This window comes from Trifolium pratense, linkage group LG6 (genome assembly GCF_020283565.1).
Source record: "Trifolium pratense cultivar HEN17-A07 linkage group LG6, ARS_RC_1.1, whole genome shotgun sequence".
In the NCBI taxonomy this organism is placed as follows: domain Eukaryota; kingdom Viridiplantae; phylum Streptophyta; class Magnoliopsida; order Fabales; family Fabaceae; genus Trifolium; species Trifolium pratense.
Window position 1 is genome coordinate 31,816,429 of NC_060064.1, and position 70,480 is coordinate 31,886,908.

At 32.7% G+C, this 70,480-nt stretch overlaps 9 protein-coding genes across 12 annotated transcripts; 3 read left to right on the top strand and 6 right to left on the bottom strand.

Moving 5' to 3' along the window:
- Positions 1–4,655: 4,655 nt before the first annotated feature.
- On the top strand, positions 4,656–8,336 carry LOC123890648 (trihelix transcription factor ASR3). Its single transcript, XM_045940292.1, has 3 exons — positions 4,656–5,537; positions 6,097–6,150; positions 7,815–8,336. Exons 1-3 carry the CDS (start codon positions 4,868–4,870, stop codon positions 8,102–8,104), a joined length of 1,014 nt encoding a protein of 337 aa, XP_045796248.1. The 5' UTR covers positions 4,656–4,867; the 3' UTR covers positions 8,105–8,336.
- A 4,835-nt stretch (positions 8,337–13,171) lies between these two features.
- On the top strand, positions 13,172–21,140 carry LOC123892646 (ADP-ribosylation factor GTPase-activating protein AGD3). The gene is made up of 19 exons (XM_045942494.1): positions 13,172–13,688; positions 14,973–15,049; positions 15,384–15,484; positions 15,825–15,895; positions 16,134–16,196; positions 16,557–16,601; positions 16,827–16,892; positions 16,982–17,029; positions 17,107–17,202; positions 17,280–17,321; positions 17,430–17,645; positions 17,742–17,873; positions 17,979–18,209; positions 18,308–18,394; positions 18,480–18,818; positions 19,118–19,263; positions 19,368–19,461; positions 19,962–20,446; positions 20,561–21,140. The coding sequence occupies exons 1-19, from the start codon at positions 13,644–13,646 to the stop codon at positions 20,673–20,675; spliced, it is 2,499 nt and encodes an 832-aa protein (XP_045798450.1). The 5' UTR covers positions 13,172–13,643; the 3' UTR covers positions 20,676–21,140.
- Positions 21,141–22,128: 988 nt separating this feature from the next.
- Positions 22,129–22,560, bottom strand: LOC123892111. The gene has a single exon (XM_045941951.1). It carries the CDS (start codon positions 22,558–22,560, stop codon positions 22,129–22,131), a length of 432 nt encoding a protein of 143 aa, XP_045797907.1.
- A 629-nt stretch (positions 22,561–23,189) lies between these two features.
- On the top strand, positions 23,190–26,190 carry LOC123889330 (inactive leucine-rich repeat receptor-like protein kinase CORYNE). 2 transcript variants are annotated; one of them, XM_045938616.1, is made up of 2 exons: positions 23,190–25,012; positions 25,724–26,190. In XM_045938616.1, exons 1-2 carry the CDS (start codon positions 24,084–24,086, stop codon positions 26,034–26,036), a joined length of 1,242 nt encoding a protein of 413 aa, XP_045794572.1. In that variant the 5' UTR covers positions 23,190–24,083; the 3' UTR covers positions 26,037–26,190. The 2 variants fall into 2 exon arrangements, with proteins under 2 accessions (XP_045794572.1, XP_045794573.1); XM_045938617.1 differs by having other exon boundaries at positions 23,320–25,012; positions 25,727–26,190.
- A 352-nt stretch (positions 26,191–26,542) lies between these two features.
- Positions 26,543–31,341, bottom strand: LOC123889331. The gene is made up of 2 exons (XM_045938618.1): positions 30,060–31,341; positions 26,543–26,920 (listed from the first exon to the last, which is right to left on the bottom strand). Exon 1 carries the CDS (start codon positions 31,178–31,180, stop codon positions 30,068–30,070), a length of 1,113 nt encoding a protein of 370 aa, XP_045794574.1. The 5' UTR covers positions 31,181–31,341; the 3' UTR covers positions 26,543–26,920; positions 30,060–30,067.
- Positions 31,342–31,813: 472 nt separating this feature from the next.
- Positions 31,814–36,158, bottom strand: LOC123893268 (DNA-directed RNA polymerases I and III subunit RPAC2-like). Of its 3 annotated transcripts, none has more exons than XM_045943202.1 (4): positions 36,019–36,158; positions 34,163–34,280; positions 33,283–33,359; positions 31,814–32,142 (listed from the first exon to the last, which is right to left on the bottom strand). In XM_045943202.1, exons 2-4 carry the CDS (start codon positions 34,261–34,263, stop codon positions 32,009–32,011), a joined length of 312 nt encoding a protein of 103 aa, XP_045799158.1. In that variant the 5' UTR covers positions 34,264–34,280; positions 36,019–36,158; the 3' UTR covers positions 31,814–32,008. The 3 variants fall into 3 exon arrangements, with proteins under 3 accessions (XP_045799158.1, XP_045799157.1, XP_045799159.1); XM_045943201.1 differs by having other exon boundaries at positions 34,163–34,277; positions 36,005–36,158; XM_045943203.1 differs by having other exon boundaries at positions 34,163–34,287; positions 36,005–36,158.
- A 1,880-nt stretch (positions 36,159–38,038) lies between these two features.
- Positions 38,039–42,415, bottom strand: LOC123889814. The gene is made up of 5 exons (XM_045939310.1): positions 41,867–42,415; positions 41,653–41,697; positions 41,128–41,409; positions 40,710–40,882; positions 38,039–38,376 (listed from the first exon to the last, which is right to left on the bottom strand). The coding sequence occupies exons 1-5, from the start codon at positions 42,096–42,098 to the stop codon at positions 38,176–38,178; spliced, it is 933 nt and encodes a 310-aa protein (XP_045795266.1). The 5' UTR covers positions 42,099–42,415; the 3' UTR covers positions 38,039–38,175.
- A 4,670-nt stretch (positions 42,416–47,085) lies between these two features.
- Positions 47,086–51,143, bottom strand: LOC123888782 (ABC transporter F family member 4-like). Its single transcript, XM_045937942.1, has 2 exons — positions 50,973–51,143; positions 47,086–49,596 (listed from the first exon to the last, which is right to left on the bottom strand). Exon 2 carries the CDS (start codon positions 49,585–49,587, stop codon positions 47,443–47,445), a length of 2,145 nt encoding a protein of 714 aa, XP_045793898.1. The 5' UTR covers positions 49,588–49,596; positions 50,973–51,143; the 3' UTR covers positions 47,086–47,442.
- Positions 51,144–57,666: 6,523 nt separating this feature from the next.
- On the bottom strand, positions 57,667–59,146 carry LOC123893022 (allene oxide cyclase, chloroplastic-like). Its single transcript, XM_045942938.1, has 3 exons — positions 58,893–59,146; positions 58,686–58,807; positions 57,667–58,278 (listed from the first exon to the last, which is right to left on the bottom strand). Exons 1-3 carry the CDS (start codon positions 59,095–59,097, stop codon positions 57,874–57,876), a joined length of 732 nt encoding a protein of 243 aa, XP_045798894.1. The 5' UTR covers positions 59,098–59,146; the 3' UTR covers positions 57,667–57,873.
- Positions 59,147–70,480: the final 11,334 nt, after the last annotated feature.

Genomic DNA, 70,480 nt, shown 5'->3' on the forward strand with positions numbered 1-70,480 from the left:
GTGCGTGTTTAAATGGATTTGTGTGGGGATTGCGATCCGTGGCATAAGAAATTGACCAATAGGATCGTTTTGTTAATATTTTGTCACTGTAGTGTACACAGCGTAGTACTACTAGTAGTAGTTTATTTGTGAAAAATGTTTCTTTTACACAAAATCCCATCATTCTTATTTTTTTCACTACCAGTATCCGGCTCATTGCACCGTCTAATATGGTTCAAGAGTCAATTTTGATATTAAGTTGTTGCATCCCCTCCCGATCTCTTAAAATATTGATTTGCTAAAAAAATATTTCTTTCAGTCTCATATTCACTTTTTTTTTAAGCAAAATAAGGGGTGCACAGGGATCACCTAACTTGGAACACCCTCAACATATATTAAAAGAAATAAAAGCAAAAGAGGGGGACCTAACCAAAACCATCAAAGCAAAAATAAAAAGTACAAAAAGAGGGGGAACATAACCAAAACCCTCAAAGTAAAAGGAAAAACGGAAAATAAAAGATAAAAACAGCTTACTAACGGTTAGAAGCACCAACTTTGAACCCTTTACTGGCATCGGCATGTTTCTACTTGATCTTGTTCTTCCTTTTTTTGGGACCCACCAGCTGGAATTGTTGAGTCGTGTTTCCAACCGAATTGACCATCTCATCAGTTTGAGTCATGTTAGCCTAAGAATTATTCAGAAAATTCATAGTTTGTTAGGCTGCAGTGGGAGCACCTAAAAGCCCTAAAACTTGCATGGCATGAATAACATTTGCACTAAAACTTGACAAATTAGAATTTGGCACCGATCCTGATTTTTCAAAGGAATAGAGTCAACAACCACTTCCTTTTCCTCGTACAACTCTAGTCTCATATTCACTTGATCATTCCCAGTTTCATCGAGTGATTTTCTTTTGCCTCTGTTCTTCAAATTTAACCTAAGACTTACTTGATTGCTTTCTTTTTTGGCTCAATCTCCACTTGCATATGTAACAAGAAAGATGTGCAAACCACCATTTTCATGACTCTATACTTATAACCAAATCATTAATCAGAAGTAAATATATTTTGTACCGGTAACTAAAAATAAATAAATAAGACAACAATGTATTCTACAAATAATACAATAAGTTAGGTCGGTTCAGAGTATTTGGAGGCTCTATTTGAAAATTAAAAATGAATTTTTAATAAAAATACAATTTTTATGAAAAGTCATTATATATTTAAATTGTAAATAACATAAAAAAATAGTTATCATAGTAAATAACATCTAAAAGCGACATATTTTAATCAATAATATTAAAATAAATCTTCAATCTAATATCATTATGAACTTTACATTTCCTTCGGGAAAAAGAAACTTTCTTGTAATGTTGCTTATTTTTTACAATCAACCGCAAGTTATTTATAAAATTAACAGTGTGTCTATTAATTTATTTTTTTTGAGTAATAAAATATTTTTAGTAGTAACAAAGTCATTAATTTTTCTTACATATATTAAATTTTTAATAGACCGATATAAATAATTAGAGACCCATAAATATTTAACGCCATGCGTGGTGGCTCACCTTGCACTGCAATAAGTAAAACTTAATAAGAGACAAAAGGAGCAAAATATTTAGTCATAGAATAATGCTACTAAATTCAAGAACGTTTGTATGAGATTGATACTAACACAAGTATATTATAACTTAACTATGCTTAATATGAGACAAAAGAGCAAAATATTTAGGTATAGAATAATGCAACTAAATCAAGATGTTTATATGAGATATACTAAAACAAGTCTATTATAACTTAATCAAAGTATCCTATTTGATTTTGAGTTTGCCTTCAATTTTTTTTTATAAAGTTTGTCTTTTATTTAAATTCCACAATTCTAGAGATTAATTTTTATTTATTTTTGGGTCATGTGATTTATTGGTTAGAATTTTACTTTTTAAAGTGAATATGCGAGAGTAACAACTTTAATCTCTGTATATTACATTTAATGTTCCTACCAACTGAACTAAGTTCACGAAAACATATGATAACTTTTATAATTGCACGCAGAATATTTAATTTTAATAAAAGGAAAATGCTAAATAGTGCCCCCGGGGCACTAGTTAAGGATATAAATATAGAAATTTCATATCGTAAATTGTGTATTCAATGTTTTAATATGTAAAAAGTTATTCTCTCTCATCATTAATTTTTTCATTTGTTTCTTTTTTTAGTATGCTTAACTAGTGCCCCATGGGCACCGTTTAGCATGACCCTTAATAAAAAAATGTTACCGATAATAATTAAATGGGTTATGCTAACCGGTGCCCCCGGGGCACTAGTTAAGGAAACCAAAAAAGAAAATTTTAAAATTGAAAATAACACTTTTTAGACTTTCGAGACGTTGACCGCACAAACTTCAATATGATATTACTATATTTGGTTCCTTAAACAGTGTCCCGGGGCACTGTTTAGCATTTTCCTAATTAAATAATTCTATTTCTTTTAAATAATACATACACGTGGATCACACCTCAAAGCCTCAAAGGTGAGAGGAGTGTGATAATTTTATTAGTGTGCATTTATAAAATGTACTAAGTATGATGCTAGCGCCTAATGCCTATTAGTGCACAGTGAACAGCTACCTTAATCAAGGTTTTGTCAAAGAAAGAAAGAAAAAAATAAAGTGGCTTTAATGAATGGAGGGGCCATCCATAAGCACAAACATTAACCATTAAGCAAAGATTAGGGGGAAATTATTCGATAATGAGATAAGATGGGATGGGATTGAGAAAGGAAAGAAATGTTTAGTGGAATGGAAGGGTAGCATGCCCTTATCAACAACTTATGGTCCACCTCACATTATTTTTTAGCATTAGCATAGAGTAACACTTTGGCGTGAATCCATAAAAAAAAAAAAATTCAAAAGGGAATTTTGTTATAAGTTGGTAGCTTATAAAAATATTATTTATAAAATTTTAAAATTTTAGATTTTTTTTGGTCTCCGTACATTTAACTCAGTTGATATGGATATCACATTTTATATGTAGAAGCTGAGATTCAAACTCCGGACACTTCACTTATTTACTTTTAAAATGTAAAATTATAACAACTATACTACCTAAAAAAAGGTTAGATTTTTTATTATAATACAAAACTTTAGATTTAAATATGATTTTTTTTTTTTACTTTTTTACATATAAAATATATCAATCTAACCATTAAACTTAAAAAAAAAATTGTATTAAACTCATCGTTATTGTTGGCCGATTTTGCGGTTACAAAATCTTTAAAATACTTTTTTCTCTAATACTCCTTAATTATTTTCTTTTGGTATTACTATATATTAATCCTCTAGTTCGCTTAACAGATGGTCTGTTTATTCAGAGTTCAGCTGTGAGGTAAGTAAAATTCATTAATCATTTGAGTCAAATGATTTGATTTCTTAATTAATATTTTTTTTGTACAAATTTCTTAAATTAATATTTACATATATAAAACTTACTTGGGTTGGTGCATTGATATTGGCTTGGGACCTGAGAGTGTGCTCCTCTTGAGGTTTAAGGTTCGATTCTCTCTGGTGCCAATTTGGGTGGACTAATTTAGCTTCTTAAAAAAAAAAATATTTACATATATAAAGAATGGAAACTTAATTTTGGTTATTTTTTAATAAAAAAAACTATGTTTTGATGTTCCGGTCAAAAGAAGTTTTGACTAATTTTGTTTATCTAAGCTTATATTTAAATTTATCATTATTTTCAATTTTTTATTTGAGGAAAATTTATAATTTTGTTATTCTTCACTTAATCTTGTACTTGATTTTCTATAAAAAAAAAAAAAAAACTATCTACCTATACTAAATTTTTGTATAACAATTTTTCTTCTAATCTTACCCTTAATTTACAATTTTGTCATTTTTTTTTACAATTTTGTCACTCTTTCCAATAAATAATTTAGTTTTATTGTATAATTGCGCAAAATTTTGTAAATTATATTACTATAATAAATTGCAACTTTTAATACTTATAACTTTCAACATCAACAAATTTAACCAATTAAAAGAGCAAAAATAGAGAGAAAAAATGAACGATCACCAAAATTAGACAAACAAATATTTTTAAATTTTTTTGACTCAGACAGACAAATACTTTAGTGCTATTTACACGTTTATTAAAGATAAATAATTTTTTCGAAGGGTAATGAGATTAAAAACAAAAAATGCAATATATACAAAGTGCCCATAGTAACATCATGAGGTGGTATTTTACACGTTACATTAAACCTCCCAATAAGGAAGGGAAAACTACCATTGATATCACAATAAAAGTGGTTTATGAGAGTAATTTGATATATTCACACAAAAGTATTACTTAGAAAATGACCTAAAAGATGAGTTAAGTATTAGACAATGAAATGAAAGTGGTGTTTCAAGAATTTTGATGTCAAACCAACCCAACAAGTAACCTTTACAAACAAAGAAAATCCCATTTAATTGAGAAATTAAAGATAAGGATATGACCCCAATAAATAGTAATTATTACTAATAAAATAAAATAAATTATTAAAAAACCCTTCTTAGGGTTAAGGGTCAATAACCTATCTACTACTCACTACAGCCAGTAAAAAAAATAAAAATATTATTATTAAAATTAAAACCCTATATTCACAAGCAAAAGCCATTAAGCATTTAAGCCCCAATACAAAACCCTTTCTTCATCTCTTTATAATTTCATTCTTAAGGAGAAAAAAAAAATCATAAGCTATGTGTTAAGAGCTAAACCCTCTTTTTTTCTTTTTTCTTTTCTTTCTAAACGCCGTAACGGACATTCCCAATTTCTCAAAGGCACCGTCACAAACACTCTCTCTCGTGCGTGTCACGTGACATTCAAAACCCTAATTTCTCTTTATGGCTTTGGACCAACCTTCGTTACCTTCGAATCCCAATTCCATCGACGGCGAATCCGGTAACGGAACGCCACCGTCTTCCGCCGTCAATGGCGGCGAAGATGGAAAACCAACGGCGAGACTACCGCGATGGACTAGGCAAGAGATTTTGGTGCTTATTCAAGGTAAGAGTGATGCTGAAAGCCGGTTCAAACCGGGTCGAAACGGTTCGGGATTTGGTTCGAGTGAACCGAAGTGGGCGTTGGTTTCTTCGTACTGTAAGAAACATGGTGTGAACCGTGGACCGATTCAGTGTCGGAAACGGTGGAGTAATCTCGCCGGTGATTATAAGAAGATTAAGGAGTGGGAATCTCAGGTGAGAGATGAAACGGAGTCGTTTTGGTTGATGAGGAATGATTTGAGGAGAGAGAGGAAATTGCCTGGTTATTTTGATCGAGAGGTTTATGATATTCTTGATTCACCTTCTATGGCTGCGGCTGCTGCAGCGGCTGCAACTGCAACTGTCGTTGTTCCGGTGGCGGTATCGGAGCCTGTTGGTGATGAAGAGATTCATATTTATGATAGTAATAGGAAAGTGAGTGGTGAAGATGGGTTATTCTCTGATTTTGAGAAAGATGAGGTTTTGGTTCCTACCAAAGATGTTCATGTTCGTTCACCTGTTCCTATCTCAGGTTGGATTTTTTTGACACCTTTTTTATTTTATCAACTTTTACAATAGTGTTATTTTGATGTAATATTTACATTGAAATTGTGTTTGGTGTCCAATATGTGTTAGTGATGCTTCAATGTGTAACGTGTCACAGTCTAGCTGTGGCCAGTGACACCAGATACATGTGATTACATTCAATCAGTTCTATTGTTTAAATAATAACGAGTAGGCGGGTTAGTGTCATATTGTTGTTAGGGTTGTGCTTTGGTAGATACAATTGATATTTTATTGCCTTTTCTTATGAAATTGAATCTTGGCATGTCACTAGTATTGATGGTTTTGGAGCACCATTATTTTTTATATCATGAAACACCATACTGTCCCTACAATCCTAAACATAAAAGACAGTTGGGTCAACAAAACATCAACTTTTGTTGATTCAACCGACTCTTATGTTTAAGGCATGTTGTAAAGTTGAAAAATTTGGAGGCAATGGTATTGTGATTCAAGGTTTTTGTAGATTAAGAAGTTCTTGTCTTTGATTTTTATTTTTTTAATATTGTTTTAACTTTGATTTGCAGAGAAGCAGTTTCTACCACTCCTCCGTGGCTGCGATGGAGAAGGCAATGCTCAAGGTAATAATGTTCTTAATGGATTTGATGATAGAATGAAAATCATGTTTAGTTCTTGTGTGCTCTGTTTGGAATACCGGATAATGATGTGCTCATAGTTTTAACCAGTGTTATAAAAAATCTCCCATGGTGGATTGCGGGGGTAGATTTTTTCGCAACTGCCATGGGAAAGTTGTGAAGGATGGCGGCGCCATGGTGTTTTATTGTGGCCCAAAATGGGGAATTTCTGCTTTCCGCCATCCACAATGATAACACTGGTTTTAACCATTTGATAGAAATCTATTTATACTTATCAATAAATTTAATGATTGAAATCATGGATATATCAAAGGTTTTAAATCTTGGTCCACAATAATTTTTAACATTCCAGAGTATCGCAGTTGAATGTGATGTAGCCTCAACTGCAATCGAATTGCAGTTGCATAGATATAAAAAAATCTCGATGTTAGGGATCAAATTGAACAAATCTTTTTTTGATAACTCTGGATATACTAGTTCACCAATTAAAATCTCGTGCCGTGTTTCTGTGGTAAATAATTTGTTTAGCACCGGCATTATTGTGATTTGAAAGTTTTGACCTTATATTTGTTTGGACTTGGCTTAGGCCCATACTCATCTGATCAAGATGATGTGACAGCCCCCAAACTTAGTGCCTATTATGGTGAAAGTGCTCTTCATCACAAGATGCTAGCACAAAAAACATGATAGCTACTTCTATGTCCTTTTTTTGTCTCCAAAAATGGTTGAACTTTGCTGCGTATGCACCTCCCAAGTAAGCTAAAACGCTTTATGAGACAGCCTGCTTTCTTGTCCATCATTTTATATGTTTTTTCCCTCTTATTTTTTATGCTGCCACCGATTCCTACCATACCTGAATTCTCTGATTAATTGGTAGTCGGTAAGGCCAATTGCTTACTCAACTCTATGTTAGTTTTCTGCTGTTGCATTTGGTAGTTCAATAATGCTAGGATAGGACACAATAATAGGATTGTAAACCTTTTTACTGCCTTTGTGCAATCAGACTTTATATGATACACATCCAATCCATGATTGTTCATGTAAAATAGATTGAGTCATCAATTTAGTTATTGAACTTTAGGTATCCGGAAATTTGGTCTCAAATTGACAAAATTCCAAAATAATCTCTAACAATAGTGTTTTTTTTGGAAACAGACTACTGAGTAGATCCTAAAATTGTCTCAGAAGGACTAATTACCATCGATATTTTTTAATTTAAGATATCAATTTTCAATTTGGTTAATTTTACAGACCAAAATCTACAATTTTAAGGTTAAATTGGCAATTCACTCCTTAAAAGTATCTTGTAAGCTCAAAGTATAAATCTTGTACAATTAGAACATTTCTCGTGAAGTCTATGTATTGCACTTTAGGTCTCCTTGTGAGTTTCTCTTTAGGGGTCCATAATTTAAACCTACCCAAATAATATGAGCAACTATCTTTTACAATCCTTGTCTCAAAAGAATATTATCGCTGTTTCTTATCCACAAGCTTTAATTATGCCATTTACAACTTTTGAGCTATAGCTTAGGATATGAGTACATATAATAGGCATAAAGGTAGGATCTAAGGTTCTGGTTTGACAATCAAAATCTACTCATGAAAACATTCTAATTTGAATTTCGTCATACATTCCTTTACTTTTATAGGTACCAAAAATGAGAAACAACCAGCTTCAAATCCAGAAATGGGTTCTACATCTCAAGGGGAACGGAAGAGGAAACGGTTTGCAACCGATGGAGATGAAGAAGAGGAAACTCTACAAAGTCAATTAATTGATGTGTTAGAGAAGAATGGCAAGATGCTAAGTGAACAACTAGAGGCTCAGAACATCAATTTCCAGCTTGATCGCCAGCACCAGAATGACACTGCAAGTAGCATTGTTGCTGTGCTTGATAAGCTTGCAACTGCTCTTGGGAGAATTGCTGATAAATTGTAGTGCAAGAGAAGGATCAGAGTAGTAGTGTACATAACATTTGGAGTCAACAATAGTGGGGTCACTTCATTATTAATTTTTGGTCACTTGCTCCTTTTTTAGTGTTATTGTTACTGCCATTATAGGACTAGGGTTATATACAACTTTTGGGAATTACTGCATTTATTATCTATTTTATTGAGGTTTCATAAATCTTTCCCTGGTCAATAATAGTGGCTGTATAGATGATATTTAATTAGGTGCATTTTTATTATTTTACTCTACAAATTTAGAGATTTTTTGTTATTGAGTTAGCAATAACAATAATATTTTTTAGGGGTGTTCATGGGTTTGCTTGGTCAATCTGTTCAACCCTCATTTCGTTCAATTCATTGACCCAAACAAATTCATATTCTTTCCTAACTGGTTCAAATATGGGTTCAAACCGAACCAACACATTCAAAGCGGGGTCATAATTTTGTATTTATTTTTTATCCTATAGTCTGATAGTCATAATAATGTCTCGTAGTAGTTATGAAGCGAACTGCTCCTATGAGACGAAGACGAAGAACCCTGCATGTTAACATGACATATTTTATCATCTAACTCTTAATTTGTATGTGAGATTCTCCTAGCAATTTAGTAATAAAAAAATATTGGTTACAAATAACAGATTAATATTGGTTACAAATTATCACCGGGACACCGGTTAAAAATAAAAGATTAATTGCTATGCATCAACTGTTAAATCTTTTCTACATATACATCCAATTAAATTTGATGCCGATAATATCAGAAGTGTTATACAAACACAATAATTTGACAAATATACAACACAAGTGGAAATGTGTGCTTTGTTATGTGTGGTCCTGTGAATTTTCTTTAGAAAAAGTGGATATATGTTGTATATTTGTCAAATTATTGTGTTTGTATAACATTTCTCCGCTAATATCATGTTAGTTAGACTTTCTCATTGATCTGAAGTTAGTTAATGAAACAATATGGTCTTTTCAGGATTTTTGTTGTTGTTTTGTATGCCATTAAGCAAGAATTGAGCAAGAACTGCAATGTGGAGTTGCGACATATTTTTAGGAAGAAATTCAGTGTGATGATATTTTTGCCAAAAGAAACTCTCTCGTTTTGACTCTTTAATTTAATTTTATTTGATCTCTAATTGTGAAACTTGTGATTGTTTTGCTTGCAGATGCTTAGAGAATCTCTTTCTCTAAAGAGTAGTTGTTTTCATGTTTCTTTTTATTTGTCTTTTATTGGTTACCATTTTTCTCCAATGTATTTAATTGACAATGTTTTGAAACATAAGAAAATATAATTTTTCTTAAAAAAATATAAGTAATGTTGGTTTATGGATTTGTAGATTCATTAAGTTGATCTTGGCAACTGCAATTCGTAATTTCGTATGTCGCTGAAGTAGGAGAGTGCTAGAGAGCTTGAGGATAGCAAAACGCTACACTTTCCCAATGGTGGAGCCGCTGGGGTCCGTTTGGTAAAATGAAAAGAAAGTAGGAGTATATAAAATTACACAAACTAATCAATGTACTTGAATTCATTGGTTTGCGTAATTTTATTTCCTCACACTTTCTTTCTATCAATTGTCATACCAAACAGACCCAAATATCGATTTCGGAAGTGGTGCAGAATCTAAAAAATGGTGAACAAGGAGTGTAAATGGGAAAATAATTCTGACTCATGTTGGTCCTCTGATACAACTAGATTGGAAATTTATAAAGTTTGTTGTAGAATAATGAAATGTAGCTGTGGTTCTAAGTTGATTTTTTTTTTTGTGAGTTGTGGTTTGACACAAACTCTTTTTGTAGCTTGAGTTTGATTTGTTTAAAGTTTACGAACAGTTCGATTCAACTCGTTAGATTCAATTCGTTTTTGATTTGACATTGTTTTTTTCTAGCTCAAACTCGACTTCATTTAAGTTCACAAATGCTCGATTAGACTCATTAGCTCAAACCGCATTACTCAAAAATAAAAAATAAAAAATTTTAGATACATAAATAAATTGGAATTTATACTAATTTTTATCGAAATATTATATTTGAAGTATTATATATATATATATATATATATATAATGGACCTTTTATGTCAAAAAATATAGATATAATCGGCCAACTTGTGAACCAAACGAATCGAACCAATAAACCTTAAATTCAGCTCATTTAATTAATGAACTTAAGTTTAAGTTCAAATTCGGTTCATGAACAAAGTTTAACGAATAAACTATTAAATTGAGTCTTGAACTTTTACCGAATTGTCTTGATTTATTATCAGCCCTCACGGGAGGGAGGTATATATTTTGGAAAAGTAAAATAAAATAGAGGTAAGATTTAAGATATCAAAATAAAAATATAGGTTAGACTGTTTTTTCTAAAGATATCTGAGCAAAACAGTCTGGCTCTATTTTTTTGCTATAATTGTGACAGCATAACTCTCATAATTGGATTCGATATCTAGCTATTGTATGTTTGAACTTGCTCAATCGATTTTCATAAAAAAAACAGTTCTTTAAAAATATTTTTTTATCAATTATAAACTATTTTTATTAGCAAGTCAATTATAAACTATTTGAATGATATTATAAGGGGTTTTATATATTGAAGCAATACTTGGTGTATATTTGGTTCTTCTGAAGCAATAACAAAAATAGTTTATTATAAGGGGTTTAATATGTTGAAGCAATACTGAGAAATCAAAATTAATTATAGCAAAATAAAATTAATTTTGACATTTTTGTGTGTTTTGGAGTGGAATTTATTAGCTTGAAGCTAAAATTTGTGCACGGTTGGTTATACAATAACAAAAATCTGTAAAATTTGAATGTGTAAATCAGGTATCCTTCATGCGCAACTGGATACCTGATTCACAGTAGAGTTTGTGCATGTTTTGGTGTATATTTGGTCTTAAGTTTGATCCCTCCTTTGCGCATGTAATAATATTAAAATTGTTAGAGAGATTTTGTCATTTACTTGAATCTCATAATATTTGGTAAACTTAATCTTTACATTGTACAAAAAAGATACTCCATCCGGTCCTTAATATAAGAGGAAATTCACTTTTTAGATACATTAAAATATTAATGTATCTAGACTATATCATTGACTAAATACATTAACTTTTCAATGTATCTATAAAATGAACTTCCTCTTATATTAAGGAATAGACGTTGATTCCCAAACATTAAATATAAATAATTTGAATATAGTTGGCCTGAATAGAACCAATACATGCAAAATGAATTTGTATCACCATTGATGATTTAACAAGCATGTCAAGAACCCAAGAAAACATTTCCAAAAGAGTGATATTAAGATGATAACAATCAAAGAAAGTTGTAGAACACAATTGGTAAAAAGGAAAAAATTAAAAATAGGAAAAAATATTATTATTGTTGAAATGATGAGCATGCGAGGGGAAAGAGTGGGACCCGAACTATGGTCGGGGAAATGGAGGGAAACTCAGTTTTGGCCCACAACAGTACAATGTACTGTACTACAGCCTAACCAAACCATTTTCTCTTCATTCACTATCACACGCTTCCTTCTTGCGCGTGTAGCAGCAACACATGCCCATCAAACATGGCCTTAACTCAACTAAAAAATACTACTGTTACTTACTGGTAAATAAATATCCTAATAACTGATTAAAAGTTTTAAAAATATAGTCTAAATGGTATTTATGAAATGAAAAATAAAATAAAATAAAATATATTATTAAAAAATAAAGTATTGATCAAGACAATTTCAGTTGTACTGTGTCTAATTTTAAAACAGTTATTGGACTTGACAAACTGAGGGTTAAGAAACTGGACAAAAACATAATATATTCTTGTCCCCGTTGAACTAATGGACAACTTTTTATCCTCTGTACAAGTTGTCTAAAATATCAAAATAACTTTTTGTCCACCAAATATCGTACAAGATAAAATTTATTTGAAAAATTAGTGGATGAGTTGTTGTTAGTTGTGATTATGAGAAGCCTCAAAGACATCTTCATGAAGTATGCATCATTTTTTTTCCTCCTCTTATCCATTGTAATTATAATTAGGAAAATTTTGACCCTCGTAGATCGTTTCAAGGTATCCCTACATTTTAGGTTTTTTTAGTCTGATACGAGATTAATTATCGAGAAAACAAGACATTTACTTTACTTTTTTTTCTCACTAAGGTTGATCTAAATTCCAAATGAACAACTACAATAATTGAAAATGAATCATTTTCTTAAGGGAGAGTCATGTTGCTAACTTTTCCAACATCATATGTTGGTGAGTATATATTGATTCAAACCAATGATAAAAGGGATCCAATTAAGAGTCAATGAATCAAAGAAAATGTAAAAAAATTGCGCGATGATAATCTATTATTTGATAAATATAGTTTAATAACTAATCGTTATCGGCTAACCTACTTAACATATAAGATTAGTTTTCATTCTCTCATCCAATTTTTTCATATACAAAAGTAGAAATCAAACCGATAACCAGTTACCTAGCAAAATCTCTTACTATTAATTACTCTATCAGTTCTTTTTTAAGTGTCTTTTTGGAATAATAACACAAAATTAGCGAAATATATTTTTGCACACTTTCTTCCCGTTATATCCTCATTTTAATCCATCAATAAATTTTTATTTTTTTGAACACACTTTTTCTTTCCAATAAATTTAATATGTTATGCACACAAAAAAATTAATAGTTATTTTCTCACGTAATAAACTTTAATTTTTCAAATATATGACATTAATTAAATTTATTGAAAAAAATAAGAGTAATTAAAACATGGTATAATTGACAAAACTCACCCTTAAAATACCAAAATAATCGTTAAATAAGAACGTTAAATCGAGACAATTAAAAAGAGAAGGAAGAAAAAAGAAATTATTTGTGTGCTATGGTAATTATTACTATGACATTAATTAAGATTAATTTAGAAATCTATAAACGTTGCTGTCAATTTTTTTTTATGTATATAAACAAAAAGAAAAGCAAAGATTAAAAAAAGAAAAAGAAGGAGGCAATAAAGGGAAAAGTGCATTAAAAAGGAATGTATAGGTCTAACTTTAATACAAGTAAGTGTCTCTTACACACATGGGATTCGAGAATTTAGGTCATAGATTATAAGTAGATTACTTAAATTAAATCTAATTAATTTAATTAATTAATCATACTTAAATTAAATAAACATTTTTCTTTTTCTTTTTTACTTTCCCATCTTCACTAACACACACTTGACTCAACCAGCACACACACAAAACTAGAAGACATCAAAATCAAATCATAAGCACTCTCAAACTCCAACGTTGTCTGTCTCTCTTTCCCTTTTCCCCTTTTGCTGCGCTAGGGTTTGTGTTTTTAGGTTTTAGAACCAAAAATCAAAGAACAGTGTTAAGTTAAATTGAAATTGAAAATTGATGCAAATGTTTGTCACTGTGTTGGAGTGTTTTGTTTTTAGATCGAGTTTTGTTTATTCTATAATGCTGTTCAGGTATAACTGTTCTTAAACCGACATAAACCTAGGAATCATTTGTTTCAATAAAAAATGCAATTCGCTAAGCTTGATGACTCTCCCATGTTCCGCAAACAGGTTGGTTAATTTGTTACTCACTCTATTTTTCTTTAATTTTGTTTCATATATTTTTTTTTTTGAATTTTTAAAAAATTTAAAATTTAATTTTGATGTTGTGTGTAATGTATGTTAGATGAATTTCATAGGTTATGTTTTGTAATTGATGTGTTGGTAATAGTTGGTTTAGTTCATGTTTAAATTTAACCTTGATTGAAGGGTTTTTCATTTTTTAGTATTTGTTTTGTTCAAAGGAAAATTTGAAATTGATGGGGTGGTTTAATGCTTGTTGTAGATGATAAATGAAATGGGAATATTTTGATATGTGTATGAAATTTAATGCTTTGTGTTATGGCTAATAAAACATGAAGGGTTACGTCCCCGTGAGCATAGCTCAGTTGGTATCAACATTGCAACTTGCAGGGGCCGGGGTTCTAACCTGGGATTCCTCACTTTAGGAGTGAAATTCAGGCCACTAGACTACTTGGCCAAAAAAATAAATCTAGGGTTACTTTTGATTTTGTGAAACTTATAACAAGAAAATAGTTTTCTTCATAGGATGAGATTTAGATAGAGCTTTGGTGATTAGTGAGAGTGAGAGAGTTATCAAGCAAAAATTCATAACCTAGTTGCCCCAACCCAACAGTTCTTAAACCCTGAACAAGGAGAAATGCTATTTAGTACAAAGTGTTGTCAAATTGCGGCGCTATGGCACTGCAGCATAGCAGAATTTGAACAAGCCGCAATTTGTTAACCCTCCCACCTACTTTCCCCCATACTGATTTAGGATTTTAATTCCTATGTTAATCTGAACTTATTCTTATGTTAAACAGTCTGTTATAGCCTGTTTGTGTTACATTTTATTTGCCGTAAACGGAGAAAATCTTAGGTCGAGTGAGATGTAAGAAAAAGTGTCTTTAGAAGCAATGTTATCCTGTTTTTTGGTGAATAGAACATAACACACAGGTAGGCACTAAATCAGTATTGCAGTCCCAAGTTAAGTTATTCCTTGAACTTAACAATCAATTATCAATTGCAATGTTAAATCATGCTGGCATTAATGATCCATTATAGTATTTTCTTTAAGATTATGATAAAATGATAACTGAAATATGTAGGTTCGTAAGTTTAGTGGTTCTTCTCTGAGATTCTTTGTCAATGATGGTTAGTTAGAGTTATTTATTGATGATTTTACATAGTAGGTGTGATAATTTGTTGTTGTGTTGATCCACCTTCAACATAGATCTTTTTTAATTGACTTGACGTGTGCTAAGATTGTTATCCTTTGATTCTTTGGTTAAACAGATACAAGGCATGGAGGAAAGTGCGGAATCTTTGAGGGAGAGAAGTTTGAAATTTTACAAGGGATGCAGAAAATACACGTATGCAGAAGCATCCTATCTTATTTGTTTATCTTCTAGGACATTTGTTTTCAATATTACAGAGGAAATATGATACAAAATCATGATTAAAAATCAAGAGGTTTTTTTTAATAGTCGTGTACTGTATCCTACACGGAGGATTTTTTTTTTTAGTGTTTTAATGCAACAATCATTGGCCATCATTGAAAGGAAAATTTTAGCGGAATTTATTTTCTATTCTTTTAGTTTTATTGTAAGCAGTTTCTCACAGCTTATCATAATATATTGAATATTGATTTCAAATATGTTTGCTATTTTTTAAAGACCTAATTGCTGTCATTTTTGTACTTTCCAGGGAAGGACTTGGAGAGGCATATGATGGAGACATTGCATTTGCAAGTGCCCTAGAAACTTTTGGTGGGGGCCATAATGACCCCATCAGTGTGGCTTTTGGAGGTATGCCTTTTTTTCATCATCATGCTTAAGATGGTTGATGAATAGTTTTATGTTCCTCCACATGGTTTAACTTCTTCTGTTCCTGTGCGTAGTTGATTTTTATTTATCCACGTTGTCTTGCTTATGGTTTCATTTTTTATTACCCTGGATAAACGCCAGTCATAAAAAACTATGTCTTCTAATGCTTGACCAATGTTATCTGTCGTAGAAGAGGAAAATAATTTCACTTCTTGTTGAGAGAATTTGCTTACAAATTTTCTCTACAACGATGTTATCTTTGCCCTTAAAAATCTCAACAATGGTGAAACAGTTTCTGATTGAAATTCTAACTGTACTTCAGGCCCTGTTATGACCAAATTTACTATAGCCTTAAGAGAAATTGGGACATACAAGGAAGTTCTTCGATCACAGGTAAAATATTATGGTTCAAGTGCGTTTTAATCTTTTCATAGTTGCCAATAACTCCTAATAACACATTTAATCTCCAATCACTCTCTAATCTATTCTTTTATCCAAAAAAATAAACGTTAAGATCAAACTGTCAAAGCATAATAATTGGAAGCTGAACCACATTACAGTCCTTATCAGTTAACTATTTGGCATTGTCATCCTTGATTTTTGTTGATATAGATTGCTTTCTTGCTTTCAGGTCGAGCATATGTTAAATGACAGATTGCTCCAGTTTGTCAATATTGATTTGCAAGATGTCAAGGTACTTGAAAACTATCTTATTATTTTCCTTGAAAACAATTTCCTTTTACCGTATCTTATTATAGAGCTTTCTTAATAAATATGTAAGTTTGTATATTTCTATAGTGGCAAGTCTTTTGAGTGACTTTGCTCCATATAGATTTAGGGTTTAGGATTCAAGCAGGAGTCTCTTGGAACTTATACTTCTCGTGGAAAAAGTAGTACCGTAGGATTCAAGCAGACATTTATTAAATACATGAGCAAAGATTCTTCCTCAAAACTAGGATACTTTTCTCCATGTTATGATTTTGAAATCTTGGAAACATTTTAAGCTTCATAGTTTATATATGGTTTTGTTATAATGGATCCTTTCTTAGTGCAGGAAGCACGAAAACGCTTTGACAAAGCCAGCCTTATTTATGACCAGGTGCATTCTCATTTCCAAATGCTTCCTAATTTTGTCACGTAGTTTGTATGTTCCTCCTGAGTTTGAAATTTTGATGTGAAACGTTATTCCTATGATAATCATACATTCACGTAAAACGAAATCATTGCACATATGATTATTTATTAGTTTGAATTGACTACTAAGATGAACTAGAGCCCAAATCAAGTTTTTCTCTAATGATTGCCAAATTTGTTACTCTTGCAGACTCGTGAAAAGTTTCTGTCACTGAGAAAAGGTACAAAATCTGGTGTAGCTACTGCCCTAGAAGAGGTAGGCTTTTTTATATCTCACTTGTTTAGTCATTTTAGATTTGTGATATCATTCTATAAACCCTTACATGTCTGGGGCATATGATTTAGGAACTTCATAGTGCAAGAGCTACATTTGAGCAAACTCGGTTTAATCTGGTTAGTAAATTCATTTGATCATAAGTGATTAATTTTACCATTACTTTCCCAAATAAACTTGAAGAGTCTCTGTCCAGGTTACTGCTCTGTCGAATGTTGAAGCAAAGAAGAGATTTGAATTTTTGGAAGCAGTAAGTGGGACCATGGACGCTCATCTTCGTTACTTCAAACAGGTAGACATATTGTTTAAAGTATTCTTTGACACATTCATTGCCACAACATTCTTATCTTCAATTAATTTTGCTTGTAGGGGTATGAACTATTACATCAAATGGAGCCGTACATTAACCAGGTTTATAATCAGCTTTGCATTTAAACCATTATTATCTTCAATTAATTGGCAAACAGTTGAGCCATAGTGAAAATGCAAATGATTCACTGCATATTAATTATTTTTCAGGTCTTGACTTATGCTCAACAATCAAGAGAAAGGTCCAATTATGAGCAAGCGGCTCTTAATGAAAGAATGCAAGATTACAAACGGCAGATTGATCGAGAAAGTAGGTTGGCTTCTAATGGTTCTAATGGATCTCCTAATGGAGATGGTATACAAGCCATTGGTAGAAGTTCACATAAGATGATAGAAGCAGTAATGCAAAATGCTGCAAAGGGAAAGGTTGGAAAGAGGGCTGGAAATAGTTGATTGAAATTAGAAGTTATTACTTTCTCTCATTGGTTTAATTTTAATTTTTCTTTTTGTTTATCATTATAGGTTCAGACTATTCGACAAGGTTATCTCTCGAAGCGTTCCTCAAACTTAAGGGGGGACTGGAAAAGAAGGTTTTTTGTTCTTGATAGCCGGGGTATGCTTTATTACTACCGCAAACAATGCAGCAAACCATCTGTAAGTCTATTGTGAACAATAAGTTCGTTTATGAAGGACTTAAGCAGCCATACTTCTTTGTAACAAATTTCACCTTATATTATCGTGGCTATTCATCATTTGTAGGGGTCTAGTAGTCAACATTCTGGTCAGAGGAATAGTTCGGAGCTTGGTTCTGGACTTCTGAGTCGATGGCTGTCTTCTCATAATCATCATCATGGTGGAGTACATGATGAGAAATCCGTTGCTCATCACACTGTGAACCTGCTTACATCAACAATTAAAGTTGATGCTGACCAATCAGATTTGAGGTTTTGCTTCCGGATCATTTCACCGACAAAGAACTACACTTTGCAGGTTATTTTAATAACTTTTTGCATAATGTTTTATCCATATAAAGATGGTGATTAAGCTTTATATTTTCACTCCTTAATTAATTCTGCTTGTCAGTGCAGGCAGAGAGTGCACTGGACCAAATGGACTGGATTGAAAAAATCACAGGTGTTATTGCCTCTTTGCTGAGTTCTCAGATTCCTGAAAGGGTAATTTCCTGGCACCTTTGCTTACCATGGCAACAATGAGTTTTAGTCAATGTGATTAATGTGATAATGTTACCGTTTTTATCAGTTGTTACCGGCAAGTCCAATGGGAAGCGGTCATCATAGGTCTACCAGTGAGAGTAGTTCTTTTGAAAGTTCAGATTTTGATCACTGTGCTGTTGAAGAAAGTGCAGCTGATAGAAGTTTTGCGTCTGCACATCTGGAGCGCGCCTCTAGAAGTATGAACCAACAACGGTCCTGTAATAAAAGCGAGAAACCAATTGATGTGTTGCGAAAAGTTATTGGCAATGATAAATGTGCTGATTGTGGGGCCCCTGAACCGGATTGGGCATCACTAAATCTTGGCGTTCTTGTTTGCATTGAATGTTCTGGTGTTCATCGAAACCTTGGTGTGCACATATCGAAGGTAGACTATAGAAATGGACTCCCTTGATGATCATGCATATTCAAATTGGTTATCTATAGGGAACTCTTCTGATGGGAAATGTAGGAGTTGTAGCTTTTCAAGACTGATCACATGTTTTGTTGCATATTGGCAATTTTAGAACCAAAATGTCTTATTTGATGCTGTGTTTAATCACAATCTGTGCATCTTTTAATCCCTTTCCTCTCACTTGGTATTTAGGTTTATAGTTGCTTCTTTTTTGTGACGAGACTTCAATCATAAATTGATCATATGGCTTCTTTTTCTTAATTCGGGTGCAGGTTCGCTCTCTTACATTGGACGTTAAGGTTTGGGAACCTTCTGTGATAACTTTATTTCAGTCTCTTGGGAATACTTTTGCCAACTCTGTCTGGGAGGAACTGTTGCAATCAAGAAGTGCCTTTCAGGTTGATCTTGTCCCTACAGGGTAAAGAATCCCCATTATTATATCTTCGCATTACTTTCACTCATTATTGCTGTGTTATTTTTTTGACCAAGTATTCCTGATACACATTTTCACTAATTATGAAGCTCAAGCAAGTCCGATAAGTCACTGACGGTTTTCATCACCAAACCTAGTCAATATGATTCTCTATCGGTGAAGGAAAAATTCATCCAGGCAAAGGTATGACTATAACTTGTACAGTTGTACTCGGGATCCTTATACATAAGTTTTTGCTAATGGAGAAAGATGTTGTGTTTAAATCAAAACCTGTAAAATGTTACTTTCATGATTTTGATTAGTTTTTTTAGAGAATGATAAAGTACTGTTCACAAACAGATCTAGATAAGAGTTTAGATTGAGGAAACTGAAGAAGAAAATGATATAGGAATGACACTAGAATTCCTAGGCATCACATGAAACTGATGAATCACATTTCTAACGATGTATTTTTCTTTAATGTAAGCTCTTCAATAGAACTCTTGATAATTGAATATAATTAGAGATAAAAACTAGTGGTGAAATTGGGAAACTAAATGTCACTGTGATTCCAATTTATAATGTTAAATAATTAGTGAAAACATACGCTAGTAATACAATCTTAAAAGTTTGTATAAATATGAGTATTGATAGTCAGAAAAGTAATAGACTCCATGATCTGTTTTTATTAATTCCCTTGGCAGTATGCGGAGAAGATTTTTGTTCGCAAGCCAAAGGACAATCAATACCGACTGTTAGTGGCACAACAAATCTGGGAGGCTGTTCGTGCTAACGACAAGAAAGCGGTATACCGCTACATTGTTAATTCTGATGTTGATGTCAATGTTGTTTATGAGCAAGCATGCAACAACTCTTTAACCCTTGCCAAAGTAATGCTATTACAAGAGCAGCCAAACCATGAAAACGACCCTAATTTGGCAGGGCACACATTGGACTGGTCCTCTAATGGCTCTATGAATTTGGCGGGTACTAAAGAAGGCCAGCCGATGGTCAATCTTGAAGGGTGCACACTACTTCACATTGCTTGTGAAACTGCAGACATTGGAATGGTAGAGCTCCTCCTGCAATATGGCGCAAATATTAATGCAACCGATTTGAGAGGTCGAACTCCTTTACATCGGTGTATTCTCAAAGGAAGATCTATAATTGCAAGATTACTGCTTTCAAGGTCAGTGTTTCTCTGTCTCTCGTACTTCATCTTACTCAGCTTAATCTCTGACATTGCCATTTGAGTGATCATTTTATCCATTGTTCATTTATGATGAAATCTTCAACAATGCAGGGGAGGCGATCCTCGAGCTGTGGATGAGGAAGGAAGAACTCCTATTGAGCTTGCTGCAGAATCAAATGCCGATGACAGAGAAGTCCGTGCTCCAACGACTGATTCTAATGGATGAACTATTAACTGAACTCTGGAACTTAAAGTATATTATATATATGATATGGAAAAGATTGAATTATGTAAATTTGTATTTTTCATGAATTGAAAAGATGGTTTTTTTGAAGGAAATGAAACATCACTAGTGTGAAGAGTTAAAAAGGAGTGTGGTAGGTTGTAATGTCTGCCCCTTGGTAATCTTGTGCAAGATAGTGCTAAGGTTTGTAATGTAAAATGACACATTGGTCTGATGTCAAGCGCACCGTTGTACTAGTAGAGCCAAGCAACACTTTTGTAATATGTTGTTTTTGTGTATTTTTCATTTGTTTATTATAGTGATGAAACTGTGATACATTAGGGTAGGGTTTTGTGTATGCTGTGTACATTGGTTTTGTTTTTGTGTAGGTGTTGTTGTGACTGTGTTCACTTTTGTATTACTGGATTATTACTTGGTGGGACATTACTCTAAGGATGTTTCATGTCCCTTGTTTTCCCTTGCTTTTTTTTTTGGGGGGTCTATATACAAAGTTAACATCATTGAAACTCACATAACTGTGAGGTCCCGGGTTCTAACTCAGGTGAAAGCGTCTAACCTAATAATATTGAGCATCAAAGTTTTTGTCAATTGATTTATAAAGCAAAAAGGTGCCCATTTCACCCACAATTTGCAATAGTTAATGGTGGTATTAGCTAGAAGTTTGACATTAAATTTGTCTTCTATGGAAAAGAATTACTATCATTTTGGAATTATTACAATAATGTCAATTATATAATGGAAAAATTCAAGTCTATGACATTTTAAGCAACAAAAGTAAAAGCCTAAGGTCTAAATTATAGGTTCAATTAGAGAACATCTTGTCAAAGGACCCAAAAAAAAAAATTTAACTTTTTCTCTTAAACAATCTACCTTAATTATAGAAATACTGTATATCCATGTTCTTATATCTACTGTAAAAAGAAGAGTTTGATCTAGTGATAAAAAGCTAAATCTTAGATTTAGGGTTTTAGGTTTAAAATTTGCTAGTGTTTTTGGGAGAGGTAAATATAAATAACTTTGTAAGTACTTTAAGAATAAGAGTTCTAATATCTTTTCTACCTTATTAGAATGAGACATCATCTCCTCACCCTAAACTTTTGTCATAAAAACAGAAAATAATTCTAATATCTACCAAATGATTCAAGAGAAAATGGCGAATTGATTTTATTTTGTATCAACATCTATGATAGAGCTCATCCAATTTAAAAGGTCTAAGTGTGAATTATGCAGATAATTTTTGTTTAATTAAAATTATTATTTTTTAAACAGCTTTAACTAAAATTCTTAAACCACACCAATCCAATCATTTGGTTAAAATGGTAAAAGTTTGTAGCAACTATCATATGTCTTCATTTTATAAAAAAAAAGTTGGAAATTTTCCCTAGCTCCGGTATGAGTTTGAATATACACATTTCAAAAAATATCTTAATTTTTTTTAATGCAATAGAAAGAAACAACACGAAACAACTAAATTAATTTCGGGGGAGGAAATCCCCATTGAATCAGCAAGAAGATAGGTAGAAAGAGGTGTTGAGTACTGCCTCCAAGAGATCATGTCCCCCTCCAATCTCACTCCATGTTTAGCTAACCAGTCAGTATAAATATTGTCTTCCCTTAAGGAATGGTGGAAAGATAAAAGCCAAATATAATCAATGAACCTCCTGATGAGGTCAATAACAGGTGCGTAAAGGTGAGTTGTAGGAACTCCATCATGAATAAAATTCAAAGCCGATTGACAATCCGATTTACACTCAACATATAGAAAACCATTGTTCCAAGCCATCTGGAGGCCATTTAAGATCGTTTGCAACTCTGCATTTATATTTGTAGTGATACCTGCCTGAGAAATCCAATAACCAATTACCATTAGTATCTCGGATTAAACCTCCGAAATCAAAGTGACTCGGGTTACCAAGAGAACTACCATCAACATTTAATTTAATGGCGAGACTTGTGGGAGGTTTCCAAGCTACCATACGAGTTTTCCTGTGAGTGTTGGCGGAACCGAAACATCTAAAAGTTGCTTCATGCTGAAAATTAATGAGATTCACAATTTTCTGGTATGCCCACAAGTTGTTAGAAAGAAGCTCTTCATTGCGAGCTCTCCAAATAAACCAACAAGAGATAAAAAAAATATTGCTCATTCTTCTCATAAGCAAAATGTATAATCCGCCCATAACAATTGAACTAGAAAAATGGAACAAGTACCAAATTCTTAAGGCTTTCGGAAAAGAAATATCTTAATTATGTATAAATATTTTGAATAATTTATCTGGTCTGAAATTATACTTTAAAAAATGGTGATAAAAAATAGAAAAGAAAAAAGAAAAAGGAAAAGATAGAAAAGTGGGAAAAAGCAGAAGAATGCAATAGATATTATTAATTAATTAATTGTAATAATAATGTAAACAATGCAGTAAAAGCAATTATTCTATAGAAAAAAAAAGAGAGAAAAACTTTACTAATCACACACATGATGCTAAGCACTTTTGTCAACAAAAACAAAACATACTAACCACAGCACAAATTTCCATGCAACTTAATTCAACGGTCAAGATGAAACTTAACAAGATCAAACGGTTAAGATGTAGTATAAATTCCTTAATCAACTCACGGATTACGATGTTTCACTTTGGGAGCAAATGTGGAACCCACACAGTACAGTCTACTGAGTGTTGTTGCCTACTGCCTACTCACAAAGGCGGGAACCCAAAGAAGAAGTATGGCCCTTTCCTGTCATCAGATATGAGAATGAGATTGTGATGATGAGAGAGAAACTAACTTTGTTTTTTTAGAGAGAGAAACATGCTTTGTGTGTGTGTTTATGTTACTGTTAGTGTTTAGCTCTTAACTCAAATGACATTGTAGTGTTTCTTAGGAGTTTTTGTCTGTCTTTGTTTTTGTTGTTTTTTTACCTTAATCTTTGTACCCTTTAATTTGTTTTCAACTTTTTCACTTTTTAATTTGTTTCCAAGTGAAAAAGGAAGAAACTTTGTTTATGGGTCTTGTTGCTTTTGTTTGGTTTTGTTAGTCACTCATTGTTACTAGTACTACTAAACCTTGGAATAGTTCTTTGTTCTTGTTTATTGCTTTTTGTAGGTTCAAATTCTTGTTCTTGTTAGTGTAAAGGTGAAAAATTTATGGGTGAGAGAGGAATAAAAAGATGGGGTTTTGTAGAAAATGATAAGGATTCTTTTTATGAAAGCTTTCTTGTGAAGATTTTGGTTTGAAAAATGAAAAGTTTGTGGAATATGCTTATTCTTATTCTTATTCTTATGCTTGTATTCTCTTAAACAACCCATTTTAGCATAGAGTCTAAAAATTAAGTCTTCTGAAGTGTGATGAATTTGTTTCTAAGTTTTGTGTTTTTGTGGTGATGCTATTTTTCATATGGGGTTGATTTGTGGATGTGGTTTTGTTTTTTGTGTTTTGATGTTTAAGAAAAGACAAACTTTTTTTTATCTTGCAAAGGAATTGTTGGTATTTCAGCCACTTGTTCTTCTTCTGTTCTTGTTCAGTTTGCATTATAACACTGTGCAATGTGAAGGAAGATTGAGTAAAAACATATCTTCTGAGACTTCATCACAATCAGATTACAAAGATAATCCTAGGAAGGTTATTGTTAGCATAGTTTTAGGAGCAGTCACTGGATTAATTGGTTCTGTTCTCTTTGCATTTGTGATTCGTTGTATTGTTCGGTATCTTAACCGAACACCAATCCTCAAAGGACCTGTCATATTCTCCCCCAAAATTGCCTCAAAGACACTCCAATTAGCTTTGTCAAAAGAAAACCATTTACTTGGTTCAAGTCCAAATGGGAAATACTACAAAACTGTTCTTGAAAATGGTCTCACAATTGCAGTCAAAAGGCTAACACCTTTTGAGAGCAATTCACCAGAGAGTAGGAGAAAATCAGTGAAGAGGCAAATACAGATGGAGTTAGAGCTTCTTGCTAGCTTAAGACATAGGAATTTGATGAGTTTAAGGGCTTATGTTCGCCAAAATGATGGATTCTCGTTGGTTTATGATTATGTATCAACTGGAAGTCTTGCAGATGTGATGAATAGAGTGAGGGAAAATGAGTTGCAGATTGGTTGGGAAGTTAGGTTAAGGATTGCTGTTGGTGTGGTGAAGGGTCTTCAATATCTTCATTTCACTTGTGTGCCACAGATTTTGCATTTCAATTTGAAGCCTACTAATGTGATGTTGGATGCTGAGTTTGAACCTAGATTGGCTGATTATGGATTGGCTAAACTTCTACCAAACTTAGATAGAGGGATATCTCTCAACACCCCTCCTGAATGTTTACATAATCGCAGGTAAAGACAAAAATGATTTTAATCAAAACTTAACTATTATGTAGTGCTGACACTTCAAGTTTAATGTATGTATGGTATTGGTCACAGATACATGTGATTACATTCGATTACTTCCATTTTTAAATTATTACTGGTGTTAATGGCATGTCTGGTGTATGTGTCGGTGCTTGCTTCATAGCATATTTAGTGGTGTTTTGAATGTGTTCTCTTTTGTTTTTCAATACCAAATGAGTAAACTGTTGGTTGATATTATGCATTTGTTTGACTAGTTACACCTTTTATGGTCCACATTTCATTGGAGGGATTTTCCCTTTGGAATACCTAATCAAAGATTCTTGTTAAACATAATCAGTATTTTGGATTTTCATGCTGCCATTTTCACAATTGGTCTTGTTTGATAACAACTTTGCAAAATCAACAATTATCTTAATTTGTATGCATTACTTTACGTTGTTAAGTTTTTTGACTTTCTTTATGTTGTTAAGTTTTTTGACTTTAGGGACTCAGTCTAGTCCAAAGGAATACATTTAACAAATTTATTTTAAATTGATTTGATGGATCACTCATCCAAAGTATCAATAATGATAAAAATAAAAATGTTGCTGAATGTGTTGCATATAAGGATGTGTTATATAGTATTTGGTACTTTCCAATAGAGATGTATAAAATTTGATGGTGGTATTGAGATTAAAATGTGTTTTGCAAATTCAGCAGGTACACTGAAAAGAGTGACATATTCGGTTTCGGCATGATACTAGGTGTTTTATTAACTGGTAAGGATGCTGCGGATCCATTCTTTGGAGAAGCAAGCAGAGGAGGAAATTTGGGATGTTGGCTACGACACTTGAAGCAAGCCGGCGAGGAACGAGAAGCTCTAGATAAGAGTATTTTGGGGGAACAAGGTGAAGAAGATGAGATGCTAATGGCTGTTGGGATTGCTGCAGCTTGCTTATCTGATATGCCTGCTGATAGACCTTCCAGTGATGAACTTGTTCACATGCTAACACAACTCAATAGTTTTTGAATTAAAACTTCATTCTTCTATTTCTTTAGAGATATTTTTCTTTTGTTTTAGACCCTTTTCTATATACTAAGATGTTAGGGGTTTTGGTTGGTCATGATGATTCTGGTGTAATTCATTGTTTTGCATGATCTTTGTTTTGATGGTGTGCTTGACATTTTTTTTTTCTCATTTTTCTGATCTGGTTTTGCAGATTAAGCGTTTCTTTTTTCCGTCATACTAGTATATATATTATGATTGTAAATCACTAGTGATGTTACCAAGTATATTGTTTCCTTGGGCAGTAAGTACTAATTATTGAATCTTAAGATGAACATGCCATGGGTGGTGTTGACATATTTTCCTGGAAAAATGAGAAAAGGTAAACATATATTTCCCTGGGAAAATTGTGAAAATTTAAGTAAATTTCTGTCCTTCTGAATTGCACGCCAATACTGTGACATTTCCTTGATAATTATGCATAACAAGGAAAAGTTGATTTTCTCGTAAAAAAAAAACAGACAAGTTGATTAACTAGAGAACATGAATATGTAATTAAGAGCATACAGTTACAGGATAATTAAAAATTGCTGCATTGAGAATGAAATGAAACAAGTAAAAAAGGTACCATGATAAGGAAAACTTGAGAACATGTGCTCGCTTGTGCACACACGTGCACCTTTTCTCCCTTCTTGCTTGAGCACTTTTACAAAATTCTCCACATTAAAAAATAATGTTCAATACACAGTTTTAGAAGAGGCAACCAACACAAATCATCAATATATTGGCAAAGAAGGACTTGAACAACATGAGTGATCTGGATCTCTCAGAAACTGAAGCTTCATGTGATGCTTCCCTGATGGTTGCAAATGGAAGATTTTAGCAGAAACTTGAGTCCAGACAGCCACCTGAAATAAGCATGAAGCACAGCAAAAAATCGGCAGAATTTCTAATTTCAGCAGAGTGGTTTAACAGTCAAAAGTTGTTTTTACAGTGTATCCAACCAAGTATGTTATGAGATAATACCAGGTAACAAGTAAATGCAAGACATGATGCATGTACCTGTAGACCAATACTGATATGAAATAACAGCACATTGATAGACATAAAGCATAATATTTGTATAACAAAGGATATAAAGCTGCTTGGGTAAAGCAAGATATGAAATGGTTTCCAACCATGTTTCCACAGTTCGTCGGGAAATTGAAGGAAGCTCGGTAAATTTTGAAAGAGATTTAGACTCAAAAGGATTCATCATGATTGAGAAATTGTAGAATGATACAGTGGACATGGTATTTATACTCAATGTTGAATCTAACAAGCAGCTAACAAAAATTAGTAACTGCTAAACTCATGCTTATCAATTCTAACAGAATCGTTATCTTGTAACAGCTATCATAAACACAATATTCGATACATAGGTAGAGGGTAGAGGAGAGAATTACTTGTTGCAAGAATACCATCTTTGTACCCCAATCAGGTGTGCATATCGAGCTGATTGAGCATCTTTCCTTTTAAGAGTTTCATCTTCAAATGCATACATACATCCATGTTTCAGTAACATGCTGTTTTGATGACACGAGACTGTTTTTTCACGACCTCGGTATTTGGATAGATTAGACAGAAAATCAAGTTGTAGGTGAAAATTGGAATGAAGGATGCATGCTTATAGGATAAACACAACTGGGATTGAGGATTTTGGTTTGTAAAAACACAGAAGATATACAAACATCAAGTGTAACATCATACTTGTCAACAAATATATTGGTTTCTGTTCTAACTTGGCTCATTATGCTTGAAGTTGAAGGGATAAAGCACCACTATAATATTCCTCGCATATAATTTTTTTACATTAAGTGAGATTACTCCATGAGAGGAGAAGAACTCAGCTCTTGAAATAAATTCTCTTGCAAATTCTAGAACAGTTTACCAAGGTACACCAAAGGAAACTAATTTCTTTTGAAATTTTAGTCTTAATCCACTGAAAAATCTACACATGTACCTATTGAAATCTACAATTACACAAAATTTTCAATTGCAGAAACAAAAATTAAGAATTCCCACCTAATAACATACTAATAATACTTAAAAGCTCAAAAGTGATGGGAACAGATCAAGAAAACCATTTAATCGTAAACACTACTAATAACTACAATTTTAATAGTAAGTTTTTTTTGACACAATTTTAATAGTAAGTTAAAAATAATAAATGTTGACATATTAACACATGTTACTTTACAAACACTAGATCAGAGCTTCATCGTCCCTAACATTAAAATGCGTAAACTTCAATAGCCAAAATATCCAAATCCAAACAGTTGTCTTCTTAAAATAGCACAATATCATTTGCTGAAGTTGGTTTGGAGTATTTGGTAGTTCAAAAACCAACCAACATACAAAACTTACTAGCTTGAAGCTATATAGGGAAGTAAAAAAAATTAGAGTTGGCACATAGTATGTGAATGATAAGAAAATGAGTACTACTCATGAGGGGGAAAAGGCCAGAATAAAAGGAAAAGGAAAGAAACACGCTGTTCCCCCCTCAGTGGAGGAGAATGAAAAAATGGAGACAAGTTTAGAGTATACAAAGTTGACTAAAAATGGGATCTCTCTTTCGCTGCAAATGGTTCCAACTGATTTTGAAAATGAAGAATGGCTGTATAGAAAGAATGATTCCAATGGTGAAAGTGAAATAACTGATCCAACCAAACATGTCAGTAGTAGTAGTAGTAGCACTGCAGGCATCAAACAAGGAATTCAACCACTTGCCTGTTATTTGCTTCATGCAGACATATATGTTTTACCTTAAGTCTTACCATTTTAACAAGAAATTATATAATGCTGATTGCTGAATCAGGAATCTGTATGTGCTATCTATGAAGTTTATTATTTATAGGACTTATTTTAGAGTTATTAGGTGGTGATCAATGATCAAAGTCATGACTCTCATCAGTGTTTGATTAATGTCACCAACATTAATTCTTTTAGTTTTAGTATGATGGAGAGTGGAGACATGCACATATACATCTTTCATAAATAAATATTAAAGAGCATTAACATTAACACGGATGATAATTTAAACTCAAATTTTCACCTCAGTCCCTAATATGTCATAGCAACCATATTTTAGTTCTGGTTCCATCTTTGTATGTTACTACACATTGAAGTTTGTGACACTGACATGGATTCATTGATCAATGATCACCAATTGATCACCTTTTCTATACTAAGAATAACATTGATCAATGTTACTATACCAATTGCACATATTGATCACCATCTAATAACTCTAAAATAAGTCCTATAAATAATGAACTTCATAGCTAGCACATATAGGTCCCTGCTGAGTGTCATGACGGCATGACGCAAATAACAGGCAACTGGTTGGATACCTTGTTTGATGCCTGCAGTGTTACTACTACTACTGACATGTTTGGTTGGATCAGTTGTTTCACTTTCACCATTGGAATTATTCTTTCTAGACAGCCATTCTTCATTTTCAAAATCAGTTGGAACCATTTGTAGCCGAAGAGGGACCCAATTTACAGTCAACTTTGTATATACTCTTCTAAACTTGTCTCCGTTTTTTCATCCTCCTCTACCGAGGGAGGACTCAGGAACATATGTTTCTTTCCCTTTCTTTTTCTTCTGTCTTTTTGTTTTTTTTTCCTTCCTAATAACTCAACATAATATCTCCATAAACTCACTACCCACACAACTAAGGTTACACACCATGCCATCAGTTTAGGACTAATAAGCATGTTTACACAAGTTCCTCTTATCAAACACTGCTATAACTAAATAATCTAATCAAAATATCCAATAGGTATAGTTAAGCTAAAATTGAGCTACACTTGGAATAGGTTAAAATTGAAAATCACAAGCTAACAATTTTGCAAAAATGCATTGAGACTTGAAACAACTTAACTAAAATCTACCTAAAAAAAGTAATCGCAAACGACAGTTTGGCAGAATCACAATGCACCAAAATAATGATCAAAACTACATCTTAAATCTTCAACAAAATAATGATATCGTCAAACTCACCGACGCGATCATTTGATTTTGTGATCCATTTTCTTTACAAGATTTTTCATCTGAAACCTCCAAAACAAGAAATAAGCAAATCCAACACCAATCAAAAGAAAAATCCAAACATGTTCATCTTGTCCTTCTCTTGACCTAATCTCAGCAATACCAAAATTCTCTCTTCCAGAATCTCCCAATATCCCTTCATTCAAATGTCCATACAACACATACAATCTTCCTTTCGCTCCAACCGTCACCGACGTCGGAAACCGCTGAATATTAATCTCCTTTCTCTCATACACCACTCCTTCTCCCCAACTATCCATGCTCTTCATCAACCACATTTTATTCTTCGGCGACACCGCCACCGCTAAATTGTCGTCGCGAACAACGATATCGTCGGCCCCAATGAGATCCTCGTTTAATAAGACAGTCCTGGCGGTGCCGTCCACCGCGTCTACCTTGAAAAGCTTCCCGGTGCTGGTTTGGACTACGAGAAGGTAGCCTTTGGAGACGTAGGTGATTCCGTTGAGACCTAGGAGGTTGTTGGCGGTAGTGTGATTGTGATTGTTCGCCGGCGAGGTGAATAGTGAAGATTTTGAGAAGATTGTAGCGTCTCCATTGACGGTTACTTTCCAGATGAAGTTTCCGGCAGAGTTTGTTACGAATGCGTTGCCAGTGTGATCGACGGCGACGTCGTTGGCGGCGGAGAGTTCGGAGAGGGCAGATTCGTCGTCGTCGGGAGGGAGGGGAGAGAGGAAGATACGGCGTCGGGAACGGAGGTCGTATGCGGCGAGGGCGTTGAAAGGAGGGAGCGGAGGATGGGAGTGAACGACGGCGAGGAGACGGTTGCGGGAGGAATCAACGGCGATTCCTAGGAAGGAGACATCGGAAGGGAGGGTAGTGTCGGAGATGAAGGTTTCAACGACGCCGGCGTCGGAGACGGCGGTGATGATGCGTTGACGGAGAGATCCGATGAGGAAATGTTGAGCGCGTGGGTCCCACGCGAGGGATTCAGGGTAGAGATTGAGTGATCGGAAGTTGATGACGTGTGCGTCTCGTGATAGAATTGGGCTTGGGCCCAATATGAAGATTAAGATTATGAAAGTGATTACTTTGTGTGATGATGAGATTAACATGGTGCTTAATTATTGATTTCTAGAGTGTTTTAAAATATGAATTTTGGGGTAAGAATGTGAATCAGTAGAGAAGATTAATTGAGAAATTTTTGGGATTGTGTTTGTATATGCATGGTTGAAGATGTAATTGAAAACTAACAAATTATTCACTTTTTTGAGTTGAAATATTGTGGGGTTAACTAAACATCCTGATTCTGTAACTAAATTCAGTAATTTAGGCTTTGACTCAGATTTATATATCATTTAAGTTACATAAATTTGACCCAAAAAAAATAAAATAGTAACCCAAATATCAGGATGCATTGCATAAATTCATGATAAATAAATGATATTACTATAAATAAAGTTGGTCCTTATTTGGATATATAAGCTTAATCATATTATGGAGAATAAGAGCTCAATTTTATTATAGAAAATTAAGAGTCTTACATTGGTTGAGAGGTGGTCTGAAAATATATTTATAAGTGAAGACAATTTCATTTTACAAGTAAATTTTATATGATTCAAAACCAAAATTTAAAATATAGTATCATAACCACATTTAAACATATGTTATTTATAACCATGACCTATGTACTCTGGGAATACTTTATACTCAATAATAATATAAGACCAAGGTTGCAAAAACAAGCATAGTAGAAAATGAGAACTAATTCTTGTAACTTCAATCCACCATGATTTAGAACACAATCCCACTGTATTTTCAAACATACACTTGGTTGTAGAAGATAAAAAGAAATAGAGATAAATACATAAGGAGACTATATTTTAATGTTCAAATAACACATCTACTGCAAAATATAAATAAACTATATCTAACATATTAGTTCATATATTCATATGATCCTCAGTTTTGCTGGTTTTAAAATCATTAACTGCCTTCTCAAAAGTGTTTCTAACATGCTGGCACATAAGCATCAGATCTTGACAACCATCTTTTAACACCTCACATGCTGGATCCCCTATAGATACACAGAGAGATATATATGATCCCATTCAGCAGAAAATTACTGATGTTGTGACATTTAATTTGAATTAGATGTAAAAACCAACGATAATGAGAATCAAAAGTCGATCAATTTTATAATGGAAACCACTCCAACTTTCTCTTTAGATTCCATTACTAATACTACTTATCTATAATGAATAGATATGAATCATAAGACACAAATTTAGAACATGAAAGTGCAAGAAGAACTTATCTGCAAAAAAGTCTGCAAGCACTACAGGTCATGTAATTCATAGTGTAGCACAGAAGGGTACTCACATACTTAAGGGTGTTCTACCATTACCCAATAATATTTTTATCTCAAAGATAAATAATTTGTAAAATGAGTTTTAACTACTTAGTTATTCATTAATGCACCACCAAACATACAATTTGCTTAAATCTTAAATCTTAAACAGAACATGCAACGAGGGGAGAAATTTCTCAGTATCACAATAGTGATAGAATTAACTAAGCTTAAAACAGTTTGGCTCCTATTCCATGCTAATTATGGTAACTGACTTTGCATGTGAAAATAAATATTGTTAGGTTCAAATTATGTAAATCATCTAAAACAAATAACAAATAACTGGTAACCAGAATATAGAAAAGTTTGTCCTGCAAAATATGAACTATGAAATTGGAAGCTAAAGTACAGCAGAGGCTAAAGTTTGGCTTCCTAGCACCAGAAGCTGTGGATCTCCTTGGGAGAGTCCAAAAGGTGATGCATAGTAATATTGTGTCTCCTAGGTCAATGAATGTGGTTTTTAGGAGGATTGGGTTTGCCATCCAAAAAGGTTTAGCGGCGCTTCCATCCATGTGTAATTATCTTTGACTATACATATACTCCCTCCGTCCCAAAATATAAGGGAAAACCGGTCAACCAAAGTTAATGTATCTAGTCCAAATTTTTAACCAAATACATCAACTTTCTTTGACCAATTTTCCCTTATATTTTGGGACGGAGGGAGTATATAACAATAGAGGGAAAAAAAAAGTACACACTTTTCTGATTGTGATATAAAAATGGAATATTTGGCATTAGACTCTGTAACAAATTTGCCGATTACAGTCACATTATATCCACCATGACAAAGCATACGTAAGCACTTACCAGTTGTCTGGACTCTGACATTGACACGATTTTCTGAAGGATGTGGAATGCTGTACCCACAAAATGTCACTCTTGGACTGCAAGACAACAATAATTACTCTCATCAGGATATATTGTTCTGAAAATGACAAGGATTAAGGAAGAAGTTGGGTGCAGAAAGAGTAAAAGAGTTGTGGAAAATCATTAAAACTCCAAACAAATCGACTATCTCCCCGAGGGATGAAAAGCGGGGGGGGGGGGGGAGCTCGGATGAAGATCAATTCATGACTATTTTATACATACTAATTTTGTTTTGTTGACAACTATTCCCTACTTTTAATCAGTTTTATAGCTAATAACAGATTGAAATTTATGGCAGGTGCAAGGTTATCTTCTTCCCCTAGACTGCTAGACTTTGAGATAATAACAATGTTGTCAAATGCAGATTGCAGAAAAGAGTGGTTTGATTATGCTACATTACTATAGTGCCACTATAGCTGCTATGTGACAATAGCGTAGTGCGGAACATTTAACGATTTGTTCATATTCCGCTACTCTAGCCAACATTTGACAACACTGGATGGTAAGCTACATTTATCAGTTATCACTCCTATTTGGTGTTATCCTCGTGTGTTTCAGGGGAGTTCATGCACAGAGGCGGAAGGGGGGCTCTAGGCTCTATCTATCTATCATGTCCATTGTTATCAATAGAATTAGAATTTTCAGGTTAAGAAAAATATCTTAATTAATTCTACATTTCTTTCCCCAACAAAATTTAATCTTCAATCATATGATGGTAAATAGAACACTAGACAGATACTTAGAAAGAAAGTAAAATGAAGCTATAAAAGGGTTTGTGTAAATTATGGAGAAAGAGCTATGGATTAAGGAAATGACTAACTCTTGATTCAAGGTGAATCTAACAGAATTAGCAAAGGTGTGATCCTCATCCATGAGAGAAAACGTTGATTTACTCAAATCAGTGTATGAACCGTGCTCCATTGCTGATAATCAATCTGCCACAAATTGTTAACAAAATTTAAGAAACAAAATAACAACTCTGACGAAAATCCAAATGATAAAAAAATGAAGTTGTTTTCTAACCACAGCAAGAACAAGGCATCTAGCAATGAGTCAATAATCATGAATGAAACAAGAACTAATAATCGATATCATAATTTATAGGGATGACATCATTTTTTCTAACTTGTTTATTATTTTGTTCATTTCTTTACACTATATTTCTACATTCTCTGAAGCTCTAGTTGGCAATGTCAAATTTTGAGCTTATAACTTATAAGCTCATATAACAAAATTATTTAAGAAAAGCTCATACAACAAAACAAATACTTGTTTGGTAACAGCCATTAGCATCTCATCTTCTTCACCTTGTTCCCCCAATAGATTGATGATTTGTGTTGGTTGCCTCTTGTAAAATTGTGTATTGAACCTTATTTTTTTAATGTTAGAGAATTTTGTAAAGTGCTTAAGCAAGAAGGGAGAAAAGGTGTGTGTATGTGCACGCGCATGTTCTCTAGTTTTCCTTATCATGGTACCCGTTTTTTTTACTTATTTCATTTCATTCTCAATGCAGCAATTTGTAATTATCCTGTAAGTATGCTCTTAATTACATATTCATGTTCTCTAGTTAATCAAGTTATCTTTCTTTTTTTACTATAAATTCAACTTAACTTTTTTTTTTGGGTTACAAAATTAACTTATCTTTGTTGATGCATAATTATCAATGAAATATCACAGTTTTGGCGTGCAAATCAGAACAAAAATTTGCTTAAATTTTCACTTTTTTCAAATATGTTTACCTTCCCTCATTTTTCCAGGAAAATATGTACCATCCATGGCATGTTCATCTTAAGATTCAACAATTAGGGAAACAATATACTTGGTAACATCACTAGTGATTTACAATCATAATATATATATACTAGTAAGACAGAAAAAAGAAATGCTTAATCTGCAAAACCAGATAAAAAAAAAAAATGAGAAAGAAAATGTCAAGCACACCATCAAAACTAAGACCATGCAAAACAATGAATTACACCAGAATCCTGACGAACCAAAAACCCCTAACATCTTAGTATGGAAACAGAAGAATGAAGTTTTAATTCAAAAACTATTGAGTTGTGTTAGCATGTGAACAAGCTCATCACTACAAGGTCTATCTCCAGGCATATCAGATAAGCATGCAGCAGCAATCCCAACAGCCATTAGCATCTCATCTTCTTCACGAGCTTATAACTTATTTTTACTAGCTTACAGTTTATTTTGATAAGCTAATTCAATTAGCTTATAGATTAAAAGTTATCACTTTTGTCTCAATTTTACGTCATTTTACTCGGAAATAAAAATTAATTTAACATATCTTTTATAGGTCATTTCATATTTATAAGTTAATTCAGCAGCTAATTTTACCAAACATTACAAATTCAATAAGCTAGCACTAAAAACTAGCTTATAAGCTATTCTCTATAAGTTGATCCACAATAAGCTAACTTATCAAATACAGTATCCACAGTTTTCTGTCAAATAGAACCTTAATCTATTGGCACCACTTCACCGCGCAATCGCTGAATTGCGGTGCACGGTGGTGTGGTGCTCCTATACTAGTCATTCCTGTGGCGTGTTGCCTATTGGAGTGGCCGGAAATAGCGGCCGATAGAGGAGATGGAATGGAAAAAACGAAAAATAAAATATAAAAAAAAAAAAGAAAAAAGAAAAGGAAAACCTGTTTGTGGAGAGTTTCTGACGTGGTGGCTGACGATGAGCTCTGGTTGCGTTTTCCGGCGGGAAGTTGAGTTGAGTGTGTTTCCAGTACAACAAGAGACAAAGTGGCTACGGCAACACCAGAGTTAAGATTTTTAGGGCTTTAGTGTTTTTTTTTTTTTTTTTTTTTTTTGGTTAAATAGATTTTTAATCTATAAATTTGAGTAGGATTTTAGTTTTTTTTTTTTTTTTGGAAAAAGTAGATTTTTTTTTTTGGATTACGAAAAAGTTAGAATTTTAGTCTTGGAAATAGATTAAAAAGATAAATAGGTATTTGAGTGGAACATGTGTATTTAACTTTTAAAATATTTTATATTATTTTTATTTTTTTTGAACCAAACAAAATATTTTATATTATTAAATATTAAAAAAAGTCAATAAAAAAATTAAATAAATATTTTAAAAAATCAATAAAAATATTAAACTTTTATTTTAAGGTAAGTTAACATGTGACCATTTAGTTTTTTATAAGTGTAGGGCGAAGTTCAAATAAAGACTTATGGTGAATTTTTTCTTATCTTGGAGACCATCTTCTCCCCAAAAAATAATGTTGCTTTGAGAAAACAATTCTTTAATGTCTTGAATCAACAGAGCACATACATAAAATTTGATATTTAAGGCTGATGCAGTGGAGAGAATCGGAGTAGCAAACCAACTCAACAATAACCATATTTTTTGCCAAAATGAGACCCTAGTAAATGGTACATAACTCTGCGAGTAATATGTATGAAGACCTTGAATGAAACCCAATAAAGTTGATAAATAGTAGCTTGAGTCATTTATGATAACTCCTCCATAGCCGGCTCTAACAGGCGATCCGAGACAACTTCCGTCAATAATGTGAATGACATCAGAGTGGTTGCTGACTTGCTGTTCCAATTTACAAGGACGTCTTTTGTTATTGTAATTGAGCATAATGAAAAACAAGATGTGATAAGAGTGACAATCATACTTTGAATATTATAGAAGAAATGGTTGATAGATCATGTTTCATATTATTTAAGCACATCATATTTCGGTGTCACCAAACGCCAACAGAGAAAGTGAAAACTTGAAAACCCATAGAGTCAAATTTGAGTCACTCATGAACATGCATAGAGCTAAAGAAATCGGGAGTGATAAAACTTAGATGATGCTATATGAATTTAGAGAAGTTACAATTTCGTACCCAATAGAGAAAAGTCTCTTGTTGTTGAGTAAACATATATGAGTGGACAAAATTGTGATGATTTTCATATATGTATTATGAATTTGATCAATAATAAATTTACTTAATATTTTTTTTACTCTTGTATCCTTTTTTGTAAAGAGATTGAAACTATAATCTCATGAGAGCCAACCCAACCATTATGAATGTGGATGCCTTGTGATTCTTAGTTATGAGAAACTTCTTATAATTTGCACTTTCTTTTTTATGAGTCGAGTGCTCCTCGTCACTTGCTGCTCAATTTTTATTTTTAATCTAAGTACAGTACATATAAATATTTGATATTTCTTCACCATTTTTCATTAATAAAACTTGTAAAAACTGTGACAAGCTGTTTAACAACAGTGACTTGTGAGCAAGACCAAAGGAATAGGAACCTTTGAATTCAAAATGCACACAAAAAATCCAACGAAGGAAACATGCACGTGAAGCCTAAGTTGTCAGCAAAAATTCACCACATAACATCATCATACATAAAATGGACCACGACAGATATATAGAGAAAAAGAAAATGACACATACACCATAGTCCTATTCCTTCTATTCTATTGATCATAATTGCATTAACTTTTCTATTTCACATGTAAAACATTTCAAAAAATAGCGATAGATGTTGATTCAGTTGATAAGTAGGAGACTCATATCAGCAAAAGCGAGTTTAACTTTTGTTGTTAATGTGAAGATTAATTAAGAATTTCAATGGTGTCGATGGATAATCTATAAGTAAATCTAACAACGCTAGCTAGCTCTCTGAGTCTCGTGGTCTGCTCAGAAATTTATGGGACCCTATTAGGTTAAAACTTTTGTTATATATAAAAAAAAGGCATTTCAAAAAATAGGTCAAGTGAAAGTGAAATTTGAGAATCTCACAAACCATCATGATTCATTCAAGTACATCCATCCTCTTTAATTATCACATTTTTTCTTTAGCAACCCTTTGAAGTGATATGTGAAAAAGATGTTCTTCTTTCTTTATCATCTTTATTTCTTACTCTATGTCTTTTCTTTGTCATCATCCATGAAAAGCACCCTACTTGCTTGCAAAGTTTTTTCTCTTCTTTCTTTCTCCACTCATTCTTTTCTCTTGGTGTCTCCCATGTTTCATAATTATCTTTCACCTCATCAACCTGCACATGCATTTCCACTCTCACATCAATGTCATGCTTAATTGGTGTGATGTGCTACTCATTTAATCATTCAAAAAATTTCTATAATTGGTAACACTTATCAATATCACTTCAACCATGTGTCGTTTTTTGTGGGAAAGTATATTCTCTTGTGATTTTTATTGTTCATGATTTCGTAAAAGTTCGATAGGATAATTTTTACCAAAATTAGAGTGACTCACTGTAATTTTGATAATTTTACCGTCAATTCAAACATATACTACATGCAACATTTGAACGATATAGAATAGATGAATAGTATTTCGAAACCAAACCTGAAATATTGGAATACAATTTTTATTTTTTTTTGAATATTTAAAGTGTTTCTACCTAATTTGTTTGGATGTTAAGAGCTAATAATTCCTTCTGACACAGATAGGCCAACTAATCGACAATAAACTAAATAATATGAAATAAATCAGAAATATTCAATTTGAATAAAAAGAGAAAAAATAAGAGCATTATAATATGAAATAAATTTCAATCTCTAACAACTTTTGATAACACTATTGAAATGTAGCACTGTCCTTAATAGAGGTACATATCAATTAAAGTTTGCCATTTTCTTAATGTGACAATTTCTGTGATATTATTGTTGGTAAGATAATAAGGGGTTTCTCCAATATTATATTATATAGTACTATATAATGTAGTCTCAATTTTTAAGTATACTCCTTTGTTTATGGTCTAATAATGAAGGAATAGTACACAATAGTATGAAAGTGAGAAGACATTTTGTTATGTACCCCTGATGATGTTAAAATGATGTACTTTGATATGATTCCAGAATCTTTAAGGGCTTCAAATGAGACAAAGGAAAGAGCTAGGTTGGAAAAGAGTAGTACTATTTAATTTCTATTATGTTTGAATTATTCAAGAGGGAGAAGGTTTGGAATGAGGCGGCTTTAGGATGGAGAAGTGTCTCATATGATCTACGGTGGACCAATGTTTAAAAATAGTTTGAAACTCTAACAATGATTGGTGTCGTAAGTAAAAGCTTATGGTGTTATTCGTTCTTACAACGGAGACTGACGAGACGGTGACTCAATTGGTGTCAGTCCAGTAAAAAACAAAGAGAAACAAATACTAGTACTTCAGTACCTATGTATATTTTCTCTGATTTTTGTTGATTCAACATCGACTAGGTCACCATTTCAACCGTAAAGACATTGATGAGGTTTGAACTTCTACATAATGGTAACAAATGTGACACTTTCTCGCCCTTAAAGGAGTCATCGTCGGAGCGATTTTCAGGTATTAGTCCACTATATAGTCCAAATGTGACACTTTCTCACCCTAGCAATTGTCTCAAAATCAAGAGTTAATTTTGGAATTGCTCATCAACTGGTCCAGCAACAACTCATAGGGAAAAAAAGAATAAATTTGAATCATGAATATGAGATAACACTTTCATGACCAGAAAATTGATTCCATAAAACATAGATAGGTGCAAGGGAGAAAAGAAGGGAGGGACCAAAAACTATAGGAGGGGGATACTTTCACTTGACACAATGAGGGACAAAATTTGGAATCTATGATTGCCCCACATTATAATGTTACAATCTAATTATATGACAACAAGATTTGATTCGTTTGTCTTGGAATACACACCATTGGCCAAGGGTATACTTGTTCATCCTTCTTTTTCTTTTGGTTTGAATAATTTTGCAACATTGAAATGAAATGCTGACTTCTGTAAAGTTTTCAAGTTTGTATCAAGCAAAACAACAGGAAAATAACAAATTAAGTACATTTCTTTTGAAGACACTGGCAACTTCTTGTGTCCTAGTGTTTCCTATTCACTTAATCATATTCATAAAAATCAAAGAAAAAGAATCAAAAGTTTGTTACTTTTTGACAGCATTTTCAGATTTTGTTGTGTATGTGAGTGGTTGAAACAATCGGTTGAGTCTAACTTAACCTTATAAAATAGGCTTGTACAATGACAACCGACAATTGCCATGGTTTTAAACATATCTTCGGGCAAACCTGATAGCAGCTGACTCAACGGATCTTGGAGGACACTCTGATAACATCTTAAATTTTGAGTTGAGTCTAACTCATCCCTTACAATACCGGCATGTAAGGTGAGAATTGTTCCATTTATATACATATTTTCAGGTGATCTTTCGACCAATATGAGACTCTTAACAATTGTGATACAAAGAAGGTAAAACCGTAAAAGCTAGAAGTAATCGCGAGCTAAAATGATTAAGGCCTCTCAATTAGAATGTATGCAAGATTATCTTGATAAACTAATTAAGAATATATACAAAGAAAAATTTAGTGCATACCTCTTCTTCAGATTTTGTTTTAGCATTTGAATTTGAATTAGGTGAGTCTACAGCTCTAGTTTTTGACCTCTCTATGATAGATGGAGTTGATGTAGGGCTAGGACTACTTGAACTAAGATAATTAGGTGTGCTTTGAGTCCCTACATCTCTTGTCTTTCCTTCTTTCTTCTTTTCTGTATAGAGGCACAAACAACTTAAGTGCTTATGAATAAGTTATTTCTATAATAAAAAATTATATAAAGTCAAACTATTTTCATATAAGTTATAAGCCGTTTTCACCAGCTATCCCAAAGAACTGATGGAAATAGGACATATCATAAGTTATTTCCATAAGCTCTATCTCAAATAGACTCACAAGTGTTTACGCCGGTGGATAAGCTTTAATAAGCCAAAATGTAGGAATAGAAAGTATGTGAACCTGGAATTGGAAATTGAAGAGAAACATCTTCATCTGAGTAAACTGATGGTTTAATTTGAATATGTCTTGAAGAATAAACTAGAGGAGCAGACATTGTAATTCTGTTTGTTGAGTGTCTAAAGGATCTTCCACTAAGAGTTTTTGCAGATAAACATTCCATTGGTACTTCCCCTGAAAGTGGATTGCATATATACTTTTCTGCTTCATTCCACTTTGAATTTAAAGCAAACCCTTCTGGTGATGAACACTCCCAACTGTTATAGCTTACCCTTGCTTGTAATGCTGTATCAAATCACCATTCAAAAAGTTTAGACAAAACAAAAAGAAAAAAAAAAAGAAAAAATAAGCATGCTAGTCTAGTCATGGTTTCAAATCGCGGTCTGTGGACGCAATATAAAGAATTTTGAGGTCTCTGCAATGAAATGACCGTATGTTCTAAAATTTTGTTGCAATATAAAAGTTTGCAATGTGAACGCGACCGAAATTTAAAACCATGATTCTTGTTCTAGTTAACAATGTAGTTACCTTTAAGAGCAGTGGTAAAAGAATATGTTGAAGGGTCAATTTCATCTGCAAAAAAAAATGTTGAATTTGAGATGTAAAGGAAGTTAAAACAATGAAAATCATGTATTTTTTTATTTTATTTTTAGTACGAATTGAACTTCGTACTGTGAGGTTTAGAACATTGCGCACCAACCAGTTGCGCTAGACTTTGTGGTATGAAATTGAAGAACTATACCTTTAAAAGGGTATCCAGGTGAAGAAGCAGTACTGGAAATGGTTATGTTTGATCTATGAGACCTTGTATCTTCTCTAAAACTTCTCATATAAGAACCTGAATATCTTCTAGAATTAATAGTGTTGTTATTCTCTCTACTAATTCTTGCTTTCATTGTCCATTCTCTCAAATTGAAATCTGATTCATCTCTTCTCCTTGAACTATAGCCATATGTTTCAGCATTGTAGGCCATGAAAATGAGTAGAAGAATCTTTGTTGTGAAAATTGAGTAGGTTTGAAAGTAGGTGTTGGAGGTGCAAATAGTAAAAGATGTTTTTTGAGAGTGAAACTTTTTGTCTTGAAAAGAAGCTAAGCTATAGATGGAATGTGAGTTTGGAATCAATTGTAGTATTTGTGTGTCTCTTGTAAATTTTGGTCTTTAGCTTTTTTGAATGTTCAAAGTGCAACCTCAAAGTGCAATGACATGGTTTTAAATCAAAATGTCCTTATATATTGAAAGTCTCTTGTTTCTTTTTTTGGACTCTGCAATAAATTCATTGGACTACCTCTGTAATTTCCCTTCTTGTTGACTCCTACTAATATCCTAGTAGACCACTAGGTTAGTTTTAGTCTTCAATTATGTCATGAGACAGAGACACCAATTATTTGTTGCTGTTATTTAGAGCTTAATTAATAATTTTACACCTATACTCCAATTATATACTCCCTCCGTCTCAATTTGATTGACACAGTTGACTGTTGTGCACTATTCATATATATTGTTTTGACCTTATTTTCCTACTAATAAACAAAAATAAATATTAGCATATAAGATGTTGTTTGATTCGTCTCGATGAGTATTGTCAAAATATTAATTTTTTATAATTTTTACTATTATACAATTAAAAATATTAATCGTCCAAGTTATGAATCAGCATGCGTGAAACAGTCAACTATGCCAATCAAATTGGGACGGAGGGAGTACTACTTTAGAGTGAACACCTATAATCTTGAAAAAAAATTACTAGTGCTAATTTAATTTTATAAAAAGTGTTGATATATTAAGTGTGCGTTTTGTAAGAGTTTTGAATTGGATGATAAAATAGATGTTGAATACTAAGTTAGAGAACTCATAAATTTAATGTGTTAAAATTTTGGATTAAGATGTGATTTTCAAATTATTTATTGATTGTTTAAAACAATTATGGAGGATTTTCGAGCTTCTCTGATACCTAACAAAAAGTTAAAACAATTTTTAATTATCTGAAAATAAACTGAGATGATTTAGATTTTGTCCAAACAACTTAATCCTTATATCTTTAAAGAAGGTAAAGACTAAATTGTCTAAGTGATCAAATTGAGTCTCACGATTTTTATCAAGGACCACTTGAGGTTGGTCGAGTGGTGTTGATTTGGGCCCTTGGAGTATGCTTCTCTCAATGTTTTAGGTTCGATTCTCACTGGTGTCAATTTCGGTGGGCTATGTCCATACAGAGCAAAAAAAACTTTGGCTTTAAATGGGGCCCCCACAAGTGGGCGGTGGGATTGGTCCCCTTAGATTAGTCGGTCATAAGCCCGGATACCAAGTTTTTTAAAAAAAAAAAAAAGGACTAAATAATATTCACTCTTAACTTTATGCAAACATCAAATTGTGTTTTACTACTAAATGACAAACATTAACAGAAACTCAGACATAATTGCATGGTTTCAAATTTGAATTAAGAAGATGTTATGCCTAACGGCTAACGATATTAGTATTGTTAGTTGAGATATACGTTATGGGCATGTTTTGATGAAAGTTGAATTTGAATGAAATATTGTTGGTGCAAAATTAATTTTGATTAAAATTGAGTACACTTGTAAATTACATTCAAAGGCAAAAAGCTCCAAATTTCAATTTAAATTTGGAATTTACTTTGAAGGCAAAAATATATTTTGCTATTTACTTTTGAGGTGACTAAAATATTTTGAAATTAATTTTTTGTTTCTAAAATCTCATTTTCCTCCTACAAAATGAATCCAAAGATACACTAAACTTATGTTTTCATGTGGCTTACTTGTTGAAGAAAAACAGTGAAGTTTTTTTGTCTACCTTTTCCTTTAAAGTTCAATAAAATTAAAATGGTTTAATTCATGACATAAAGTCGTTGATATCACCATCCATCCAGCACACAATTTTTCATTGAGACAATTTTTAAAGCTTACAAAAAGGATTGATTGTTGCAAACAAAGTGAAATTTTGCAGTCTTCATGTTGGACAATGACTCTTCACAGTTTCTGTTGGAGATTGTCACAATTGTTAGTAGAGTTATAATAACATATACACTTTAATTTTCTTCGATTTTATCTTCATTATTTAAATTAAGTTTCCCCCTTGTTCCCGTGAACATAGACCAGATGATAGAAATATTGAAATATGCAGCGGAGTTCAAATTCGGTACTAATATTTCCTGCTTATTTTATTTTAACGGTGAAACTTTGACCACCAAACAACTTGACCAAAAACTTGAATAAAATTTCCCTTCTAATTTCTATATATTGACAAAAGATTTTTAAACAAAACAAAATTAAGAAATTAACATTCTAATTTTTAAGATGATAAATAATTTTTAAGAAATGAAAGACACCAAGTATAATATTCTCTTCCAGTAAAAAAGAAAAAGAAAAAGAAGTAATAATCTCTTCATTGCATCCACCATAATTGAATTCTATTCAAATTAAGTGGTTAAAGTGGATAGATTTTTAGATGAAGATTTTAATTCATTTTATATGATAGCCTCCTGTTTTAATGGGGTTTGGTGCATAACATTGATTAATAATCTGAATGATTAAGGCTGGTTGTAAATAAATAAGAAAATTTTAACTCATACAACAACTCTTTATTTATGTTATCCAAAATGTACAAAGGAAAAGATAATTGGTCAGGTAAAATACATTATAACATCAATAAATCAATAAAAAATATTTATACATATTGTCTCCAAAAAAATAAATTGACCATACAATATTAAAGGACCAGCATTGGTGGGTGTACCTTTCTTGTAGTTTTGCACATATTAAAACCAACATTGGCTTTAATGTACACCACTTGTTAAAACTGATGTTATACCAAACTCACCAAATCATTGATTTCTGTTTGATAGGACACTAAATCCTAATTTTGATATCTTGTTTGGGGAACACCTCCATTAAGTTGCAGTCAGGTATGTTCTATGTATTTCAATTAAAAACAACATGGAAAAAACACAGAAGGAAGGTCCCTATGAAGCTTCTTGAATAGAGAGAAGATACATAAATGAGAGGGTTTCTTTGGGTGGTTGCTACTTAAAAATTGTTTGAAACTCTAATAACGACCGATGTAATGTCTTATAAGTGGAAGTTTCTGATATTACTTCTCTTCACAACTGAAACCATGAATCAATCGGTGTGGTTTAACAAAAAAGCGAGTATTAGTGTCTCAAAACTCAACATTCAGTAATATCAACAACATTAAGTACCCTAAACTTCTAATTTGAGGTGGTGATGCCGGTCTTCGAGCTGGTCTGAGGTTTTGAATGATTTTTTAACATCGAACTATCGTAAATCACATGCGACACTTCTAAATTTAGGAGATTTGATGTGATCAAAGATAAATTAGGGATACAATCATACAGATTTTGTTAACAAGCTACATAAAAGGGTAAGTGTAATTTTGTTACATTTTTTTCATGTGTCAGTAGCACTAGTTAGCATGGTTAAGAGAGAAAAGCAAAAGTTTTGTTTTCATTTTCAAATTTCAAAGAGTATAAAAAAACTGATTGAAGTTTCCCTCCTATGACATCTCCAACTATGAGCTCTCTACTATGGTCTTGTTGTAACCTAGTGAAAGCCCAATGAGGGGTGAAGCCTTCTGATAATCACTTTTTTTTAAACTTCATGTTCAGCATAAATATCAGTTTGTACTGTTGAGTTGTTTTCAGTGTAGGCTGGATAGTATATGTGGAGATGAAAAAAGAGTGAGGTAATAGTTAAGGCTGTAAAAGTAAGAATGTCTTTGTGTGCATGCTACATTCTTGTCTTTTCTAGTGAAAATGAGTGAGGTACCCTTACATTATGGAAGAACATAGGTCCCACCTGGACCTCATCATAGCCGTCAGTTTTGTCTGATGTGTATGCAAGGTAGGTTTCAAGAAAGAGAAAGGTTCTGTTGATTGTCAGATCCATGGGTCCATTTAGTTCCATTTATTTTATAAAGTTTTTTTCTTTTTCTTTTCTAGGATATATATTTTGTCTTCACAAACTACTTAACAGTGACTTGTCTTATCTTCTCAAGTGAACTACTAACACACTTGTGGCAAAGAACATCAGCATCTATAGCAAAAAACCATAACAAGACCATTCAGGATCACTGGTTTATAATTGTTCTCTTCTGCTCTAATCTGAATACAATGCTCTGCATATTAGAATTGACTACTGAGGAAAATGTAGTGCATGATTCATGTGGAAAAAATGGAAATAATATATAGATATGAATTTGAAACTTGGGAAGTGGGAACATAAAGATCAAGAGTGCATATTTGGATTGACGGTGAGATATGCGGAATCATTGTGAGCCACTATAATATTAATTCACTTCTCCCCACTTCAGTTTTTACATTTCAACTCTCAAGCCTTTCTGCTAATAAGCACACCCTAAACACTTCAAATATCTTATCTTAAAACATTATAAGCAAAATCTGTAGAAAACAACTAGGATGAGAACACAGGTTAAACTCGGTGCATCCAGTTAAAAGCTCAACTTTCAATCATATTTCAAATTGAAACAAGACAATGTGTAAGAAATCAAATGTCATGACATGACATGTTATATGATTAATAACATTTATGTTCACCTTCAAGTTCAATTACCATTACATATCCCTAGTAGCCACAATCATATTAACAAATAGCTTCACAAAATGGAAAGGCCAGGGAAGGCTATACCACAGATAATTGGGATACTTACTTTCCAAGAGCTCCAATATATGACAATTAGGTGAAACAATCAGAAGTCCTAAATCAATAATCAAAGGACATACAACCATGTTAATCAAATCATTAAAATATATTGAATAAGATAACAATCTTGAAGATATGCGATCACAAGAAATATGTTTTTTCCATCCATTTGCAACAAGTGCACAGCAGCTGGATATGAAATTAGAAGATACAGTACAAATTAGTATAAAGTATTTTGACTGGAAGTATATTGCACTTCAAAATTTGAATCAAAAGATATCATTATGAGACAGATTTGTTGAATGGAAACAACATCAACAACAATTTTAGCAATAACACAAATGTTTATTTAGTCATAAATGTTGAACCACACATTCCTATTATAGTATTATTTGTAAATTTAAAACTGCAAGTCTCACAAAAAGCATTGGCAGCATTTCCCGCAACATATAATTACACTCAGTTGTACAGCTGAAGATGAAAAGCAGAGAGAAGAGATGCAAAATTTGGCATCTGCGGTTGGACAAGTCATCTTTATCAGCAAAATATAGGAGACAAGTGTATGATAAAGAAATATATTTGGAAATTGTCGCCATAAAATTGTTCTCACAAAAGGAAGCTCAATCATCAACTTCAGCTTTAATCTCTTTCACCAAATCTTCCTTGTAATCTTCAAATGTTCCAGGGAATTTTCTGACAGTGCCGTCCTCAACAATCCATATTTGACTCCTTTCTTCATCATCACAGACACTAGATATCAATCTAGAATCGTGACTAACAAGAACAACTCCACCGGTGAATTCATCAAGCGCATCAGCCAATGCATCAATACTTTGCATATCCAGATGATTTGTGGGTTCATCTAACAATAAAATGTGAGGTTTTGACATGGATATCGACGTGAAGACCACACGAGCTTTCTGCCCTCCTGATAGTTTGACAATGGGGGTAAGATGGTTATGACTAGGTAACCCAAATTTACCAAGTTGTGCACGGACAGCCTCCTGCTTACTAAATCCTTCCTGGTCTGGATGGAGACGAAGAAGGTACTGAACAGGTGTTTCGTCCATTGTTAGTAGGTCCACAAAGTGTTGGGAGTATCTCCCTATCCTCAACTTCTGACTCTTTCGAGCTTCACCTACACTTGGAACCAAATCACCAGCTAGAAGATTTAGCAGTGTAGATTTTCCAGCTCCATTAGGCCCAACAATGGCAACACGAGTCCCCATATCAATGCCAACATCAACATCTGAGAGTCTGAAATCCTCTCGGTTTGGGTAGCTGAAGCTCACTTCAATAAGCTGCAGAAGTGGTGGTGTGAGCTCAGTAGGTTCAGGAAAGTGGAACTCTACATTGTAGTCCCTCCACTTGTGTGGTACCTCTACTTGGGCCTCATCCTCATCAACCTTACCCTTACTTTTGCTTTTTGATGCTTCCTTAGCTGCTGCAAACTTGGCTCGATCCTTCACCTTATCTTGTTGAGCCTTGCTTCCAGTCCTTCTAGCCGCTTTCATTTGCTTGTCATAAGTATCATACTTCTTATTCACCTCTCTACGACGCTGTTCATACGCGGTCTCAAAAGCATCAAAATTTCCATTATACAAATGAAGTTTCCAATCATGCAGGTGAATAATCGCAGAGCATACTGTATTGAGAAAATCTTTATCGTGTGATACAACGACCAAAGTTTTCTTCCAACGACACAAGTACTCTTCTAACCAGAGAACAGCCCTCAGGTCAAGATGATTAGTGGGTTCATCGAGCAATAATAGAGTGGGCTGCACAAAAAGTGCTCGAGCTAAAGAAATTCTCATCCTCCAGCCCCCACTAAAGGATTTGGTAGGACGGACCTGCATATCCTTTGTAAAACCCAGACCAGCTAAAATTTTTGACGCTTGAGATTCAGCAGCATCAGACCCCATCAGCTGTAATTGTTCATACAGCTCTGCTAGCTTTTCTCCTGCATCATCTTCCTCATTAGTATCATCTTTATCCACACCTTCACCAGAAGCTACATTCTGTAGATCAGCAACTTCTTGTCGAACTTTAACAAGTTCAATATTAGCCGAAACAACGGCTTCAAGCGCTGTTTTATCATCACCAACTACCTCCTGCTCAACCAGAAGGACATCAATATTCTTAGGTACTGGTATCTTCCTCCAAGCAAGAAGCTTCAAAAGTGTTGACTTTCCCATTCCATTCGGCCCAACCAAACCATACCGCTTGCCATGAGATATCTTCACTGAGGCATTCTTCAGAAGTTCTTTACCTCGAGCAGACACGGAAAAATTTTCAATCGTTATATCCTTAACATTAGCATCAGCACCATCATCTCCATCAAGCACCGAAGCCCGACTTCCAATGACAACAGTGAAAGCATCACGATCATCCTTAAGAGCTTCTTTCTTTGCCTGTTCAGCCACATGGGCAGCTATAATATCTTTTTTTTCACGTTTTTTCAACTCTTTTTCAGCAATAGACACCTCAAGTGGCTTCACATCAGGTCTATGCTTTTCCTCTAGCTCCTCTTCTGACTCATCATCATCAGAGGGAGGAAGATCTATATCATCAGTGTACGCAGAAGCTTTCGGAGCAGCTTTTGGCTTCGGCTTATTTGTAGAAGATCCTTTTTTAGGCTTTTCAGCTTTGTCATCCATATTTGCCAACATGGCAGAGACTGAAAGTTTTTCCTTCTTAGTAGGATCTTTGCTACCAGCCTTAGCTTTTGTAGATGGACCTGCATCATTTGTCTTTTTCTTTCCCATCGTAGAAAACTGAAGAAGAAAAAATTGAGAAATGTATTAATTTCATTCATTCAGATAAACACACCATCAATTATACGTCATTCTATAATATAACTATTAATTATATTTATATCCCTACTTCCAATCTTGGCATAAATTGATATATCAATAACATAAAATAAGCATTGTGCATAAAGTTCAAAATTTTGAAATGCTACATGAGAACACTTCCTTCAAACAGAGTAAGATAATTGCTGCATAGATTTCCAATCAATTCCCCTAATTCCCAAGAAACATTATTCCGTCAGATAAACCCACATGACCAGCACAATAATTTTCAATAGTGAGGCCTAAAGCAAATTTTACTATGTGAGGCCTTTTTTGTCTCCATAGTCCATATCGGTCCTTTTTGTTTAATAAAAAATAATTATTTGTTGGAGGCCTAAAGCTAAGGCTTTAGGAGCCTTACCCTTGGGTTGGCCCTGTAAACCCACAACATAGAGTAAACAACTAAATTAGTCACTAACTTTGTAGGCCACTCTCTAATAGGTCCCTGACTTTATGAATATTTCAATAAAGTCTCTGACTCTACTAAATTTTATTCATATTAGTCCTTCAAAGAATATGTTAAGGACAAAATTGATAGTAAGTGGATAAACTTATGAACCAAATTGTTAGTAAGTTGTTACAATATAAGGACCAAATTGATAATAATAAGTGATTAAATATAGGGACCAACTTCACAGTTTAAAGTTTAATAGAGTCAGGAACCTTTTCAAAATACTTATCATATCAGTGACCTATTTGAAAGTGCCCTACAAAGTGGTTTACTGAATACTGTAATTTACATGTCCTTTTATAAACTTAATTACGGCGCCCATGTTGGCATAACCGGATTATAAATCAATCACATAGATTATGCACGTGCACAAATTCAAAACTTTCAAATGATACTCCATTCATACAGAGGCTACAAGATATCTATGGCAATAGTTTATCAATCAATTAACCCTGATAAATAACACATCCAACTCACTCACAAATTTTTTAAAAAATTAATAACATGCATTGCGTATAAAAGTTCAAAATTTTCAAATACCCTAATACATACACTTCCTTATAACAGAGTAAGATAATTTCTGCATAGTGTTTTCAATCAAATACCCTAATTCCCTAATAAATAACACGATCGAACTCAATTAAACTATGATTTATCATCTATATTAAATAATTCTATATGTTGCGCACAATAGGGGAATCACGGCGGCGGTAAGTGGTGGTCTGCTATGATTCGACGCAATTATGTGAAACCGCAGAATCGCTGTGGAATTGAATCCTTGCGTACGCTATGGGAAAAGGGAATGAATAAGCGAAAAATGAATAGAAAAGGAAAAAAAAAGGAAAACCTGGAAGAGTTTGTGAGTGTTTGTGGTGGCCGGAGATGAAGAGCGGTGGCGTTTTCCGGGAAGTTGAGTTGAGTACGACTCCGACTTGATTCCGATGCACCGAAGGGGCAAAGGAGTAGCGGCTTTATCTTTTTGTTTTGTTGTTTTTAGGGTTTTAATTTGGTAAAATAAAACGTGTTTATTGTTTATGGGCCTCTTTACATAGAGAATGCGGATTGGGCTTTGGATTAGAATCTCATTATTTTTTTTGTTACATCATTTATTGTTTTATTATCTATTCTTTATATAAATTTTTTTTAGGTAAAATAAGGGGTATTGTTGGTATTATGAAAAGTTCACACCAAAACTCATATATTCTCTTTATATATTGTATCTATTCTTCTATGCTATATCTATTCTGTTCTATACTATATATAAAGATGATACAAATATTTTTGGTGTGGGCTTTTCAAAATACCAACAATACCCTTGATTTTTTTTAGCAGCAAAAATCTTTTATTAACAAATTCACCATAACATAAGACATGTTTTTTTTAGCAGCAAAAATCTTTTATTAACAAACTCACCATAACATAAGACATGTGTTTTTAATTTTTTTGACATAAGTTTGCATATAATAGACACAGACAGAGGCGGAACGCGCCCTGTCTGGCCGCTAGTAGATTTATAAAGAGAGTACAAAATTTTTGGTGTGGACTTTTCATAATACCAACAATACCCTTGATTTTTTTATTTTTTTTTAACAAAATTTTTTTATTAACAAACTCACCGTAAAATAAGACATGCTTTTTTTTTAGCAGCAAAACTTTTTTATTAAGAAACTCACCATAATATAAGACATGTCTTTTTTTTTACATAATGAAAAATATGGATGACACAGGCTGGCGCGGAACGCGCCTGTCTGGCCACTAGTCATAATAAAAAAAACAACTTTTAACATTTCTTTTCATAAAAAAGTAAAATTTACCAAACAGCTTTAGTTTTAATGTTAAAGCTATTATATCCAGTTTTATGATTAAAATAGCTTCTACACGGACCACACTTAAAAAAAAGTTTTGTCAAACCATACCTATGTATTGCATTAAATTATCCCACTACGTCCATTTTAAAGGCATGTATTAATCTATGCTAATAGAGCATATCCATGAAAATCTTTGTTTTTTGTATATGTAATACATAAATCTATCTATACTTGTCTCCAGGAGCATAACTTAGATACATCACATTATATATATGTAGGGATCGAATTTAATACAAGATTTTTCACTTATTTATTTTTAAGGGTGAATTTTTTTAGCTAGGCTACTTTACCAAAAAAATAAAATAAATCTATATCTAAATATAAAAGTTAGATGCATTTTTATGTTGTTATTTTCTTTCAATTTATTTTCATTTATTTTAGTGTGAAAATTCAATTTGGTTCTTCACAGCCTAACCAATTTAATATTTTAATATTTTCATATAAAACATATTAGTCATTATAATGAGGGACTAATTTGTCCCAATATAAAAATATTGAGGACTAATTTGGGTTAAGGAGTAAGGACTAAATTGATCCGTTAGAAAATTGTGAGGCTTAAAATGGGTTTTTGATGTTTAATTTAAGTTTAAGATATACGAAAATTTCTCATCCCACCTACTCACTTTCTCACCTACCTCATGTTTTTCCATTTTTGCCCTTGGTCAAAAAATTCGGAACGCGTTTTCTGAATTTTTTTAGTTCAAATTTGGAAAAAATTCGGAAAACACATTCCGAAGTTGTTTTTAAAGGCAAAAAAATTTCAGAAAACGAGTTCCGAATTTTTTGACCAAGGGCAAAAATGGAAAAATAGGGGGTAGGTGAGAAAGTGAGTTGGTGGGATGAGAAATTTTCAAGATATACAATGTGAATTCATACATCACTCAAGCCCAAGTCCGGCCCAAAACTTGTGAATTAATTTTAAACTATTTACAAATACGACTAAAGTGTGTGTCCCTCCGATGCGGGACTTACTGATTTTTTTCAAATTCACACTTGACACTTAGTTGAAAATTTGTGTTTATTTCTTATCAAGTTTCCCCTAACTCCTAAACTTAAGTTAAAACGGTGTTTCAGAAATAACATCAAACGTTTCTATAAGATCCCAGCAAGCCAATTGCATAATGCAGAATTCAGCTATGATGATTCAAAAATTCTCTGCTGCTATTTACAACTTTCTCATTTCATACAAAAATCCCTATCTCTAGCCTCTAGAGACTATTGCATCTAATGGTGATTAATCCATATCTAGATCTATTCTCATATCATGTCCAACTTCTTTTGTTGTGACAATAGAAAAGGATGAATAATCGGATTAAATATATGTATCGAAATAAGGCTGACAATGAATCGAACCAACTCAAATATAATCACAGACACAACTCAATAATTAATTCGTTGACTTGACTATCAAATAAGCTGAACTTGAGCTAAAATTAAAGTTTGTTAACTAAACGACACTATCAAATGTACTGGTAGTATAATTACATAAAACATTCTAGTACAGTAACATAAAAGCAAGACAATGAATTGAATTTGATAATTAAAAAAAAAAAGAAAAGACAATGAATTGAATGAACTTCAAAAGTTAACTACTCATTGGTAATATTTGGTTGAGTTATTTTTGGTTCAACTTTTATCAGAAATCACTTCTGATATAGAAAGGATAATGGAAATGCCTATATGGGGTTCCAAGTTAGACTGAACCATGTTGTGATGAGAATCAATGGAAACAATAGCTACTGGCTTTTATCATTCAACATTAGTTAGCTTAATGATCTCATTTGCCATTAATTCCCATCACAACATGCACCAGCAAACTAGGAGAAATTCAATGGTAGCTAGTGTGATGACTGATGATGCCTCATAAGATGCAAATCAATTATCAATGTATGTAATATGTATTTGTTGGATTAATTGGTGCATCCATTGCATATTATGATATTATATATATAATATCAATTATTTGGATTCATATAATGACAATAATGATGGATGTACTTAATATTGTAGTACACAAATCTCCATTATTCATCGGTACTACACTACTACTACTTTCTTCTTAATTAAATATAACAGGTTGATTAAATTAAGGGAAATAAGAAAGTTGATAAAATTTGTTGATAATTGATTTTTTTTTTTAAGCAAGATAATTGATGTTGTTTTATAAGTTGAGTTATGTTTTTTTAAGAAAGTTGAGTTATGTTAACATGTGTCATATGTTAAATATAAAAATATAAATTTTTTGCATTAATAATACAAATATTTACTTTGGTCTGTTTTAAATTATAAGTTGTTTTTTCATTCAAAAAAGAAATTATAAGTTGTTTTTAGAAAAACATTTGTCTCCTTAACATATGCATTTAAAATACAAGAGTAGTTAAATATTAAAAAAATTTCTTATAAATTTAGGATAATGTTAAGAGCACATGTTAAATGTCTAAATAAAAAAAATTATATTTAATATTAAAAAAATTAATATTTAATTAAGGAACAGCAACCCGAGTCATTAGGATTTGTACTGCTAGCCAATTTGTACTGGAAATGGAATCTTGTACTCCTTTTTTGTGTTAGTCCAATACTATCTGTATACTAGATTGGTGCCTTAGGAGATTGGAAATAAATAATTGAGTAAATAATAATCATGTATGGCCATTAAATTTATTTATTTTCTTCCACAAGCCCTAGTTTAACGGATAAAAATTGCCGAAATTATTAAGTCAAATGTCATGATCGGGATTTGAACCCCGACTTTCTCACATGAATTTATGATGATTTTGTCATTTCATCTATGTAAGGTAGATCAAATTTATTGTTACTATCTTTAAAGTTTTTAAATATATCAAAATTATAAAAATAATAAAAAATAGTTTTAAATGTATTTTCTATTAGTAAGTTAATCGATCACAATTGCTAGTGAAAACACATTTTATATAGATTAAACTAACAAAAATAAAATAAAATCCATTAACAATAGATATATTTGATGGTACTCGTGAATATAACTCAGTTGATAAAGATATTGCATATAATATGCAGAGACCAGAGTTCAAACTCTATTCATATTAAAAGTGAAATTCTAGCTAGCCACCCTACAATTTGACCAAATATTTATATATTATTTATATATTTGATGATGTTTTTGTGATTTTGGTTAATTCAAGGACATAAAGGGCAAACCATGTTTTTCCTCGTAATATGGGCAAATTTAGGTTTTAGTCTCTCAATATTTTTTTTTCCTTTTCATTTTCCCCTATAATATAACATCAGCTTCCTTTGGTTTTAGCCATTCATTTAGATATGTCACACAAAAAATTATGACATGGCATGCATTTGATGATGAGTCCTCTACCACATGTGCAAAAAGATGATTTCATATTTTTTTTTGGGTTAATTGCTCTTTACCCCCTGTAATATTGGTGAATTTTGCTTTATCCTCCTATAATTTTTTTTTTCTTTTACCCCCTGCAATTCAAAGATTTTTTGCTTTTAGACCTCACCGCACATGTAAGCATCTGACTGGATATTTAGATGACATGACTTTTCTGTCAAATTATTTTATTTTAATTTTTTTAATGCTAGTTGGATATTCCCTTTTTTATTAAAATAAAAAAAATTAAATTTCCTTTTAAAAAAAAACTGAAATACAAAATAAAAAATTGATAGTTCATCTTTCTCCTTGTTTCATAGAAACCCAGAACAACTTGCTCTTTCATCTAACAACATTCCTCCTTAAGTAAAAACCCAGAAAATGAAAATTTATTCTTCATCTAACAACAAAAAATATTAAAACTCCAGATGAAACAATTGAATCATTGAGGCAAATCCCAAACCCTAAAACTGAAAATAATAACACACATATTAATTAATGAACAGAAAACACACATATTAATCAAACCCTAAAACATCAAAAATAACACAAATCAAAATTAATGAACAGATTCTGATGAAGAAGATCCGCTGTCGCCGTCGATTTCGTTTTTGCCGTCATCACTGTCGATTTCGTGGTATGGGTCTCTATTTTGACGGTGAAAGGAACATCACAAATCAAAATTAAACCCAGAAAATAGTGGTGGTGGTGGTGTGAACGCTTGCGAGAAACAGAGGGAACGCATGCGAGAGAGAGAAGGTTTTGGAGATGATGAAAATGCATATCAAAGATGAAAAGGTAGGTTCGAGGAATGTTGTTGTTAGATGAATGAGCAAGTTGTTTCAATTTTAACATAGGGAATGTTCTGGGTTTCTATGGAACAAGAAGAGAGATGAATGTTTTAATTTTATTTTGTATATTTCAATATTTTTTTGATTTGTTAAAAAAGGAAATTTAATATTTTTTTGTTTTAATGAAAGAGGGAATATCCAACTAGCATTAAAAAATATTAAAAATAAAATAATTTGACATGTAGGCAGGCCATGTCATCTAAATGTCCAGTCAGATGCTTACATGTGCGGTCAGGGTCTAAAAACAAAAAAATTTGAATTGCAGGGGGGTAAAAGCAAATAAAATTATTTTACAAGAGGGTAAAGCAAAAATCACCAACATTGCAAGGGATAAAGAGCTATTAACCTTTTTTTTTTTTGGAAAAAGTGTACTTTTCGTCCATGTAATGTGGACGATTTAGATTTTAGTTCCTAATAAAATCTTTTTATTTTGCCCTTGTAATATTGTATTTTTGTCCTTATAGTCACTCTCATTTTAACTCATAAAAAAAAACCTAACACTCTTTTATTTCTTCTAGTCTCTAAAAACAAATCTTGCCCTAATATATTCTAAAGTGTGACATATTCTAAAACACAATCATTTTATTTCTCCTAGTCTCTAAAAAAAACATTTTTTTAATAATAAATTTGAATGACATATAAGCCACTAAATTTGGTATAGTAACGAGGGATTTATTTTTTTATTTTTTGATAATGTAGTAACGAGGGATTTAGGTAGTACATAAAGTCCTAAGTTCGATTTTTATTGTCAACATTGTAAAAAAAAAGTGTGAATCACATTCTAAAACACAATCATTTGAAGCACAAAATAATATATATAGTAGGCCAAGTCTAACATGAACAGGTGGTTCATGTGGTGTATCATGCACAAGTTTCGGATAACATTATAACGAATACGAATTTTACAAAATTGACCGTTGGATTAAAAGATTATATCATATAGATCATTCATAGAAATTTTTAGAAAAATTGAAAATTATTTGATATGTTATTGAGACCCATCAAAATTAATGGTATTTAATAAAACTCATAAACCGTTAATTTTGATGGCTCTCAATAACATATCAAATAATTTTCAATTTTTCTAAAAATTTATATGGATGATCTATATAATATAATCTTTCAATCCAACAGTCGATTTTGAAAAATTCGTATTCGTTATAATGTTATTCGAGACTTGTGCATGGTACACCACATGAACCACTTGTTCATGTTACAAAAAGCCTATATAGTAGGTAGAGTACTATCATAATAACTTCTAGGAAAGAAAAATAGTAACCAGCAAGCATTTACTGAAAATATTATATTTATAGTCCAAAATTCAATCATGCCAACCACATAGGTCCTTTTATAACAATATTTTTGTTCATATTTGCTCAAGCATTAAAAGCCACAACAACTTTCTTTTAAGATCGAATAACAAATTATTAAAAATTCATCCATAAAAAGTGGAGAGACAGTTTAAGTCCTTGTCATTATGGATAACTTAACAATTTTGACATTTTTATCTTAAAAAAAAAAGGTAGTTATTTGCTTTGTCCACAAATCATAATGCAAAGCATTACAAACCAAAAAAGTAAATTCATCATTACAAAATCCATCATCATACCCCACTAATTATTCCTCCATTAAACAAAAAAGAAAAGCACCAAATTAAATTAATTAGTTAGTAAATCCAGCAATAACAGCATGAGGCTCAAGAGCCTTAGCAGCGGGGGAAGCTTCAACAGCAGGACTAGGCTCAACATGTTCACCAAGAAGCTCTTTAGGCAAATCCTTAATACCCTTCAAATAAAATGTGTAGAAAATTTTAAAAGGAAAAATAATTTGATGCAATTTCACTTGTCCTTTAACACCTTCAAAGATTCCTGAACCACCAGTTACAGCTAGGTAAGTGTCCTCTGGATAGGTCAAGTAGGGTCCTTGAATAGCTAAGTGACCATAATCTCCAAAATGGAAACTGTAGATTGCTTCATATCTATCACCTTGCTTTTCTGCTATGTGTTGGATTAATATGCAAATTCCTGCTGTTATTCCAATACGTTTTTTTAGGTCACCAGTGTACAACTGCAAAATCATCCAATGATAACAATTTTTTAATTAGTAACACATTTGCGGCATGCTCTGATCGACTTATTTGAACTTATTTACTGGCGTAAATTTTATGAGACCGTAGCTCATGTCATTTTTCATATGCTTTTTTCAACTTATTTTTATAAGTTTTCTAAGATAGCTTAGAAAAACAGCTTATAGTTTGAGGATCAAACCCAGGACTTCTAGCATACTACCAAAATCACTGGACCAAATCTAGTGGCTTAGCTTATAGCATATACAAGAACAATTAAATTTAATTTTATCTTATACTATAAAAATGAGCTTATACATAAGCGCTTGTGCTATAAGTAGCAACAATTTTGATCAGAAAAATAAAATGAGACAACCCAAGATGCAAAAATAGAAATTAAGAAATTTACTTTGTTGCTGAAAGGGACTAAATCACCAAGAGAATTGACAGTTTTGTTGCTTAATCTCAAGTATGCAGGACTACCACGATCTCTTTCATTGAGCTCATACACATGCATTGTTTGAACTTTTTCTGCAAAATCAACCAAAAAATGAATCAATATACAAAAAACTTTAGAAAAACACATATATTTGGTATGAATATAATCATTACATACCAGTGTCAGCATGTTCATTTGCTTGGCTTTTGCAAGCAAAAGATTTCTTAGGCAATGAAGTGTTCATCTTGAGGCTCTTTGTGAGAGATGAATTTGATGAAGTTAAGGGTGTGAAAGTAGATGGGGGTGTGAGAAGTGATTTTGAGGTGGTGGTAATAGCAGTTGGTTTAACAAAGGAACTCAAAGAATAGGTTGAAGAGGCCATTTTTAATGATTGAATTATTGGATCTTAGTAGATTGTGTGAGGAACAACATAAGCCAATGTTAGTTATATAGTGAAGACATAATTGCTTAGTACAATAATTGGTCAAAGAAAATGTGGACGGTGATTAGAAATTGAAGTGTGAAACATGTTGTGAAATGTGAAAAGTATAATATATAAAATAAAAATTGGTCAATGATGTGATGGTGGACGGTATAATAAGAACTGCTTCAACATTTTCTTATGTGGGTTGGAAAGTTGAATATAAAAATATAGGCTTAAATATGTAATAAGTCCCTGCAGTTTCACCTAGTTTTGGTATTAGTCCCTGCAGTTTTTTTTGTTGGTTTTTCATCCCTGCAGTTTGAAACAATTTTGGTATTAGTCCCTCTGTTACTTCCAGCCGTTACAAAAAAGGAATACTTAACGGAGTGCCACGTGGCCCAATCCTTATAAGCCACGTGGCACATTAAAAAACACCACTTTTATTAATATTTCTTTTACCATTACTATTTATTTATATTATTATTATTATATTAAGGTCTATTTAAGTGTTCATAAATCATTGCAGGGTTATACAAAATCACATAACGAAGGCAAGAAAATTTGCTAGGGTTTATCATACACAAGAGATATCAAAAGACATTTATGGATTTCGCAAATCACATAATCATGGTTGGTCATGTTTAAAAAATTGCTTAAAGGTTCGTTTTTCTTCTATGGTTCGTCTTTCTTTTATATTTTCTTCTATGGTTCGTTTGTCTTCTATGAGAGCAGCAGCTGTGTGTGTTTTTGTTGGATTTGATCGGGTTTTGCTTGATTTAGGTGGTGCTGGTCTGCTGCTTTTTTTATGTTTGCAGGATTTTGAATTTGATGGGGTTTTGCTTGATTTCCCTTGTATTTTATAAGTACTTCTTGTACTTTTCATTCTAAAAAAATTTGCCTTATTAAAAAAAAAATGGTTCTTTTGTCTTCTTCTGGGAAATATTTTTCTTATTTGGGAAACTGTTTTTACCTTTGTTGCTTTTGATTTTTTAATTGAATGTGTGGGGACAATTTGTTTGTATGTGAGCCTAGTTTTAATGCTTTATTATTGTCTTGACCAATTTTTTTTATTGTTTGGTTTGAGTTGAACATGTGTTTTTCTATGTTTTCTATGTACAAGGTTTTTATTTTATCGTTCTTTGATTACTTTTTTGTCTTTATGTACAGAAAGATGAGTTTCACCATAGTTGTACATCATGGGGGTCAGTTTGTAAGAGATTGGATTGTGTATTATATTGATCGGGCCACGTGGCACTTCGTTAAGTGCTCTTTTTTGTAACGGCTGGAAGTAACAGAGGGACTAATACCAAAATTGTTTCAAACTGCAGGGATGAAAAACCAACAAAAAAAACTGCAGGGACTAATACCAAAACTAGGTGAAACTGCAGGGACTTATCACATATTTAAGCCAAAAATATATGTGCGTCATTATAGTGTATTTTAAGATTCATTTTTATTAAAATAAATTATATTTATTCATTTAGACTGATATACATCAATACCAATTTCAAAATTGTTTTCAACAAAAAAAGAAGAAGATGAATTTACACATAAACTCACAACATGCATGTTAGCGATTTGGATCATCTGCAGCAAATCTGTCTGCTGCTACTCTATTGCAAGAGATAAACGGTTAGATTGACATGTAATCTTAGATACAAGTTTTACTTGCGGCAACTAATTATTTCATTTAGTAACATAGTTCATTTATCCTTTAAAAAAAAACAATATCCATGACTTAAGAATTTTTTTTGTTTTACGGAGTGTTCAATTTGGTTGTGGCCACATATTCACGTGTACTTATATCTAAGATTACATGCCAATCTAACCGTTTATCTCTTGCAGCAGAGTAGCAGCAGACAGATTTACTGCAGATGATCCAAATCGTTGTTCATAACGGACGTCCACTCATCACTAGTTCTAATGGCCTTGGGTTCTCTTTTTTCAATGATGGAGATTTCATAATTGTCTCCTCCTCATTAATGACTAAGGTTCTGTGTTGGACTTATAAATACTCCCGAAAAAGTTAGGTATGATATTCTACAATTTAAACCTCTCATTTCACACATCTTATTGACTTAGAGCATTAAAGTGTTTGCAAGCATCTCATCCCTCAATTTCAACTACTTTCACTTTGACGTGATATACTCGACATCAGCCACATTATTTTGATCGGGTAAGATCATTGATATCGTCTGTGAGAATATGAGTTGCCCCATCTTTTTCACCCAAATGATCATCAAAGCTAAAACCAAACTTTAAAAAAAAAAAAACACCAAAATAGCAGCTGAACACAGTCGTCCAAGAAGCTTCATACACTGTCCCACACCTAATAATAAAGGGAGGACAACTTGACCATCGCCTGTAGAATTTTTGAGAGTGATCCGACAACCGACGCTAGCTATTAACATCGATTTGGATCATCTGCAGCAAATCTGTCTGCTGCTACTCTGCTGCAAGAGATAAACGGTTAGATTGACATGTTATTTTGGTTTGTTCAAAAAATATTTACATAACCAAATATATTCATAACCGGTTTTTATAACTGGATTTCAAATTTTAAATTGATTTTTGATATAAAAATCTAATTTCAAACTTGTTTTCAAAATCCTCTCTGACTGCTTATTCACACCAAGGTTCCTTTGTAGTTCATTCAACATTGATCGTTTTGGCGATTGAGTCACCGAGGTTCCCATTCAGTTTGTCGATAAAAAAATTAGCAAGTAGTTTCTAAGGATGCATTTGAGAATATGTCTACAAAATATGTATTTTCATTTAGCTTTCATGTATCTTCTCTTTCACCAACCGCCTTCATTTCTACCTTCGACGCCTCCACTTTCGATGTTTAACACGGTCTTGTCCTCATCAAAGTCGCGGTCACCACCATTGTAAACTACAATGTCTCTTCTCATTGTCCTCAATGGCCGTGTAAAATTCGCAGAGGTTCACCAACTTGTTGCACATAGCTCATCGGCTTCAAACCCATAGAAAATTCAACCTCTCACACATAGCTTGGCTTTATATTCAACATGGTGTAACCATGCTGTAAGGAATGTACCAAACTATATCCAAAAATAAAATAAAATCAATGAACCAAATTCTAAAGCAAACTATGCCGTCTAGTCAAATAATTTTTTATTTTTTATTTTAAAAAAAATGATGAAAGGGAGAATTATGATCAATTAAAATATAGTGGTAATGATCATTTTACAATCATCTTATATGAGAATTAAAACTTCATCCTTTGAAACTATATGATCAAACTATTAAAATTGAACTAACTCATTGACGGAAAAATATTAAATTTAGTGCATATGTTTAGTTTCACACTGAAATTGACAGAATTACAATGAATTACTCTAATTTTGTTTTTTGAAATGTAAATTTAAGATTTTTTAAGATGTCAAAAACTCGAAATTCGAGATTTTGTCAAAAGTGAAAACTTTGAGATATCTAATATTCTGAATTTTTTTTAAAATAAATTTTAGTTTTAATTTAAGTGCATTTTCGGAAATTCGTGTGATTTGTAAAGGGAGGATATAGAGACTAATTATAGGGGTATATAGTAAAATATTTACCTTTTTTAAGTCATGGAAAGATTATTTGGCCTGTCTACAAAAAATAGCCCAATTTATTTTAACGGACTTCACTTTGTAAAAATAAAAGCCCATTTTTAAGGTATGTTCCTCCATTCCTTCCGGGCTACTTATATTGCAATCTCTTCCCCCCGACATTCATAATCATAGATTCCTTCTTTTCGCGCCCCTTGAGTCTCAAACGGCCTCCCGATCTTCCAATCTTACCCCGATAACGTAGGATGCGACTATATATGTAAGGGTCTTGTTAACATGTGTCCTAAGACAAATGTTAAGATATCCCAATATAAAAACTCAAAGCAAAAACATCCTAGGATGCAAACTCAGGCTGAGAGATAAAAAAATATTAGATTTTAGCGAGGGGATATTTTTGAAAATTTTGGGGGCGAACGAGGAATTCCAGGGGGCGCGAAAAGAAAAAGTCATAATCATATACAACACACACTCTTCAAAACTCTATCAGATATTTATTTACTTTATATGTAGGAATTGAGTTCGAGCTAAAAATTTTCACTTATGAGTTTAATTATTAGACTATTTGATAAAAATAAAAAACTATTATATTATGTTCTTGTCTGCGATATTTTATGGACCTCATAATGAATTTGAGAATATGTATATTTCGTGAAAGAAGACCGTAACTTTTATGATGTATTTTTATATATAAGCATTGGAATAGTGGGGAAATAGTTGAGGGAATAAAGATGATCGTGGAGGAAGTAGTGAGAGGTGGTGTTCCATGTGTCCATATATATCCGAACCAATCTTCGTTCGGCCTGGCTGAATCTCACCCTTATCTAATAAGATAGGCGGATCAAGCCTTTTAAAGTGGTCATCGGATGTTTGGAATTGGATCCATCTCTCATGATGGGTCAAACCCACTTCTAAAATTTTGTATCTCGCTCAATACCTATTCTATTTTAGAATATTTTTTTTTATTTACAATAAGCTGAGAATCGAACCAGGATCTATAGCATACTACCAAAATCCTTCAATGCTAGACCAAAACTAGTGACTTAGAATATTTTTATTTTTACAACATACATAGATGCACATGCACTTACCTATACAATATTTTCTCTTTTTTAGTTAACTTTTATTTAAATGTAAATGAATTTAAAAAGATCAAACGTAGAAAATCTAAATACGTTGAAATTATACTACAGACTAGCGGGTCAGACAGGCGCGTTTTGCGGCTGCCTGTGTCTAACTTATGTCCAAAAAAATGTTTTATGTTATGATGAATTTGTTAATAAAAGATTTTTATTGCTAAAAAAAATAAGGATATTGTTGGTAATCATTCATGTATAAGCAACCCATTTGCCTCTTATTCACATTTTTATGATTTGAATTTATTTTTTATTTTTTTAAATTGATTAGTTAATGGAAGTTGTGAAACTAAATCAAGGATAAAATAGGTATATTGAAAAGTTCATCCCAAACTCACCTATCATTTTTATATATTGTTATAGATATAAAGAGCTTTTGTTGATAAACAATACATAAGTTCTTTTTTAAATGTTTTTAAAAAATAAATATTTTAGCTGATTTTAATGAAATTTCAGAATCCAATGACCCAAATTTAGTATGTAAATATACTAAAATATTATTGCCTTACAAAAAACAAATTTTTTTTTTTTGATAATAAAAACAAAAATATTATAGTCATTGACACCAATAATTTCAAGTATATATCTTGTATATTCTTGCATATATCATTCATTTTGTAGTTATATATAGTATGCCCCAGCAGCCCAGCACTCTGCCATCCTGAATGCATCATCCCTGCAGGTTCTGGCCAATACACATTGCAAGAGCTCCACCACAATTACTACAACCGAATCTGCCCTAGCTTCAAGGAATAGACACACGTAATAATCCTTAATTGACAGCCAAATATCCCTAACTGGTTATCATTTTTTTATTCTTATCCCATATCAAGAATTATTGCTTATGGCCATGGGACCATAAATAAGTATATATATTTTTAAAGTTATCTGATTCAACCAATCAAATACACGTACCTACTTTTAATGCTGACTCGGCCTAAAGGGAATAATTTGTTAGGAAATTAAATTACTCAAAGTTATAAGAATATATGAGGATCAACAATAAAATATATGCAGTAATTGAACTCTTAAATTTTTTATGTGAGCTGAATTCAATTTTATAAAACTGATTTGTAAAACAAAAGTTATTCTTATATGTATAAGAAGTAATCTCTAATTTAAGATGAGACTTTTAACTCACCTCCTCACGCATGTTATTATTGAGTTTTGGCGCATGAATATAAATAGTGGATGATCCAATAGTGGAAATCTGATAGAAAATGGCCTAATGAATCTTGGAGGATGTTCTATACTATCTTAGAAATTTTGTGTTGGACCTTCACTCCAAAAATTGGGCAAATCTAATGGTTTGTAATAATCGCTATTATACAAAAACTACTTTAAGAAAAATGAGATTTGCTTTCACTCTTTTTCTCTCTTTGACTCCCAAATTCACTCTCATTACAACCATAATATGACCTCTCTCCATTTATTTAAGTGAAACAACATACTAACATATTTGACTTCTCTCTAAATAGGAAGAGAGTCCAATTACTCAATATAATTTACTTTAGAGAGTAAAATGATGATTTGTACAAGATGAACTTAATTTTTTTTTTCTTTTCATTATATTGACTACTAAGTACTCATTTTCTTAATATTTTTTCCGATTATCTTTGTATTTGATTGAAGTAAAAAAATAATCAAAAGACTCGTGTACTCAACTTAATGCATGATAAATGATGAGCAAGTTCTCCAAAGTGGCATCTTTAAATAAAATTAATTAGAGTTCTTTGTTCTACATATTGTCGTGTATCATAGACAACCAAACCAAGTACATTGAACAGTACTACTTGAGATATTTGGTTTTACGTGCATAATCTTTGATTTAACCAAGAATTTTTCAAAATAAACCATACTCTTATGCTTTTATCATTTCATTTTTTTTAAAAAAAAAATCATACATGTCAAATAGAAAATTAGGATTTTATTGAAACATTAAGTGGACAAGAGAATTACAAAATGTAAACACCAAGCAAGAAATCAAAGATTGTCTAAAAGTATCAAAGGCAATAACCATATGCCACTCACGAGCATTTCACGTGCTAACATGTCTTCTTAGTGTACTACAGCTTTGTATTTTGGTCTATTAAGGTATTGTTAGATTAAATTCATAAAGGAACATGGTTTAGACAGAATCCATAATGGAGGTTTCAAGAGATATATTTAAAGTTCCTATGTCCCTTATGGTTACACATTTCTCTCCCACACCTTAGGGGTTTGGATTAATACAATGGATTCCTTGGACCCCATAATTGGACATGAATATCACATTTTTAAAACATGCCCATGCTCAACAAATACACCAAACCCAAACTTTCATTTGCTTTTTTCTCTTTGTTTTTACATTTTTCAATAAAATCTCCCTTAATTTAATGTTTATTTGTTTAATGTACCTTACTTTCTTTACACCTTCCCCATTTTGCCTTATTAAAAACCAATCTTCATTGAAAAACAATTAAGTCATAAATATAAAAATTAAAGTTTAAATATTTAGTGATTTAATTGATTTTGCATGAACATGGTGACGAAAATAAATGTAAGACTAATATAGAAACAGTTAAAATTAATAGGCAATATATTAATGAATTGATTTAAATGATAAAAAATTTAAGTTTTTTATGTAGAAGTTCGGCAGTTCGATCCATAATTTTTACATTTGAACCGATGTTTCTCTCGAGCTTTCTTTGATTTCCAAGTTAGTGGATGTTGGATCGGTGGTACATTATTTAAAAAAAATAGAGGTTGAACACTTTATAAGTGAGATGACCTATAAATTTAATGTTAAGATATGTTTTTCAGCTCACTTATATAGTTATTATGAACTCAATGTGACCTAACTGCTCTCCGGTGTCCCAACACTCACAACCAATGCATCTGCATTGCATATAAACTATCAACCGTATATAATTTAAATTCATTTTATGGGCTTGTTTTATACTCTAATAAAATATTAAAAGAAGTTTATAAGATTAAAAAAAAATTATAAGACATAATTTAATCGAATATACTGATATTATCACTTCATTAACAAAATGAAAAGAAAAAAGTATAGAGGGAAAGACTTATATTTATGCTTTCAAAATGCAGAGTTTATATAAAAATTAAGATAAGATTATATAAACGGAAGTTGCTATTCTAAGTGAGATGGGTGGAGCACAAGACAGAACACATGTGAGATTGTGATTGTTGTTAAAGTTAAGATAATCCTTGATTAATAAATGTCTATAATAACATTGGTCGGGTTTGAAGAAGTCACTCAGAATGATTTCAGATTCAGCTGCTACTATTTTCTAGCTTTCATACACTAATAAGTCAAGTCTATTGCCTAATACATTACATCTTTTAGGGATTAATTTTAAACTTATAAGTTACACTCTAGAAAAATAGGGGAAGAAATAAAAATATAAATGATAAAAAATAAAATAAAGTGGTCAATAATAAATATACTACTTCATTCTTTCTTTTTTGTGTAGATAGATGAAATGACAAAGTCATCATAATAAACTCATATATATATATATATATATATATATATATATATATATATATATATATATATATATATATATATATATATATATATATATATATATATATATATATAAGTGAGAGAGTTGAAGTTTGAACTCCGGTCATGATGTTCGATCTTATAATTTCGATATTTTTTGCCAGTTAAGTTAGAACTTAGGAACTACTTCATTCTTTTTTACAATTTCGACATTTTTTTACAATTAAGTTTTAACTTGGAAACTACTTCAAGTGTCATTTTATTTTAGTAATGATAATTTGTTGAATACATGTTGAAACATTAATAAAGAGATGGATGTTATATAAATGTTGTTCAACTGATAGTTATCAAAGATATTATTTACAGATGTTTAAGTTTGAATATAAAATTTCTCATTTGTTGACACTTAATGTGCATGAATTTAATCACTTAGACAAAATAATTTGTTGTGAATTCGATAAAATCACACCAATAATAATCTTGATGTGTGGAGCAAATACGATTAAGCAATCAAAATAAGCGAACGGCAATAATAATCACAAATAATGATAAACGGCGAGAAAAGAAAAGGACACAATAAATTGTTTACCCAGTTCAGTCAATGTGACCTAATCTGGGGGAGAGAGCAGCTCTCCGTTCCACTATCAAACTTTGTTCCTTGATTACAATGAGATTCTCAAAAGAGTTACAAGAAAATAGAGTTATCCTATTTCTACCCTTTTCCCAAATCTCTTCCCGTGACCAAGAGATTTCAATGAAAGTGTTTCCCAAGGTGATAGAATGATTACCCAACCCTAGAGTGTTCCCAAGATGTTACTCTTCTAACCCTAGTTTGTATGTTGGCCTCAGAAACCCTAAAAACTTGTTCTGAAAAACAGAAAATGTGACCCTTTAAATACTCTGCAGCGATTTCCGCCCGAGGCGCAGCTTTTTTCGCCTGAGGCGGAAATTTCCGCCTGAAACACCAAGATTTCCGCCTGGGGCGGCAAAACAGAGAGCCCCCCTTATTCTGCTTCAAATTTCCGCCCGAAACACAGGTTTTCCGCCCGGGGCGGAAAACAGCAGACTAGAGTTGTTTTTCTTCACGTTTTCAAGGCAATTTGCAACAAATCTCCACCTTGCCTTTAAAACGATGGTGATGTCAACTTCCCATCAACCACCGTGCTGCTCTCTCCAACCTCCGTCTACTCTTCAACGAAGTTAATTAAGTCCAAGCAATGCTTGAACTTAGCTCTAGGTAACGATTTGGTGAACATGTCAGCTGGATTCTCCTCTGATGCAATTTTCTGTACCATGATCTCTTTTGTTTCAATCATGTCTCTTACAAAGTGCAACCGGATGTCAATGTGCTTTGTCCTTTCATGATACACCTGGTGATTTGCCAAATGAATGGCACTCTGACTGTCACAATGTATCTTCACACACCCTTGACTAATCCCCATTTCTCCAATCATACCCTTCAACCATATGGCTTCCTTGACCCCTTCAACAAGAGCTATGTATTCTGCTTGAGTTGTTGACAAGGCTACAACAGATTGTTGATTGGCCTTCCACGTTACCGCTGTACCGAACAATGTAAACACAAAACCCGATAAGGATTTTCTAGTGTCTATATTACCAGCATAGTCCGCATCCACATATCCCTCCAAAGCATCTCTTCCTGGATCAGTTCTTGTGTACTTCAGACCACCCTTCAAAGAACCGTTCAAATACCTCAGAACCCACTTCAAAGCTTGCCAATGAACTTGGCCCGGATTTGCCATAAACCGACTTACCACACTTATTGCATATGATAAATCAGGCCTACTACAAACCATGCCATACATGATGCTTCCAACCCCACTTGCATAGGGAGTACTCTCCATCTTCTTTCTCTCATCCTCGGATTGAGGACACTGTTTTATCGACAACTTTGAATGGTGACCAAGTGGTGTATTCACTACCTTAGAATCTGTCATTCTAAACCGCTCCACCACTTTCTTCAAATAATCATGCTGAGATAAGAACAACTCACCTTTACTCCGGTCTCTCAAGATATCCATACCAAGTATCCTCTTCGCATTTCCAAGATCCTTCATCTCAAATTCACCATTTAATTTCTCCTTGAGCTTTTGAATCTCATGCTTGTCAGAACTTGCCATAAGAATATCATCTACATAAAGAAGGAGGTAGAGAATGACTTTCTCATTCCTCTTCATCATGTACACACAACTGTCATAGTTGCTTCTCACAAATCCAGTCTTCAATAAGAAATCATCAAACCGACGATACCACTGCCTCGGACTCTGCTTCAACCCATACAAAGATTTCTTCAACAGACATACTTTAGAATTGTCTTCCACAAAACCTTCAGGTTGTTGCATGTAGATAGTTTCTTCTAACTCTCCATGTAAGAATGCGGTCTTCACATCCATCTGTTCTAACTCAAGATCATACATGTTGACAATAGCCATAAGTACCCTTATAGAACAATGTTTCACCACCGGTGAGAAGATTTCATTGTAATCAATCCCCTCTACCTGAGTAAAACCCTTTGCTACAAGTCTCGCCTTATACCTTGGTGCTTCGACCCCTGGTATACCTTCTTTCCTTTTGAACACCCACTTGCTACCAACTACCCTTTTATTTTTTGGTAATGGCACAAGCTTCCAAGTCTGGTTTTTCTCCAATGAAAGCATTTCCTCATTCATTGCCTTCAGCCAGTCTTGACTATCTATGCTTTCTGATGCTTCCCTGAAGTTCTTTGGTTCTGAGTCTTGCACTTCTTCAGCTGCATTCAAAGCATAACAAATAAGGTCAGCATAACCGAGTCTATTAGGTGGACGAATAACTCTCCTCTCACTATCTCTTGCTAGCTGATAGTCAGGAACAGTTGTTTCATCACTTCCACTCTCATCAGGTACTTGAGTCTCATCCTCCTTTTCCCTCTCATCAATGGAAGGCTCCACCTCAAACTGAATTCTCTCCACCCCCGTTTCTGGTCTTTTCTCCAGGTCTTTGCACTTCATCCCCATCCGGGTCTCATCAAAAGTGACATCCCTGCTTATGATAAACTTTGATCCTCCAGGCTCCATCTTCCACAGCTTGTAACCTTTCACACCCTCGGGATAACCAATGAAAACACA

What these genes read in the sequence shown, in the direction of transcription:
- LOC123893268 (XM_045943202.1), bottom strand. Translation starts at nt 34,263, where the DNA reads ATGGAGCACGGTTCATACACTGATTTGAGTAAATCAACGTTTTCTCTC. An exon ending in AGATTCACCTTGAATCAAGA is followed by an intron (nt 33,360 to 34,162) that starts GTTAGTCATTTC and finishes GTTGTCTTGCAG; the next exon opens with TCCAAGAGTGACATTTTGTG. An exon ending in TGTCAGAGTCCAGACAACTG is followed by an intron (nt 32,143 to 33,282) that starts GTAAGTGCTTAC and finishes GTGTATCTATAG; the next exon opens with GGGATCCAGCATGTGAGGTG.
- LOC123889330 (XM_045938616.1), top strand. Translation starts at nt 24,084, where the DNA reads ATGGGGTTGATTTGTGGATGTGGTTTTGTTTTTTGTGTTTTGATGTTT. An exon ending in GAATGTTTACATAATCGCAG is followed by an intron (nt 25,013 to 25,723) that starts GTAAAGACAAAA and finishes TTGCAAATTCAG; the next exon opens with CAGGTACACTGAAAAGAGTG.
- LOC123893022 (XM_045942938.1), bottom strand. Translation starts at nt 59,097, where the DNA reads ATGGCCTCTTCAACCTATTCTTTGAGTTCCTTTGTTAAACCAACTGCT. An exon ending in AAATGAACATGCTGACACTG is followed by an intron (nt 58,808 to 58,892) that starts GTATGTAATGAT and finishes TTGATTTTGCAG; the next exon opens with AAAAAGTTCAAACAATGCAT. An exon ending in TAGTCCCTTTCAGCAACAAA is followed by an intron (nt 58,279 to 58,685) that starts GTAAATTTCTTA and finishes ATGATTTTGCAG; the next exon opens with TTGTACACTGGTGACCTAAA.
- LOC123889814 (XM_045939310.1), bottom strand. Translation starts at nt 42,098, where the DNA reads ATGGCCTACAATGCTGAAACATATGGCTATAGTTCAAGGAGAAGAGAT. An exon ending in TTTTACCACTGCTCTTAAAG is followed by an intron (nt 41,410 to 41,652) that starts GTAACTACATTG and finishes GATTTGATACAG; the next exon opens with CATTACAAGCAAGGGTAAGC. An exon ending in TCTTCAATTTCCAATTCCAG is followed by an intron (nt 40,883 to 41,127) that starts GTTCACATACTT and finishes GCCTCTATACAG; the next exon opens with AAAAGAAGAAAGAAGGAAAG.
- LOC123892646 (XM_045942494.1), top strand. Translation starts at nt 13,644, where the DNA reads ATGCAATTCGCTAAGCTTGATGACTCTCCCATGTTCCGCAAACAG. An exon ending in TTGATTTGCAAGATGTCAAG is followed by an intron (nt 16,197 to 16,556) that starts GTACTTGAAAAC and finishes TTCTTAGTGCAG; the next exon opens with GAAGCACGAAAACGCTTTGA. An exon ending in CCAGCCTTATTTATGACCAG is followed by an intron (nt 16,602 to 16,826) that starts GTGCATTCTCAT and finishes TTACTCTTGCAG; the next exon opens with ACTCGTGAAAAGTTTCTGTC.
- LOC123888782 (XM_045937942.1), bottom strand. Translation starts at nt 49,587, where the DNA reads ATGGGAAAGAAAAAGACAAATGATGCAGGTCCATCTACAAAAGCTAAG.
- LOC123892111 (XM_045941951.1), bottom strand. Translation starts at nt 22,560, where the DNA reads ATGGTAATTGGTTATTGGATTTCTCAGGCAGGTATCACTACAAATATA.
- LOC123889331 (XM_045938618.1), bottom strand. Translation starts at nt 31,180, where the DNA reads ATGTTAATCTCATCATCACACAAAGTAATCACTTTCATAATCTTAATC.
- LOC123890648 (XM_045940292.1), top strand. Translation starts at nt 4,868, where the DNA reads ATGGCTTTGGACCAACCTTCGTTACCTTCGAATCCCAATTCCATCGAC. An exon ending in TTCACCTGTTCCTATCTCAG is followed by an intron (nt 5,538 to 6,096) that starts GTTGGATTTTTT and finishes TTTGATTTGCAG; the next exon opens with AGAAGCAGTTTCTACCACTC. An exon ending in TGGAGAAGGCAATGCTCAAG is followed by an intron (nt 6,151 to 7,814) that starts GTAATAATGTTC and finishes TTACTTTTATAG; the next exon opens with GTACCAAAAATGAGAAACAA.